We start from the raw sequence: 72,089 nt of genomic DNA, 5'->3' as shown, positions 1-72,089 counted from the left end.
AAAGGCCATTTTTATGGAATATTTCAGGATCTTTGTTGTTTTAGTAATTGATTGATGACTACCTGCTTGGTGGTGTGGCAATGTTCAGGAAAACCACAAAAGACCCAGAACATTTTGAGAGGTAGGCCAACAAGGGGGGGAAAAAGAATCAAGAAAAAGTGTGCTAGCCTTCACTAAAACTTGAGTTCACAAGCAAAAAAGAAAAAAAAAGAAAGCTTTAAACAACTTCTCCTCCCCAGTGAATATTTGATGAAATGCCTTCCTGCGTACTTGCCAGCTCTCAAATTGGCTGAAGAATTCTGCTTGGCTCCTGACATCAATTTTATTTTCCTCCTCTGTACTTAGTCTTGAGGAAAGAGGGAAAGAATAGAAAAACAGGAAGGAACTACTTGGACACTGCAGAGGTCTCCAATCTTTTCAGGCAAGTGGACAATCGCAAGACCTTGGGGGAAAATGTCTTAGAGAATAACCAAAGAGCTGGAAGGGACCTTGGAGGTCTTCTGGTTCAACATCCCTGTTCAGGCAGGAGACCCTCTACCATTTCAGGCAAATGTTTGTCCAGTCTCTTCTTAAAAGCTTCCAATGTTGGAGCATTCACACCTTCTGGAGGCAAGTTCTTCCACTGATTAATTGTTCTGACAGGAAATTCCTCCTTAGGTTGCTTCCCTCCTTGATTAGTTTCCATCCATTGCTTTCTGTCCTGACTTCAAGTGCTTTGGAGAATAGGTTGACCCCCTCTTCTTTGTGTCAGCCCTTCAGTTTTGGACGTGTTTAAGAAGGAATTGGACAACAGTTTGTCTGAAATGGTATAGAGACCAATATCCCTTTCAACTCTGTTATTCTGTTAAATGTATATGGAAACTTTTATTGATGCTAAATGGAAAATAGTGGATGGAAAATGGTTTGGTGGGTTACTCCCGGCATTACTGCTGGTTCAATGCATGCGCAGAACCAAAAATCAAGATGGCGGGCCTGTAGGAGAACTGGTTTGGGGACATGGCAGGCATGGGTCGCTGCCAGTTACAGTGACCCAGGCTACCAAATCACTACTGGTTCAGCCGAACCGGTAGGAACCCACCTCTGGTTTGGTTGCTGGATTCTTCAAATCTCATCACTTACATCTCAATAAATCTTGCTAAAGAATACTTGGGAGAATTGTATTTGGAAAACAATCCCTCTTGGTTTAGGCCATGCCAAGAAATCTGGCACTGTGTAAACAACCTCTTGGCATTCCTTCCCAATTTCCCCATTTCAGAGAATGCACGGTCAAATCTCAGCAGAAAATGGGTGTGGCAAATACCATTCCTATCCATGAGAAAGGCACAGGTTGGGAAGCATAGTGTTAACGACTGTTGGATCCATTGAAATGTTTGACAGTGAGTTGGCCCATAAATGTCAAAAATGTACCTTGTGAATGTCCTTCAGCTTTCCCAATTGTATTAGCGATAGGCTAAGAAACCTTCCCAGGCAAGTAACTTTCTTCCAATCTTGGCCTCCCACCTCTGTAAAATAGGGTGATAATGGCCAAATGGTCACCTACATGATGTGAAAGTAGAAGAAAATGGAAGGCACCACCCACAAACTGCTGTTTTTCTTTTACAATCCTCTTTGCTAAAATCAAGCAATCCCTCTGTTTTTGTAATTGCTTTCTGCAAATGGATTAATGACCACGAATATGTTGTTATCACTATATGGTGCTCAGTCCCTTTTTCATGGCTCTATTTTCCTTCTCCTCCACATTTTTCTTCTTATGTTCATCTTGTACCCCTAGCATAGTTCTGGACCCAGTCACAAAAAAAACCGAGCAGTTCATTCCAATCTGGCATGCAGAGATAAATATGCAGGGAGATCGTATTTATTCAGGGAAGGTTTGAACTGTTTGACTGATCTTATTTTTCTTTCACTGTGTTTATTGGCCAGATGAATGCCAAGGTATTACATGGAAGATTGCCAACCTTTTGTGCCTTCCTTTCATAAAATTCTCTGTTTGGCTGGGTTCACATAGGCTAACTCTAAATTTGAGTTAAGAAAGTGCAGATGTTGCCTTCATATAATATTCTCAACCCAAATAAATCATACTTTAGCTTAATATCTATCTATCTATCTATCTATCTATCTATCTATCTATCTATCTATCTATCTATCTATCTATCTATCTATCTATCTATCTACCTACCTACCTACCTACCTACCTACCTCCCCCCTCCCTCCCTCCATCCATCCATCCACCCACCCATCCACCCACCCACCTACCTACCTACCTACCTCCCTCCCTCCCTCCCTCCCTCCCTCCCTCTACCTCCCTCCCTCCCTCCCTCCCTCCCTCCATCCACCCACCCACCCACCCACCTACCTACCTACCTCTACCTCCCTCCCTCCCTCCCTCCCTCCCTACATCTATCTATCTATCTATCTATCTATCTATCTATCTATCTATCTATCTATCTATCTATCTATCTATCTATCTATCTATCTATCTAACTATCTAACTATCTAACTATCTAACTATCTAACTATCTAACTATCTATCTCTATACCTACCTACCTACCTACTCTCTCTTTTTCTCATTATCATCATCAGCCTCCTCCCCCTCCCCTCTTCCTCCTCTTCCTCCCCCTCCCCCTCCTCCCCCCTCTGTCTCTGTTTCTGTCTGTGCCTCATCTATCTGTCTCATTTTGGAACCACCCATCTCTCTTACAGAGGGATGCGGTGGCTCAGTGGCTAAGATGCTGAGCTTGTCAATCAGAAAGGTCGGCAGTTCAGCGGTTCGAATCCTTAGCGCCATGTAACTCCATTACTTGTCCCAGCTTCTGCCAACCTAGCAGTTCGAAAGCATGTAAAAATTCAAGAAGAAAAATAGGAACCACCTTTGGTAAGGTAACAGCATTCTGTGCTCCTTTGGTGTTGAGTCATGCCAGCCACATGACCATGGAGTTGTCTTCAGACAGCGCTGGCTCTTCGGCTTTGAAATGGAGATGAGCACCACCCCCTAGAGTTGGGAACAAGTAGCACATATGTGCAAGGGGAGCCTTTACCTTTACCTTTATCTCCCTTACAGAGGGAGTCTGAGCAGTGTGTAAGAAATTGAAACTGTTTATGGGAGTTACAATTTAAAAAGAGGAAAGGATAATTAAAAACAATGTTAAAATTAATTAAAAGGTGACAGCAATGTCTTTAGAGTGCATGTTCCTCCATGCTCTCCAAGCAAGAGCCCAGACTCATGCTTTCACATCTTTTTGGAAATAATGCTTGAGTCAAGTCATTAAGACTAGAGTTGGGTTCTGTAAAGGCTTGTGGGAATGACCTTGGGGGGACAGGAGGAAGAGTCACAGATTAGGTAATGGTCAGAGAAGAGGCAGAGGTATAATGGGGGCATGGCAAACATCTCAGAGACCCTCCCTAGTTTGAACTGAAAAGATGAGGGTGGAAGAGATGGTGCATTCAGATCTGCAAGATTCTATTCAAGTAGCCTTACAATAAAGATGTTGTCAGGTCTGCAATTATATTCCTTTTAGAATTTTGGCCTGCCACACTTTCTCTTATTTCATTATGCTGTTCCATTAGTATAGTTGATGGGAGGGGAGAATAGAAAGGAGTAGAATTGTGGAATGTGTTGTTGTCATTCTTTTCTAGAAGACCAAGGTCATATTTTGTCTCCGTACCTTTGCTTCCTGATTGGAAGCAGCTGGGTGGAGATGCCAGCGTGGAAGAAGAAGATTGGACCATGTGATGGATTGTGGGTGTGAGGACAAGATCATGAACTTTTAACTGGGTGGGATTCTGAGGTGATTTCCAGAATTGTGATTACACAGATGTGCTAAGATGTCTGATTTATTAAATTGGAACTTTAAGGATCGTTTTCCCTTGGACTCTGATTTAATTCTACATGATACTTGAAACACTGACAGATGTAACCTTACAATAAAGATGGGGCATGGATAGTGGTTAAAGATGCTAAGCTTGTCAGTTAGAGAGCTGACAGGCTGGGTTTGAGACCCAAACACTTTGCCTTGTTCCTTGCCTAACTCCTGCCCACCTAGCAGTTTGAAAGCATCAAATGCAAGGAGATTAATAGGTACCACTTTGGTAGGAAGGCAACAATGTTCCATATATCCTTGACATATAGTCATGTGTCAGTGTAGTATTCATGAACTGTAATAGGGCTTAGAAACAAGGTCGGCCAATGTGACCTGAAACAGTTTGGAGCCTGGGTGTTGCTTAGCTCTGTAGCTCTGAGTCTGTGTTGAGGTCAAAACTAGTTTGCTGCTCTGAACTGAAACTGAAACTGTTCTCTCCTCTGCCTGTGTTTGTTCGTATTTGCTACAACATTGAAAAACCTGCTTTTGGTATTGCATATTTACTTCGTGTGTTATATTATATATAAAGAGAAGTTGAGAATGAATCCTGCTGAATCAGTTACTTGTGTGTGCTCTCTGTATGTGATTGCTGCAACAAACTCTGACACCATGCTAGCCACATGACCACCGACAATGTCTTTGGACAACACTGGCTCCCTAGGGCAAGAAAAGGAGATGAGCATCATGCTGTGGGGTTGGTCATGACTGGACACAGAAACCTTTATCTTTTTTTTAACAATAAAAATAGACCCAGTAGTCCTAGATGTGCTTCTTGTCTGGATTGTTTTGCAAGGCTGAAAGGTACCCATAACACACATGAACTGGTTCACCGACAAATGCGCGCCCGACAAATACGCACCGACAAAACCGCCATGACAAAACGGCGACATTGAAAGCGCGCCCACTAAACTACGTCGACAAATGCGTGCCGACAAAAGCGTGCCATCGAAAATAACGCGAAAACGTTAACAACCCTAACTCTTACCCTAACCCTAACCCTAACCCTAACCCTAACCCTAACCCTAACCCTAACCCTTACCCTAACCCTAACCCTAACCCTAACCCTAACCCTAACCCTAACCCTAACCCTAACCCTAACCCAACCCTAACCTAAAAGCCCTAATCACACTTTTGTGGGCGTGGTTTTGTCGGCACGGTTTAGTGGGCATGCTTTCAACGTTGCTGTTTTGTCGTAGCGGTTTTGTCGGTGCGCATTTGTCAGGCGCGCATTTGTCGGGTCACGACATGAACTACAAACTACCCAATTGTAGTTTATCTTAGTCTACTTGTTTAGAGAACACAACCACAGTGTATGAAAATATCATTGCTCACCTACAATAGATCAAACCGCATAGTCCCCTATCACTAACCCTTATCCAATAAAAGAGAAATTTTAATGGAAGAAAATGAAATTAACCCCCCCCCAAACAAACTCCTACATTCTGTTATTCCATTTTGATATAATCCTAACATGATTGCATTGTGAAGCAGGGCTCCATTTAAAAAGGAAAGAGGGTGGAAAAATAAAGGGGGAAAAAGAAGGAACTTTTAATTCTGCAATCAAATTATAATGCTTCCATGGAAACAAAGTGGAGGATGACATCACAGATTTGAATTGCCCTGGGATATAAGAGGACTTTGCATTTTCCCTTTGATGGAGTGCAATCAATTTTTAATATGGCTTCATCGTAGTATGCAATAAATATTATCTAAGTATTCTGGGTTGTGTATCTAGCCGAGTACAGACCTAGCAACCTAGGTGATTTACCCAATCATTTCTGCCAAGATTTGGTTAAAGGTAAAGGCACGATGGCTCAGCAGTTAAAGACGCTGAGCTTGTCAGATGGAAAGCTAACAATCCTGGGTTTGAGACCTGAGCACAGTGTGATGGGGTGAACTCCCGTTACTTGCCCCAACTCCTGACCACCTAGCAGTTTCAAAGCATGCAAATCAGAGATGGTGTTCTATTTTCTTCACCACTGGTTCAGTAGTGGGAGCTTGCACGTCAATAGAAGGTCCTTGATGATATCAGGGTGGGTGGTGGAGCCTCACGTCGCCACCACTACCAGTTTGCCCGAACTGGTGCGAACTGGTAGAATACCACTTCTGATGCAAATGAGAGTGTCAGGCCTGTAATTATGTTCCTTTTAGGATCTTTGGCCTGCCACACTTTCTATTATTTCACTATGCTGTTTCATTAGTGTAGTAGTTGGGAGGGGGGAATAGAAAGGAGTAGAATTGTGGAATGTGCTGTTGTCATTCTTTTCTAGAAGCCCAAGGTCATCTTTTGTCTCCGCACCTCTACACCTGACCGGAACCAACTGGGTGGAGATGCCAGCATGGCTGAAGAAGATTGGACCATGTGATGGATTAATGGATGTGGGGATAAGATCATGAACTTTCAACTGGGTGGAATCCCAGGAAGCTTTTAGATTTGGGATTCCACAGATGGTTACCAACATGTCTGTTTTATTAAATTGGAACTTTAAGGATAGCTCTGCCTTGGACTCTGATTTAATTCTGCATGATATTTGGAATGCTGACAGAGAGTAGATAAATAGGTACCACTTTCGTGAGAAGGTCACAGCGTTCTATGCACCTGATCATATAGTTATGTTGACAATATATTTATGGAAATGTCTTGGACATCACTGGCTCCCTTGGCTAAGAAATGGAGATGAGCTTCACCTCCTGGAATCAGACATGACTAGACAGGAGAAACCTTTACCTTTACCTCACAGGTGCTTTTTCAAAACTCAATTGTGCTGGGTTTTTTTTTTCTTTGAGGAAGAAGAACAAAATGTTCTCATTCAAGAAGCTTCATCAGTTGTGATGGTGATAGTGGGAGGGAATGGGAGGATTGGGACTGAGAGTTGAGACTGGATGGTGTGTGCGTAGGGATGAAACTGATGGTAGGATAGATTCCATCCCCCCACCATCCAGTCAAAACTGTCAGTCCTTATCCTTCCGTCCAGTGGTGGGATTCAAATTTTTTTCTACCTGTTCGTGCGTGGCTTGGTGGGTGTGGCTTGGCTTGGTGGGCATGGCAGCAGAAACATACTGCAAAATCCCCCTCCCCTCCCCACTCCAGAGGAAGGATACTGTGGAATTCCCATTCCCTCCCCACCCCACTAACCTGCTTTCCAGCTCCTTTCTCCTGTGCAGGAGAAAGAGAAGAAGAGAAGAAGACCCAGCCAATCAGCTGGGACTTTGATCAGCTGGGGCTCGGAAGACAGTGAATAGATGGGGGCGGGGCCAGCCAGAGGTGGTATTTGCCAGTTCTTCAAACTACTCAAAATTTCCGCTACCAGTTCTCTGGAACCGGTCATAACTGGCTGAATACCATCTTTGCTTCCATCCCCCCTCCCACCATCACAACTGAAGACATTTCTTGGATGAGAAGTGAAACATTTTGTTCTTCTTCTTCAAATTAAAAAAAACAGCCCACCTTTGAGCTTTGACCTGGATGCCTGAGAATCTACACAGACTTCGTCTTTACCTTTTCTGTCAAGATTTGGCTAGGAATCAGAAAACCTGAGGCAACTGCCTTCATTTGATTAATGTTAACTTGAACATCCTAGGATTATGGGTCATCTGATCCTACCCTCTTTGTTCGATCCTAAAACAATGTAAGCGGTCTCTCAGGCACCAAACTAACAAAAGAAGGCCCTGTCTAAGCTGGTAGGCACGTGTGAGGCCCCACTCCCTCAAAGGAACTCCAACTGACTGCTGTTGAAATGGCAAAGTTGCTTTCACCTTAGTGTTCTCTCGCGCGTCTCTGATAGCAGAATGATTTTGAAAGATGCCTCACTACCAAACGCCATAGATCTTATGAATGCTTTTATCTGAGGCAAGAAACTCAGAGGATTCCCACCTCCAGCTCAGAATTAAAGAATAACGGAATATCGGAAGTCACTATTGCCGGCTCACTCATGGCCGTGCCCCATGCATGCGCTTTGCTCAGGCACATATACTCGATGCACGCTGTGTGTGCTTGAAGAGCCAAGGTGGCGCAGTGGTTAAATGCAGCACTGCAGGCTACTGCTAGATCAGCAGTTCAGCGGTTCAAATCTCACCGGCTCAGGGTTGACTCAGCCTTCCATCCTTCCGAGGTGGGTAAAATGAGGACCCAGATTGTTGGGGGCAATATGCTGACTCTCTGTAAACTGCTTAGAGAGGCCTGAAAGGCCTATGAAGCAGTATATAAGTCTACTGCTATTGCTATTGCTATGTGCACTGTGTGCGCCTGATGCGTGCTGCATGTGCATGCATGCATTGCAATAAAAATTGCTCTGTGCATGCATAGAAGCAAAAAGCAAGATAGGTGCCACCAGGAGAACCAGTTTGGGGGCTTGGCAGGCCTGGGTCACTGCCAATTCCAGTGACTCAGGCTGCCAAACCAATACTAGTTCGACCAAACCAGTCCGAACCAGTAGGAACCCACAACTGCCTGGAGGTCTTCTAGTCCCACCCTCTGTTCAGGCAGGAAACCCTACACCATTTCAGACAAATGGTCATCCAGACTCTTCTTAGAAACTTCCATTATTGGGGCATTCACAATTTCTGAAGGCAAGTTGTTCCACTGATTAATTGTTCTCACTGTCAGGGAATTTCTCCTCAGTTCTAAGGTTCTGTGGAGATTTTCAGTCACCCGAGTCACAATTGTTCCAAAAGTGCTTTTTCAAGAGGCAACTGAACTTTCTTTTTCTTTGAAGATGTTTTGCTTCTCATCCAAAAAGCGTCTTGGATGAGAAAGGAAAGATCATCAAAGAAAAACAAGAAAGTCCAGGGTGCTTCTTAGTTCTAAGTTGCTTCTCTCCTTGATTAGTTTCCACCAATTGCTTCTTGTCCTGCCTTCCAGTGCTCTGCAGAGTAGCTTGACTCCCTCCTTCTTTGTGGCAACCCCTGAGATATTAGAACGCTGCTATCATGTCTCCCCTCGTCCTTCTTTTCATTAAACTAGACCTACCCAGTTCCTGCAACTGTACTTTATATATAGTTTTAGCCTCCAGCCTCCCAACAAAGCCATCTTTGTTGCTCTTCTCTTTCTAGAGCAGTGATGGCTAACCTTTTTTTCATTGTGTGCCGAAAGCCCGTGTGTGTGTGTGCACCCATAATGCAATGGGTGTGCAACCCCCCGTGTGCCCCAACCCCTGTGCATGCGTGCATGACCCCCTACATGTGCCGCACCACCACATATGCGTGCACTCCCACTGTGCTGCCCTGACCCCCACACGTGTGTGCGTGACCACCCCGTCTCCCCCACTCCTTGTACATGTCTATGCAATCACTGCACGTGCACCCTGCCATGCACATCTTCCACATATGCCTCGCCCCCACGCATGCGCAGCAGAGACCCAGAAACCAGCTGGCCAGTGGGAGGCACCCGTGCATGTGCAGTGGAGGTGAGCTAGGGCAATGATTGCCTGTCCGCAGAGAGAGCATCACGGGCATATAGTCACCATCATGGGTTTGGAGTCTCAACCATGGGTGGGTTTTGGCTGCTGCTATTGCTGGTTCAATCAGGGATGCGCTTTGCACATGCACACACTTGGTGTGCACTATGCGTGCATGCGCTGTACTTTAAAAAATGCTTCTGCACATGAGCAGAAGCCAAAAACAAGATGGCACCGCTGTAGGTGTCTCCGAGAGAACTGGTTCGGGGGCATGGCAGACTGAATTACTACCTATTTGGCCAAACCAGTCCAAACCGGTAGGAACCCACCTCTGGTCTCAACATGTTTTTTACATTGTGCCGATTAAACCTGGATGCAGTATTCCAAGTGTGGTGTTACCAAGAAGAAGTCTTAACTTCCCTTGTGGCGCATGGAAGAGAGAGATAACTGATTAGCAGGTAAATATGCAATGATAGCAGAGAATTGGAAATCGTTTGATCTTTGAATGATGTGCCAAGAGACACACTCTTATGAATGCCCACTGGAAAGATTAACATTGATTTAAGCTAAATTAATTGCTTGCAATATATATGACCTTTTTTTCTTGTGGTGAGTGGGGGTTCCCTCCTGTCTCATTAAAAAAATAAGATCTCTACAATTTAGTGGCAAACTTCAGAGGGACATTTGAAGTCCATCCGAGGCTCTGGGAAGCCACAGGCGGCTCTTAAAATCAGACTGGACTATTTTGCAACATTTCTTCAAAAATATAGGCTTATATGTAACCTCAAAGAATATTTTAGGTGCCTCCCCTCCAAAAAAAATTGATGTCTCAATAAAATACTATACAATTCTAAAATATTCTGGGCCTTGATTGGGACAAGGATAAGGTCTTTGGGAGGATATACAGATAGGTTTTTTTTAGAAATTAGAGGGTAGATTTGGTTTCCCCTGCCTCAGTTTTTGCATCACCCCCCTCCCCAATCTTTGCAAAGAACATAATTATGGAGATCCTTTTTGTTCCCCTCCCTTGCAACAAACTTGTGAGATAGAGTAGAATGAAGGAAGATGTACACCTCAAAACCTACCAATGGAGTTCATAAATCAAATAGCAATAGCAATAGCAGTTAGACTTATATACCGCTTCATAGGGCTTTCAGCTCTCTCTAAGCGATTTACAGAATCAGCATATTGCCCCCAACAACAATACGGATCCTCATTTTACCCACCTCGGAAGGATGGAAGGCTGAGTCAACCCTGAGCCGGTGAGATTTGAACAGCCGAACTGCAGAACTGCAGTCAGCTGAAGTAGCCTGCAGTGCTGCATTTAACCACTGCGCCACCTCAGTTCTATTTCTCTAAATAGAAATGAGAATGCAAGTCTTTCTTACACACAAATACACACACACACATAGGCTTTATGCAACATACTAAATGCCTTGGTGATGATAAGTGAAACCCTCTTCACCCTGATGCTAGATTACTGTAAGTCTGTTCTGACCGAGTCTTCCCAAGAGCATGAAGCAAACTCTTTGTTGTCCCAACAAAAACCCCTTTTATTAATTTACTGTGAATTCTGCTTATTCACATCAGACAAAGTCTTTCAAGGGAGGATTTACGGTCACAGACCTTATCTGGCTTGGAGAGCTGACAGGATGACATCTGCAAAACTCAGCAAGGAGTCTCGGAGAGTCACGAACCAATATTCAGATATAGTACCTCGGTACTCGTTAATTTGTTCCGGGAGGCACGATGAGTACCAGTGGTGGGTTTTAAAAATTGTTCGAACCTACTCTGTGGGTGTGGCCCCCTTTGTGGGAGTGGCTTGCTGCCCATGTGACCGGATGGGAGTGGCTTGCCACCCATGTGACCGGATATGAAGATGCCGACGACACTTGTCAGAACCACCTTAAATTATGCACTGGCATGCATAAGAATATGATGTAAACTTGTTTTTTAAAAGGCATCTTTGGTTTGTGTTAAAACAACTTCAACACACGCAATGTTCTGATTGCACCACAAACGCAGTAGTCATCCTTAGCTTTCACAGAGGCACTGAGTTTTATAAATATGAGCATGATAGTGTAGAATAATCATATCCAAGGACCAGTGGTGGGTTTCAAAAATTTTTGGAACCTCTTCTGTAGGTGTGGCCTGCTTTCCGGGTCCACTGGTGGAACCTCTTCTAACCGGTTCGGTAGATTTGACGAACCGGTTCTACTGAATAGGTGCGAACTGGTAGGAACCCACCTCTGATTAGTACTAAAAACAACAAGTACTGAGGAAACCACATGACTTACTTACTACATGACCCTTTATTTTGCCTAGAAGGAGAAGCGAGTCATGAGGCAAACAACACCAATAAGTTCTACCTTGCGCGTTGAGTACCAGGAGAAAGAGAATACTGGGACAATATTTTTGCTTTCATGTTGAGTACCTAACTCTAATTCTACCTAAAGTTTTGCAGCAATGGAGTACCGAAGTATGACTATAACTCTTCCTCAAGGTTCAGCAAGTGTTCTCCTTCTTAAAGGGAGTTATTGAATGGAGATGTGTGCTTGCCAGCAGATTAGATGTCAGTAAGGATTCACATTCATCCTATTTTTAATTGTCTTACAATTGAGTTTTTTTTTATTGTTTAATTGTTCTTACATGGAAACCACCAGGAGGCTTACTGGCATATGGCAGATAATGAAAACAGCAGATTAATGCACAACACACCTTACGCCAAAGCCCTGTGTTCATGTAGCATGCTCTTCCCAAACCAAGCAACTATATTGTAGCTTGATGTGTTGGGTTAGTTTTACACAATTTGCTAAGACAATCCCAGCATTCAACCATCTCGTAACCTACAATTCCATCTGAGCTTCCCCTAGTCTTCCTGGAACCTTCTCCTGACCTACTCAAAACTATGATGTGTTGCTAGCGTTACTTTTTCCCCGGTGTTCCCACTGCAGAATATTTTTGTCCAGGTACTACTTCAGTCCCTACTGAAATGTAACATAGATGTTTTAGGCTCATGACTAGATAAAACACACATTTCAGTCCAGGCATGATCCAAGTGGAATTGGCTCTTCCATATGCATAATGGCCCATGCCCATCAGTGTTTGCCTATCCTGATAGAAGTACCATGCTAGCGCAGCAGTTAGAATGCAGTACAGTGGTGGGATTCAAATTTTGTTACTACCGGTTCTGTGGGCGTGGCTTTGTGGGTGTGGCTTTGTGGGAGTGCACGGCTTTGTGGACGTGGTGTGGCTTTGTGGGTGTGGCTTTGTGGACATGGCAGAGGAAGGATACTGCAAAACTCCCATTCCCTCCCCACCCCACTAACCTGCTTTCCAGCTCCATTCTCCTGTTCAGGGCAACAAAAGAAGATCAGCTGGGAGGCAGCGGGGGCAAGGCCAGCCTATTTGCCAGTTCTCCAAACCATTCAAAATTTCCACTACCAGTTCTCCAAATTTGGATGAATACCTCCTCTGATGCAATACTAACTCACTGCTCACTTCAGGAGTTCAATCCAGAGTGGCTCAAGATTGACTCAGACTTCCATCCTTCCGAGGTTGTTAAAATGAGAACCCAGATTGTTGGGGGCCATAGGCTGACTCTGTAAAACCACTTAGAGAGGGCTGTAAAGTACAGTGAAACTGTATATAAGTGCTATTGCTATCCTTATTAGCTAAGTTAGTTTGGTAGCACTTGACTGGGAGACCTCAATGGATGAATCTGGGATTGGTTTTGGGAGAAGGCAATGACGAACGTCTTCTATGTTGCTCCAAGACAATGGCATGGGTATGTTCATGTACTCACCAGAAGTTAAAGTCATCTTGGGGATGAGTTACCTTTTGGTCACTGAAGGAGATAACATCTAACCAACCTTCTTGAAAAAAAAGGCTAAGCAGAGTCAGAACTGTTTACTACTTGACTGGGAAACCACTAAAAAGTGCCAAGGCTACAGCCTAGATCAATATTTCTCAACCTTGATTATTTTAAGATGTGTGGGCTTCAACTCACAGAATTCCCCCAGTCAACACCACGGGGGGGGGGGGGGATTCTGGGAGCTGAAGTCCACAGGTCTTAAAGTTGCCAAGCTTGGACATCCAGATCTATAGCCCTGATTCCTTTTGCTAAAATAATAATAATTGATTCATCAAATGCCAACCAGTTTATTGTTTGATATCAGAGAGCTAAAGGGGCAAATCTTTGCTATTGTAATCCTTGTTGTATCTTGTCAGTTTCCCTGCCTTTCTAGTTTGGTATAAGATCTGTAGTTTTTTCTGTATTCCAACCGGTTGGTTTTGTTTTGAATGTGGTTTTTATTGAATTTACCTGTTGAACTTTGGCTTTTCTGGCTTGAAGTAACAGTGGTAGTTGCAGCAATAGTGATAGTAGTGATTTAATAATGAGAATACAATTTCTAGCAGCATGCTTTTAGATCTCTGATTATATTTCACTCTATTATTTTCATTGTAGGACTCAGATAGAACTTGCTTTATACTGCCCTTTCAATAATTTATTGATCTTAATTAATAAATCCTTGGTAGTCAGGAAGAAAGCATGCATTTCTACAAATAGCCGTAATAAACTTACATAGGTGTTACAATTATTTCCTTCCTTCTGCTGCCAAGAAAACAGTTAAAATGCAAGCCTATGGTTTTGAATCAATTTAATAATGATTGCTTTCCCCCCCCCCCCTTGGATTTCATTAATTATTTCATTAATTGTGTCATCATTAATTTTGGCCACCAATTGGTAGGAAAGGGAATTTTTAACTTGGAACCAGCAAATAAATATGGGAATATGTATGGTTTATATTTATTCACGGAATATTTGTAATCGAGGGAGCGTGATGCCTCAACAGTTAAAAATGCTGAGCTTGAAAGCTAACAGCCTGGGTTTGAGACCTGAGCACTGTGAGATGGGGGTGAACTCCCATCCTTGCTCCTTGCTCAGACCTTGCATGCTTTTGAACTGCCAATCTAGCGGTTCAAAAGCATACAAATGCAAGTAGATAAATAGGTACCATGTCAGTGGGAAGGTAACAGCATTCCATGTGCTTTTGGTGTCTACCATTCCCCCCTGAAAATACAACCTATCCTGAAAGTAAGTCCTAGCTTGATTTTTATATGTGCACCCAATATAAGCCCTACCTCCCAAATAAGCCCTATTTAAGACCCAGCCCACTCCAGAGTGCACAGGTAAAAATTAAACTAGGGTGGGGATGGGTGTGTATGTGGAACTGCCCTACTACTTACCTTCAGACTGTTGCAATCAGACCTCGCACATCCCGACACCTGCTTTGCTGGCCCATTTCTTCTGCAGCCGACAAGTCTTTCCTAAAGGCCTCTGCAGCTGATCCAGAGTTCTGTTATCAGCTGCAGAGGCCTTCAGTAAAGCCTTACTGGCCACAGAAGAAGTTCTTGAAGGCCTCTGACAGTGAAAAGGAGGCCATTGGTGATGTGCGCAAGTGAGGTGAGCCAATAAGTCCTGGTGCCTTTTTTGGAGGCAAACAAAATATAAGACAGGGTCTTATTTTCAGGGAAACCCAGGAGCTATGCTGGCCACATGACCACGGAAAATGTTCTCAGACAACACTGGTGTCAGGGTTCCAAATAACATCCAAAAGTACATCAGAGTCCAAGGCAAAGTATTGCTCAAAGTTCCAATTGATGAAGAGAGCCATGTTGGAACATTTGGGGAAACCCAAATCTGAAAGCTTCCTGGTTTTCCCCACTCAGTTGAAAGTTCAAGATCTTGCCCCCACACCCACAAGTCCATCACATTGTCCAATCTCCTACTGCCATGCTGGCAGTTTCGGTTCACCGACAAAAGGGCGACCGGCAAAAGCGCGCCCGACTAAACCACGGTGACAAAACCACGAGTTCGGAACCGCGCTGACGAATGAGCGCTGAATCGCGCCGACAACAGCGCGCTGACAGAAGGGCGCTGTAACCCTAACCCTAACGCTAACCCTAATGCTAACCCTAACCCTAAACGTAACGCTAACCCTAGCCCTAAAGATAACGCTAACTCTAAACCTAACCCTAACCCTAAACCTAACCCTAAACCTAACCCTTACCTTAACTTAAATCACCCTTCTCTCGACGCGCTGTTGTAAATCACCCTTCTGTCAACATGCTGTTGTCGGCATGCTGTTGTCAGCACGTTGATGACATCGTGGTTTTAGCAACGCAGTTTTGTTCTGCGCGCTTTTGTTGGGTCATGGGCAGTTCCACCCATCCAGTTCCTGTCAAGTGCAGAGGTGCAAAGACAAATGATGACCTTGGCTTTCTAGAAAGAATTTTGTTATGGCTACATAGCATCTCACACCTTACCTCCCATTTTCCCACAATAGAAAATGCATAGTAGAATAATAGAATGATAATAGAAATGTGGCAGGCCAAAGATCCAAAAGAAAGATGGCTGCAGGCCTGACAACTGGCTCCTCAGCCAAGATGAGCAGAGCACCATGCCCTAGAATTGGACACAACTGGACGGGGAAACTTTTACTTGTGATCTATTTCTTTTGGTTGTGAACAGAGGTTTAGATGGGGGAGCATCTTCCTGACTCTGTTCTTATCACCTCTGTTACCTTTGCCAATATTGCACTGAAGAATAAAGAAAGATAGACCTGTCTCAAGGAAAGCTGGATGCTTTTTGTAGAGGTTTTTTTTTTTTTTAAAAAAAAAGCAATGTAAAGGAAATTAGGTCTCTCCTACTGTCAAGAATCCATGCACACTGCCATATGGTTTAATATTTTCATCTCTCTTACAAGTCTTTGGGGAACCGTGGCAAGGTTTTCATGCTTTCTTTCTCCATTTCAAACTCCAGGCTGCTCTCATCAATAAAAGATTTGCCCACGCGGTGAGCCTCTGATGAAAGCAGGTGCAACCACAGACTCTATAATTACTTGTTGAGGAGGAGAAAGGGATTAGCGGAAGAAGAGGAAGAAAAGACAGGAAGTCAGAGTAATAAGCTTTACGTATCAAGTATTTAAGGGATTTTGAATTACAGTGCACACTTTGACTTAAGGGAGTAAAAAATGTCGATCACTTCTAAGGGATGAAATACTAGTACATTTTTTTATTACTTTCCACCTCAGGATGAGGTAGAAAGACAGAAGTGCCAGTTGATTGATTGATTGATTGATTGATTATGCACCATCATATCAGGGTTGAACTATATAGTAGGCAGACCATCTGGGTAATCTGGCCCCAGCCTGGACTTTTAAATCTTCCAATGGTGCTTCTATAACTGTTGTAACTGAGTCCACCCACTTTGCTGTTGGTTGTTCTCTTTTCCCATGTATTTATTTCAATTTTGTTTATGTCAAGGAATCACCAGCTCAAACAATTGAGCAGTAAACAACAATCAAGGAGCCGCTAAGAACACTCACCCCAACTCTTACAGGGCAAACCACTAATAAATAAACAGGGAGCAAATCTTACTCCCTTCTAGCATGGATGATGCTACCTGGTTGGGTAATGAAATGTTTGCAAGCAAACAACTGAGCTCAGACAACGCCAAGGACCCCACAGTTCAACCCTGAGCTACAAATATTCTCTTCTCTCAGAAAAATCTCTCTTCCTAGGATCAATAACTAGATGATAGTCCCTGGAGTAGTCAGTCCATCTTCCTGAGCATTGTCTGCCTGCCTACCTCTATCTATCTATCTATCTATCTATCTATCTATCTATCTATCTATCTATCTATCTATCTATCTATCTATCTATCTATCTATCTATCATCTATCTATCTATCTAAATATCCTATCTAGCCAAACCCAGCCACCCACAGGAAACTCTAGGTGGCTTACAATATTACTATTATAATATTACTATTATAATAATAGTAATATTATAATAGTAATATTATAATAGTAATATTATAATATTCCTTCCTACCTACCTACCTACCTACCTACCTACCTACCTACCTACCTCATCTATCATCTATCTATCCTACTCTTCTCTTCTCTTCCCTTCTCTCTTTTCTCTTCTCTACTTTACTCTACTCTACTTTACTCATTCTTTTCTACTCTAAAATTTACTGGCTGTCCATTTTACCATAGGGTAACCGGTTGGCTTATATATACAATTAAAACATAAAAAATTAAAACCTAAAGAAAATGGAAAATGAGAATGGGACTGGAGTTGTGGGAGGTAGGATCTATTATTACTCAATCAACCACCTCCACTGTATGGCTCCCCTACTGGAGTCCCAGGCCAACTGGGGCGGGAGATGTTCCAGTGGACAGGAGCAACAGCAGAGCAGACTCTCCTCTTGGACCCCACAAGCCACAATAATCCGACTGACACAGGGGTGAAATTCAGCATGTTTTGACTGGTTCTGAAGAATTGGTAGTGGAAATTTTGAGTAGTTTGCAGAACCGGCAACTACTACCTCTGGCTGGCCCTGCCCAGTATCCTTCCCTTGGAGTGAGGTGGGAATGGAGATTTTTCAATATCCTTCCCCCAGGAATGAGGAGGGAATGGAGATTTTGCAGTATCCTTCCCCTGCCATGCCCACCAAGCCACACCCACAGAACCGGTGGTAAAAAAAATGAATTTCACCACTGGCCTGACAGGACTTGCAACATGCCTCCTCTGCTAGCATGGGTCGGACAGGCCAATCCCAGTGGGGTGAGATAGTCCCTCAAGTAACCTGGACCCCATTGCCATGAAGGGCTTTAATAGCAATAGCAATAGCAGTTAGACTTATATACCGCTTCATAGGGCTTTCAGCCCTCTCTAAGCAGTTTACAGAGTCAGCATATTGCCCCCATCAACAATCCAGGTCCTCATTTTACCCACCTCGGAAGGATGGAAGGCTGAGTCAACCCTGAGCCGGTGAGATTTGAACAGCCGAACTGCAGAACTGCAATCAGCTGAAGTAGCCTGCAGTGCTGCATTTAACCACTGCGCCACCTTGGCTCTATAAAGGTGATCACCAACACCTTGGCATTGGAGAAACTGTAGATTTCTCCAAGAGATGTGTTTTCACATAATGTGCTTGCAGTGCCGTAATTTGAGTTTAATCGTTCGTTCCTCAAGGGAATGATCCACATGTTTTATTGGCTGACCATGGTATTCTCAAGTATCTTCTCTAGCACCAAAGTTCAAAATGTCAATACTTTTTAGAAACTATTTATACCTTTTCATTTAACATACATAAGTGCTTTGTGAACAGTGTATTGTCTGATTCAATTTGCTTTCATAATAATACTTTCCCTGCTCCTAATTTCTGCCTCTATTATCCATCCATTTATAAACTAAGTCCCATGTAGGAGTGAAATCCACTTACCTTTGCAATGTGAGTGCATGTGTGCATTCGTTTGTGCGCTCGCTTAGTTCGCACATGCCACCTCTGCGCATGCGCAGGATCTCTCACACATACACAGAGAATCAAAAACAGATCTGATAACATCCAGGTGGGTGGGCGGAGCCTGCTACCAAGTACGCCTGAAAGGTAAGTAGAACAACAAGGGGGGGGGGGGCAGGAATCCACTGTGCCACACAATTTAGATTAGCTAGAAAGCAAGAAATCCTGCTTTCTAGCTAATATTAATTGTCCGTCACAGCTGATTTTCGGGAATATCGGTTCGCCAGAACTGGTTTCATTTTTTTTTACTACTGGTTCGGGTGAACTAGTAGCATTTTTACTACTGGTTCGAATGAACCGGTCTGAACCAGTAGCATTTCACCCCTGGTTCCATGTTCAAAAATACTCTGTATCTCCTTTTCTTTTATCTTTAATGTCAGTCTATCCATTTCTGCACAATCTAATATTTTTTAATTGCATCTTCTTCTCTCGGGGTTTCCTCTTTTTTCCAATACTGTGCAAATACGATCCTTGCTGCTATCAAAACATGTAGTATTAAACACAAATTCTCCTTATTCTTCTTTTCTGGCATTGTACCTAACAAAAACATTTCTGGCTTATAATCTATATGCAGCTTTAACATTTTTTCTAACCATGTATGTATTTTTGTCCAATATTGCTTTGCTTTCACACATGTCCACCACATGGGGTAATATGTGTCCGCTGTCTGATTACTTTTCCAGCATTTGGAGGACATGTTTTTAAACATCTTTGTTAATCTTGCCGGTGGTAAGTGAATGTCAATACTTTTTTATCTTGCTTCTTCAAAGTCCAACATGTGCTTCCATACAAGGACACAGGGGAAACCATTGCCTGCACAGTTGTGACCTTTGTAGGTATAGAGATTGTTGTAGCATATGTGAAGCCTTTTTGAAGGCTTCACTGCAACATTACAAAGTGACTGAAGTCTCTTGATTATGGGTTCCTATACAGTTGATTCCATGAAGCAGAAATGTTCTACCCCTTTGGTATCTTCACTATCAATTTTAAGGGTGGTTGATGTGCTTGTTGACAATAATTTCCAGATTACAGATTCTTTCTCTGTTATCAGCACTATTTCTGTAAGGATTCCTGTAGCCTTCTGACTTGGTAATGATCAGATGCTGAAGATCATTTTCTACTTGCTAAATCTTTTTTTTAAATAGGTAATTTTTTTAAAGGCATCTTAGATGTTGACATCTCAGTTGTACAGAATGTCAGCTATTCCTTCACCGTAACTTGTATTTCTTTGGAAGTGGTATGCCCTTGCTTCCCACCCCACTGTGGCTGGGAGAGAATGACTGGTCCAAGGACATCCAGTTAGCTTCAAGGCAAGTCTAGAACTCAGAATCTCCCAGTTTACAGCCTGAATTTCTCTCTCAATGCTGGCTAACATCAGTCTGTCTGGAAGATGAATAGCTGTCTGCCACATCTATTCATTTCCACCCTGTCTTTTATCTCCAGAGCTAGGATGGCGCTTTGCTAGCAATGGTAGCTCTTCCTTCCTTCCCCAGGATCAGCCCACAGCTTTCCACTGCTCTCCTCTCCTCCTTCTGTTCATTCGTGTGTCAGGCATTGGACCCAGCTGTTCCTTCTCTTCCTCATCAACCACTTCCAGACCTAGGAGAGAAATGAGGAATGGAAAGGGGAGAGAGGAGAAGGAGAGAGGAAGGGAAAGTAGAGTAGGGAAGGATGACAGAGGGAAGAAAGGAGGTAGGGAGGGGGAGGAGAGAGAGGGAGAAGAAAGTGATGGATAAAGACAAATATGGTGTATGGAGAGCAGAAGAATTAATAATTGTCTTTTGGGACTTGATGGTAATATGAATTGATGTAAACATTTAATAATACAAAATGATGCTGGCTATGTAATAGTACGTGAAGTTTCCAAGAGTTGGCCTAATTAATTTACGAGCCTGGAGACAAGGTTAAAAAAAACCCCATTCATTTATTAGGACTAACATCTTGGCATGGACTTATGTGAAACTGAAACTAAATCCCACTTAATGGCGTCTGAACTTTACCCCTGTGTCCCCTCCCCTCTGGTTGAGGTCATTAATCACATTCTCCAACAGGACGTTATGGCAGGGTTCAGGACATGCGCATTCACATCCCAGTACAGAAATATGAGACTTTTACTCTGGCCAAAAGTATGCATGGCATTTCCCCCCCCCCCTCAAGTTGATAGTAGTTATGTAAATGCTTTAGATGTTGACATCCGGCTCCCCTCACTTCCTGAAAGCGACCTGTGTAAAACAAAGCAATTTGAGTATAGGTGTATAACTTAGGGATGTGTCCCTCCCCCAGGCTTGCTTGGATTTTCTGCATGGAATTTTGCTATAAGGCAATCAGCCTGGATATTTCTACTTTTCACCCAAGATGCCTCTGATAAGGGGTAGCCCTTCCACTTGATTAAGTATTGGAGCTGTCTCCTGTGCCACCTTGAATTAAGGATACGCTGAACTTCATAATGGGTTTGGCCCCCTATGACCAGAGGGCCCGAGGGCTCCTGGGGTAGTGGTCTCAGAGTGGACCCAATCACAGGTTTTAAGAGGCTGCTATGAAATGCTGGGTGTATCTTCCCCAACAATTGAGGCAGTTTCAATTGCATTGTGACTGGGTTGATGATCTTTACTATGGGGAATGGTCCCATAAACTTCAGCCCCAGTTTCTTGCTAGGCAGTTTTAATCTCAAATATTTTGTGGAGAGGTAAACCTTCTCTCCCACCCAGAATGGCCATTGCGGAGCTCGGTGTTTGTCTGCCTGTTTCTTATAGGTGTGTGCTGCTTTAGCCAGTGCCTTTTTGACATTTTCCCAGGTTGCTTTCAGCATCGACATCCAGTCAGCCAAGCTGACTGAGGACGGGGGAACCCTTGGATACTCAGGCATTGGGACAAAGTCCATACCGCTCACTATTTTGAATGGTGTGAGTCCTGTGCTACTGCGAACAGAATTGTTGTACGCCACCTCAGCAAAAGATAAAAGGTCTGCCCAATTGGACTGCTGATAGTTCACGTAGCACCTCAGGTACTGCTCCACCATGGCATTCAGTCTCTCTGCTACCCCATTGGTGCTCAGATGAAAAGCTGAACTAAGACCCTGAGATGATACAATGGATCGCAGGAACTTCCTCCAGAACTTAGCCGTGAACTGGATCCCTCTGTCTGAAATAATTTTTCGAGGTACTCCATGCAGTCGGTAGATATGCTTTACAAACAGTTTAGCCAGCTTGTGAGCCAAGGGTAGTCCGCTGCAGGGTATGAAGTGTGCCTGTTTGGAGAACAGGTCTATTACGGTCCAAATCACCGTGTTTCCCCCACTTTTTAGCAATTCTACTATAAAGTCCGTGATCTCCTCCCATAGCTTCGTTGGCTCTGCTACTGTTTGCAGTAGTCCAGGGGTTTTTCCTGGTCATCTCTTCATTGTGGCGCAGATGGTACAACTTTTCACATAACTATCTACATCTTTATTCATGCCAGGCCACCAGAATTGCCTCCAGGCCAAGTGTAAAGTCTTTAGGAACCCAAAGTGGCCTGCTGGTTTGGCATCATGACTCCTCTAGAGAATTAGGGTACGTAGGGATTTTGGGATGTAGAGTTTTGTCCCCTTGCATGCAAGGTCATCTCTCTTTGTCAAGATGTGTTTGTTGTTTTGGAATCAGGGGTCTGCTAGCAGTTCAGTTTTGAGCCTCGTGGTTAGGTTGCTTGCAAGTTGGTCTTGCTGGTCACGGCATTGCCATCTGGTGGTCACTTGGGCAGCAGTTTGGGTAGAGGGAATGATGGCATCCACTACGTGCTCCCGTTCACATTTGTACTGAGACATGCGGGAGAGGGCATCAGCTAGAAAGTTCCTCCCCCCTGGAATGTGCTTTAAAAGAAAATAAAAATGGTTGAGGTATTAAGCCCATCAGACTTGTTTGGGTGATAGCTTCCATGGGGTCCTAAGCACCTCTAGATTTTTGTGGTCGGTCCAGACTTCGAATGGTTTCTGCCCCCCTTCCAACAGGTGTCTCCAGGTTAGCAGTGCCCATCTCACTGCGAAAGCCTCCTTTTCCCACGTGGCCCATTGTCTCTCTGTGTCTGTGAGCTTGCGGGAGGTGTAGGCACAGGGTTGTAAGTTTCCTTGGTTGTTTCTTTGGAGTAGCACTGCTCCCACTGCCATGTCACTGGTGTCTGCCTGGATCATGAAAGGTTGCTCAGGGTCAGGATGCTTCAGCACCAGCTCCTTTGCAAACATTTCTTTTATTGTTTTGAATGCATCTTGGCAGGTTAGGTCCCACTGTAGGGGTTGTCCCAGATGGCGTTTCATTCCTGGGCTCCCTGTCTTCAGGAGATCTGTTAGGGGTTTGGTAATTTTCACAAAAGAGGGGATGAATTGCCTGTAGAAGTTTGCGAAACCTAGGAAACTTTGTAGTTGTCTATGGGTGCGAGGGGCTTGCCAGCCTAAGATGGCTTGCACTTTGGCTGGGTCCATCTCTATTCCCTCATTTGACACTCGGTAACCCAGGTAGATTAACCGTGCACGGTGGAATTTCCATTTTGATACCTTGACGTATAGGTAGGCTGCCATAAGTTTTTTCAGTACTTGGCGGACCAGGGGTAGTGGTCATCCATGGTTTCAGTGTAGCTAAGGATGTCATCTAGGTAGATGAGGACCCCCTTGTAGAGGTGCTTGTGCAACACCTTGTTTATTAACTACATGAATACCGCTGGAGCCCCCTGCAGTCCGAAAGGCATCACTTTGAATTGAAAGCTCCCTAGGGGATAATTGAACACTGTTTTCTACTCATCTCCCTCTCTGATACATACTCGGTAGTATGCTTCTCTGGGGTCTAGTTTGGTGAAGACTTTTTCCTTGGCCAGATGAGATAGAATGTCCTTCATGAGGGGGAGGGGGTATAGATTGTGTAAGCACACCCCATTTATCCCTCGAAAGTCCACACACAACCTCATAGTTCCATCTTTTTTTTCTTTGAAGAGGACTGGCGCTGTGACCCGTGGCTTGGCTGGCTCAATGAACCCCCTTGCTAGGTTTTTGTCTATGTATTGCATCTCTTGCATTTCCCAGGGTGTCATGGCATACAGTTTGGGCTTGGGTAGTTTTGCCCCGGGGATGATTTTGATGGCACAGTCTGTCTCCCGGTGGGGAGGCAGAACATCGCACTCGGCTTCGCTGAATACTTCTGCGAGGTCCTGATATTCTATCAGAATCAGTTTGGCCTCTGGGGCTTTGTCAGATGTGGTTGCCAGTTGTTCTTGTGGGCTCTTTTGAGGGGTTTCCAGTGTGGATGGTGTCTCTGCTTGCTGGTGTGGGAGGGGTTGGGGGCTCCTTGATATCCTAAGTCTGTGGGTACCCCCTTGCCACCAGATGGTCAGGCCCCACTTGTCTAGCCAGGAAAGTCCCAGTATGACTACGTCTGTCATTTTGGGGGATATTATGAATCGAATTACTTCCCAGTGCTCCTCTAGCTCTAGCCTCACTGGTTCAGTCAGATGGGCAGCAGAGGCTCCTCCCATTAGGGACCTGTCGACCTGCTTGAACCGGATTGGGTGGGCCAGTCTTTTTGCTCTGATCCCCTGTTTCAGGACTGTGGTTAGGTTAATCAAGCACCTTGTGCAGCCTAAGTCTATTAGGACTTGAAATTCCCCCTGGTTTCCTGTTTTTGGGGCTGTGAGGCATATTAGAAAAAGGAAAGGGTGAATTGGTTCTCTCGACCATTGGGTCATTTTCTCCCTCGTCCTCACTGTCATATGGTTCAGGTAGCTGGTTGTCATTGCCTGGGGTTCCACCACATTCACCTGGGGGGGGGGAAGGGGCATCTGCAACATGGAAGGCTTTCCTGCACCTGTTGGTAGTCTGTTTGGGGCCTCGTTCTGGTCATGGGTGGTGGATCTGACCTTGGTTTTGGAGCTGGGGTTGGGCATGCAGCTGCCATGTGGCCCATCCCGCCGCATCTGTAGCATTTCAGCGGACTTCGAGGGAGGGCTGGTCTCAGGGCCTGCTGTGGTGCTGTGATTCCCCTCTGGCTGGGTGGTTTCAGGTCAGGTTGACCTTTCTCTTTTGTATCCGGTTGCTTTCTCATGTTGTTGGCACGCAGCCCACTGTTGACTTTGGTGCTACCCAGAACCACTCAGAGAGTTGATTTGGGATGTTGCGGTATGCGGTTACCTGGGCAATTTGCTTGTCCAGGCTTGTTCGGAAGAAATGCACCAGCAGTCGCTCTAGTAAAGGCGGCTTGGAGGGAAAAATCAGGCAACAAGAGGCTGGAGAAAAAGACTGATTACAGCTGGAGGTATGTGGAAATGCCAGGCAGCGATGTCTTCCCCAGCAGCAGAAGCAAAAAATACCCCATTCATTTATTAGGACTTACATCTTGGCACAGACTTCTGTGAAACCGAAACTAAATCCCACTTAATGGCGTCTGAACTTTACCCCTGTGTCCCCCCCCCGCCCACAGGTCATTAATCACATTCTCCAATAGGACGTTATGGCAGGGTTCAGGACATGCGCATTCACATCCCAGTACAGAAATATGAGACTTTTACTCTGGCCAAAAGTATGCATGGCATCCCCCGCCCTCCTCAAGTTGATAGTAGTCATGGAAACGCTTTAGACATTGACATAGTATACATGTGATTATATGTTATGAAAATGAAAAATATTTTTTTTTACCAGAACCACCTCCACACCTGCGGGCTGTTGACTCTCCATCTGAGGGTTAATGGACGGCCCAGGCTCTCCTTCTCTCTCTCCCTCTTTTCTCTGTCTCTCTCTCCTCTCTATTTATCTTCTCTCTTTTTTTTTCTCTCTCCCCTCTCTATCTATCTTCTCTCTCTTTTTCTCTCTCTCTCCTCTCTCTCTTTTCTCTCTCTCTTCTCTTCCACTTCTCTCCCCCTCTCTCCCTATCTTTTCTCTTTCTCCTCTCTCTTCTGTCCCTATCTTTTCTCCTTTTTTATCTCTCTCCTCTCTTTTCTCTCTTTTCTCTCTCTCCCTCTTTTCTCTTTTTCTCTCTTCTCTCTCTCTTCTCTTTTCTCTTCCTCTCCTCTCTCTCCTCTCTCTCTTCTCTCTCTCTTTTCTCTCTCTTCTCTCCCACCTCTGTCCCACCTCTCCCTATCACTTCTCTTCTCTCTCTCTCTCCCCCTCTCTCTCCCCCGTCTCTCCTCTCTCTCCCCCTCTCTCCACTCCTCTCTCTCTCTCTCCCTCCCTCCCTCCCTCTCTCTCTCTGACAGCTCCATTGCATCTCCCCCTTCGGAGCCCTCAGGTTGCCTTGATGCTGACCCTGACTCCCACGCCTCCTCCTCTGACTCAGCAGCTGGTGGGTTGTTGCTTAAACCTTGGGAGCTGTGAAGATGCAGAGCTTGGATAGAATGTACTTCTGTCTGCCAAGACAATTCTGCCAGGTGCTTTTAGTGACTCAGAAGGTGCCTGGTAGAAGGAGCCATATGCAACACGACATCAGGAGCTATGCACAGACATGGACAGGTAGTCCTCGACATCCGACCACAACTGAGCCCAAAATTTAGGTTGCTAAGTGAGATAGTGGTGGGTTGCCAATTTTTTTTACTACCGGTTTGGGTGAGCTCCCGCACATGCAATGCTTCTGCACATGCACAGAAGTGTCCGGGTGGGTGGGTGGAGCCTCCCGCCGCCCGCTACTACCAGTTTGCCCAATCCAGGCCGAACTGAGAACAACCCACCTCTGAAGTGAGACAATTGCTCAGCGAGTTTTGCCTTATTTTATGACTTTTCTTGACACCGTGGTTAAGCGATCACTGCAGTCGTTAAGTTAGCAACATGGTTATTAAGTGAATCTGGCTTCCCCATAGACTTTGTTTGTACGAAGGTCGCAAAATGGGATCGCATCAACCTAGGGCACTGCAACTGTGTGAATATGAACCAGCTGCCAAGCATTTGAATTTTGAACATGTGACATGTGGATACTGCAACAGTCATAAGTGTGAAAAATGGTGATGTCACTTTTTTTAAGTGCCATTGTAATTTCGAACGGTCACCAAATGAATGGTTGTAAGTCGAGGACTATCTGTATAAACCAAATGCAATATTTAAGTGCCAGTTGTGTTGCACAGAAAGAGGACATTATCTCGAATCATATATATAACTAGCGAATAACCTGGCATTGCCCAGGGGGAAAATGTCCGGACCAAATGTAATTTCTAATGTTGGATTTTCCCCCTTACCAGAGGGAGCCCCCTTGTGGAGTTCTGTGAAGTCGTTACCATGGCAACTCTACTGCACTGTACAGTAGAAGCCATTTTACTGCAGTACAGTAAAAGCCGTTTTAAGGCACAACAGGCTGTATCTTAACAGAACACACACCCCGAGGGGTGTTAGGGATGTCTTACCCCCACAGTATTTGTTTCCAGAGAGTAAGTCATCTGTGTACCAAGTTTGGTTGAAATTGCTCGAGGCATTCCAGAATTATGCTAGAACACATACACACCACTCTCCCTCCCCACACACTCATTTTCATACCTGTATATATATGTCTGCCTTTTTCCATCATCATGGAAGGCAAACCAAATATTCAGACAGACATTTACAACAAAACATAAACCAAAGTTAGTCACCACAGAAATCAGATGTTTGAGGAAAGCAGCTGGAGAGCACTACATACTTTATGTGTGGTTTGAATTCAGGTATCCCATATAAAATGGACTCTGGAATAAAACAGTACAACTGAGAACTGGTGCAATAAAAATAACTTGGTTCTAAATGTTGATAAAACAAAGGAGATCATTGTAGATTTTAGAAAGAGCCGGCATAGTCATACTCCACTCAGCATCAAGGATGCAGTTATAGAGGGGTGGAGGCAACAGTATTAACTCTCTGGGGGTACAAATAACTAACAATCTGAAGCATGCAAACCAGCGCCTGCATTTCCTGCATTAGATGAGGAGAGCACATCTTTCTCCTTCTGTCCTAGCCACTTTTTACAGAGGCACAATTGAGAATGTCTTAACAAATTGCCTCCCTGTTTGGTTTGGTGGCAGCAGTGCCTCAAGATAGAAAGTCCCTACAGAGAGTGGTAAGGACATCCGAGAACATTATATGCTGTTCAGGATACTGCTTATAAGCGCTATGTGCTTAGATCTCGAAGCATTGTTAGAGACCCCACACACCCACTTTACGGTCTGTTTATGTTGCTTCCTTCTGGGAGGAGTTTTCAAACTATTTCTAGCAGGCCTACCAGATTCTGTAATAGCTTTATTCCCTTTGCTATCTATCTGGTAAACTCGTGTTGGAAGAAATGTCCTTCTGGGTTCGGCTCCAAGTGGGGAAAAAGACACTGGAGGCATGGAGGCTGCTTGGAAAGATGGTTTAAAATTAATGGTGGACTGGACCACGTGGCTTGAGGTCCTGGGGGAAAAGGTGACCACATGCTTCCAGGTGTTGGGTGAAGAAGAAGAAGAAGGGTCGAGGGAGGGGCTTGCAGGTCTTTTTATAATCTGTTCGGCCCCGCCTATCTGCCTCCTGCTCCTGTGCAAGAAATGTATTCTGATTGGTTGTCAGACTCACATGGGGCCATGCAGGGCCAACTCTCTAGGCTGAGTCCAGGTTTAGTTGAATTCTCCGATGCCATGTGGTCAGTTGGGTGAAGGGCTTATACTAGCATGCCTTGATTCCATCACCCTGGAGTTGATGGGGTGGGGTCTTTGTTATGTGAATGGCATCTTAATGGCCCATTGACAAAAAGGGGGGAGGCAGGAAGCTGCAGGACTTTTCTCTTTAAAACGTTTCTCCTTTTTCACATCCAGGGAAGTATAATATTCTGCCTTTTCAATATTTCCTAGGATATTTCATTTTCTAGGAGCGGGCTGGGTTTTAACTTCCTACATTCGCAAGGCTCATTTTTCTTGCCATGTACATATATACATTTGAATGACACTGTATTGTTCCTCCGTGTCATACAATATATGTGTATATGCATAATTTTTTATTTATTTATTTTATCATTTTATATAGTGTATATTGGAGGTGTGACCCTTTGACGCAACAAGATTTCATTTTAATGTATGCCGATTAGTGTACATTCAAAGTGACAATAAAGTTGCTCTAATTCTATTCTAACAGCACATTTTGTTGATTTACAACCAGAATTGAGCCCAAAATTTCTGCTGCTAAACAATTGTTAAGTGAGCTTTCCCAATTTTTACAACCTTTCTTGCCACAGTTTTTAAATGAATCACATTTGGTTAAGTGAACCACACTTGTAAGGCCACGATGTAAAAAAGATGTTGAGATTCTACAAAGAGTGCAGAGAAGAGCAACAAAGATGATTAGGGGACTGGAGACTAAAACCTATGAAGAACGGTTGCAGGAAATGGGTATGTCTAGTTTAGTGAAAAGAAGGACTAGAGGAGACATGATCGCAGTCTTCCAATATCTCAGGGGTTGCCACAAAGAAGAGGGAGTCAAGCTATTCTCCAAGGCACCTGAGGGTAGGACAAGAAGCAATGCGTGGAAACTAATCAAGGAGAGAAGCAACTTAGAACTGAGGAGAAATTTCCTGACAGTGAGAACAATTAATCAGTGGAACAGCTTGTCTCCAGAAGTTGTGAATGCTCCAACACTGGAAGTCTTTAAGAAGATGTTGAATAACCATTTGTCTGAAGTGGTGTAGGGTTTCCTCCCTAAGCTGGGGGTTGGACTAGAAGACCTCCAAGGTCCCTTACAACTCTGTTATTCTATTCTATTCTATTCTATTCTATTCTATTCTATTCTATTCTATTTATCACTGCAGTGGTTAATCTAGTAACACGCTTGTTAAGTCAATCTGGCTTCTTCTTTGTCTTTGCTTGCAGTAGGTGGCAAAAGCAGATCACATGATCCTGGGACACTGCAACGGTCATAAATATGAACCAGTTGCCAAGCATCTGAATTTTGATCACCTGACCCTGGAGATGCTGCAATAATCATAAGTGTGAAAATGTTTAATGTTTAATGTGTTTAATGTTTAATGTTTAATAAATTGATATGCCGCCCAATCCCGAACGACTCCGGGCGGCTTACATAAAAACAGTCATAAGCAGTCATAAGTCACATTTTTCATTGCCGTTGTAACTTTAAACGTTCTCTAAATGAACTGTTGCAAGTCGAGGACTAACTGTGCATCCAAGCAATCAGGATGCATGCGCTTTGCTTTTAATTATGCAGCTACCGATGACTTTATTTAACCTATTGTGCTTTAATGTGGCCATATGGCTCGTCAATAAACCGCACTGGCTCTTGCAACACAACAAAAACAGACTGGTAAAAATGTTCTTTTCGCTGCAGGGAAGCCGAGGTTTATAGAGTACTTTCAAGTTTGCTTCTGCTGTATAATGGTTGTTTTTGAATCTTCCACTGCGCCAACAAGCAAGCAAACATTTCTTTAACGTAACTAACCACTGACCCAAGAAATGAAGTTGCAAATGAAAATGATCCTCTGTGAGTTTATATTTGGGTGTCCGAAAAACTCTAACAGAACAAAATAACAGAGTTGGAAGGGACCTTGGAGATCTTCTAGTCCCATGATGGTGAGGCTATGGCACGTGTGCCCCAGGTGGCATCCGGAGCCCACTCTGTGGGCACACAAGCCATGGCCCCAGCTCAGCTCCAGTGTGCAGACATGTGTGTCTCCCCCCAGCCAGCTGATTTCCGGGTCTCTGCTGCACATGCGTGGGGGCGGGGTGCATGTGGGAGATCAGCGTGCATGCGGATGGTGCAGGGCTCATGTGAGCATGTGGTAGGAGTGGGGGAGTGCGGGTGGTGCGCCCCCACACCATTTTTGGTCCCAGGAGGCTTCAGGGAGGCCTTCTAGGCCCAAAACAGCCCAAAATGGGATATGGGGGGGGGTCATGCACACATGCGCAGGAGTGTGTGGCACGCAGGGGGATGTCACACATGCATTGCATTATAGGTGTGGGCTCACATATGCACGCTGTCATGAATGCACGTATGCTTTCAACACCCAATGACAAAAAGCTTAGCCATCACTGTTCTAGTCCAACCACCTGCTTAGGTAGAAAACCAAGATCATTTTAGAAAAATGCATGTGGATCTTTTTTTTTAAAAAAAAAAAATTCCACTGTTGGAGCATTCATAACTTCTGGAGGCAAGTAGTTCCACTGATAAATTGTTCTCACTATCAGGAAATTTCTCCTCAGTTCTAAGTTGGGTCTCTCCTTGATTAGTTGGGAGAGTAAGAACAGCTTAGAAAAAAAGAGATGGGGAGTGGGGGCTGTACCATGTGTAATTATAATCAAAATAATAATTCACCCTGTTTGATGTAATGGTTATACTAGCAGGTGAGAAACCAGGAGACGTGAGTTCTACTCCCACCTTGAGCCCAAAGCCAGTTGGGTGACCTTGGGCCAGTTAGACTCCCTCAATCCTAGGAAGCAGGCAGTGGCAAACTGTTGTGTAGTGGGCTTCGGTAGGCAAGAACCAGACCAGCATAGCCACAACTGCATTTATTGACTCAAAACCAGATTTGAGGAACAGCAGGAAAATGCCTGTAATTTATACACTGGGCCCCTAGGGTCTTAACCAATCACAATGCTTGAAAAACCCATCCAAATATGAATGTTCAAAGTTTCCCTCCAAAACAGTTGAAGCTAACAGTGAGGATCTAAAGGTTAGTTTCACTTTAGCAGGGTTAACAGTTAGGGTCATCTAAAGGTTAGTTCCACTTTAGCAGGGCTTAACACAACTATATACATTCAATACATAACACAAACTACCTCCAAAAATCTTGCAAGGAAATTGAAAGGTCTTGTACACATAGTCAACAGGAATAATCCTAACTTGAAAGCAAATAATAGTAATAAGTAGACCCCCTAGTTAGCTGTTGCAGGAAGATAATGCAGATTGATTACCTACAATGGAATGACAAAATAGCAACAATGGTGCATCAAAATATCTGCAACAAATTTCATTTACCTGCAAGCAAGAACTTGTGGGAGTATATAAAGGTAACAGTAAAGGTTTCCCTCACACAATGTTCATCTCCATTTCAAAGCCGAAGAGCCAGTGCTGTCCGAAGACGTCTCCGTGGTCATGTGGCCGGCATGACTAAATGCCAAAGGTACACAAAATGCGGTTACCTTCCTATCAAAGGTGGTTCCAATTTTTCTACTTGCATTTTTACATGCTTTCAAATTGCTAGGTTGGCAGAAGCTGGGACAAACAACGGGAGCTCACTCCATTATGCAGCACTTGGGATTCAAACCATCGAACTGCCGACATTTCTGATAAACAAGCTCAGCGTGTTAGTCACTGAGCCACCGCGTCCCTTGGGAGTATATAGAAGAGATAAAATAATATAAAATGAGGAAACCAAAGGACTTTGAAACTTTAGAATTCAAACAGACAAGCATCTACCATTTAAGACCCCTGACTTAACAATTGTTGACAAGAAAGACAAAAAAGTCTGAACAGTGGACATAGTAGTATTAGATTAAGCAGAAGAGAATAGAAAGAACTGGAGAAGATCACAAAATACAAATAGAAGTAGAATGACTACAGCAAAGGAAAGCAAAGATAGTAGCAATAGTAATAGGAGCTTTGGGTGCAATCCCAAAACAATTGGAACAGCATTTGAACACTGTCGGCATTGACAAAACCACCATCAGTCAATTGCAAAAGGCAGTTTTGTTTGGAACAGCTTACATCCTGTGGCAGTATTTTTAACTCCACGAAACAACAACCTTTGCCTATCCCTTGGGAAGAACTCGATAGGTGGATAGAAATGCCAAATCCAGATGAAACTTCAAACAGCCATAATACCGAGGAGTACTTGTCTCAAACAATCTAAGCCTCAGAGCCTACTGTAACAGCATTGCCAAAAAGGCATTAAGAGTTGTTAATGTAATTTTGCAAAGCTTCTTCTCTGGTAACATTGTATTGTTAACTAAGGCATTCAAAACCTTTGCCAGACCAATTCTCGAATACAGCTCGTCCGCCTGGAATCGACACTGTATGTTGGACATTAATATGATTGAGCGGGTCCAGAGATATTTCACGAGAAGAATCCTCCACTCTTCTGCTCACAATAGAATCCCTTATGCCACCAGGCTCGAAATTTTGGGCTTGGACAACCTGGTAATACGCCACCTACGGTCTGACCTAAACATACTACACAATATTGTCTGCTATAATGTACTACCTGTCGATGACTTCTTCAGCTTTGACCTCAATAATACATAGGCAAACAAGTGATACAAATTCAATGTAAATCGCTCCAAACTCGATTGCAGAAAATACGACTTCAGCAACAGAGTGGTCAATGCCTGGAATGCTCGACCCGACTCTGTTGTTACAACCTCAAACCCTCAGAACTTCAACCTTAAACTGCCTACTGTGGACCGCAAAAGCGCACCAGCATACCTACTGTCCCTGTCCTATTGTCCCCATTTATTTGTATTGATTTCTTTCGTTCATGTCCATATTGTACATGTTTGACAAACTAATAAATACAAATAAATACAGATTTAGATTTAGATTTAGATTTAGATTTATTTTATTTATATGCCGCCCTTCTCCGGGAGGGACTCAGGGCGGCGAACAACTCAAAGGGAGAAAAGGGGAACATAGAACACAGTACAAGTAGTTAAAATAGCCAAGAATCACACAACCACACAGGTCGAGAGGGGAGGGGAACTCATCAACCCCAGGCCTGCCGGCAAAGCCAGGTTTTGATGGCTTTTCGGAAGGCCTGGAGAGAGGTGAGGGTCCGAATCTCAGCGGGGAGTTCGTTCCAGAGGGCCGGAGCTGCCACAGAGAAGGCCCTCCCCTGGGATAAATAAATACAAATACAAACCAGTGGTGAAATTAATTTTTTTAACTACTGGTTCTGTGGGCGTGGCTTGGTGGGCGTGGCAGGGGATGGATACTACAAAATCCCCATTCCCACCACATTCTGGAGCTGGTCAGAGGTGGTTTTTGCCGGTTCTCCAAACTACTCAAAATTTCCGGTACAGGTTCTCCAGAACCTGCTGAATTTCAGCCCTGATACAGACAACAACAATTCACAATATAACCCTCATAGTGCTGGAAACCTACATTCCCTCAGATCACTGAGCAATGATTATGAGAGAAAAAAACATTCAGTGTCTGCTCGTAGCTTAGCTTTTCAACTTTATTTTTTGGGTGAATGCTTGAGTGCTCTGCAGCCGGCACACTCAAGAAAATCTGAGTTTTCTGTGCCTTTCTATTATTCCGGCTGCTTTCCACGCAGACAGTCTCAAGTCCTAGTGGGCTCTCTCAAGGCTTTTCTGAATTCATGGACGTTGTAAGTACCTCATCCCTGGTGAAGGGCCAGAGACGGGAGCCTGAGATGATTGCCTTGAAAGGCCCGACTCTGATTGGTGATAGTCGAAGGAAGGTCGGTGCCTTCCTGAGAGAGGCAGTTATTCACCAGGTTGAATCTCATTTCTTTCATCTCAGCCACATTTGAAGTCGGACTCATTAAAATGCGCTTTAAAGAGGTCATCAAAAGTTATTAGGGATGATAATTGAAGCGGATACTTTCTCATCTCCCTTTTGGGACGGTGGTGAATCCGAGGATCTAATTACCGCCTTGGCAGCTCAGGAGCATTTGTGCTGAAATTATGTGTGGTTTCCACAACTCAGTTCGTCCTTCAGAGGGGGTTAAAAAAAATAGAAGAGATCGACAGAGGCTTAGACATTCCTATTTTTTTTGAAGCTCTTGTCTACATTGCAATTTTTTTTTAAAAAAAGATGAAAAATAAAAGAACATTGTGAAGAACCGAGGTGGCATTTGAATATTTATGCTCTAAAAATGATAAAGTCTGTACGCTTGAAGCTGAACGACCCTTCTTCTGCAAGTTTGGGCCTAAGAGCCTCACATGATTTCTTGGTTACCCAATTGGGATTTTTCAAAGGCCTTCTGCTCCCAGCAGGCTTCCATTTCCACGGAAGCCATTTTATCCTCTTTCCACCTCACATCCTTATTTACCTGATGGCATTTTGAAAGTGCCTCAGTCTTAAAAGTTGCTAGCTGGTGTACAGGAGTGATGGTAACAGGCCGATGCAAAAGCAATTGAGATATAATTTTGTGCCTCAGAGTTGCCGTTTAATTGAGCCCTTTCCAGCCACTGGTGGGATCTCCATTCACCTCAGCTAGCTGTGGATTCAGAGGTGGGTTGCTGCCGGTTCTGCCTGGTTCAGCTAAACCAGTAGTGGCGGCAGCAGGAGGCTCTGCCCACCCGCCCAGATGTGGTATTGTGCAGGCCAGTGGTGGGTTCTGGGTGGTACAGCCCGGTACGGCTGTAACGGTAGTAGCTGGGAGCAGTGGCCACCGTACCAGTATGGTGGCTCGTTTGGCCCACCCACCCGCCTTCCATAGCTGTTTTTGAAGTAACCGGGCCAATTGTGCACGTGTGCACAGCATGCGGCGCCTTGTGTGACCTCAGCTGAGCAGCTGGGTGTCGCAAGGCAGTGTCATTTCATGTGTGCGAAGTGCACTTGAGAGACCGCCTTCTGCCAATTACCTCCCTGCGACCAATTAGATCTCATAGATTGGGCCTCCTCCGAATTCCATCTGCCAGCCAATGCCGGCTGGCAACTACAAGGAGGAGGGCCTTCTCAGTAGTAGCTTCGACCCTTTGGAACGAGCTCCCTGTGGAGATTCGTACTCTCACCACCGTCCAGGCCTTCCGCATAGCCCTTAAGACCTGGCTAGCCCGTCAGGCCTGGGGACAAAGATAGCCGCCCCTCCCGAATGATGAATGAATGTTGCTCATTATTTTTACTTATGTGTGTCTATGTCATTGTTTGTATCCCCCTTCCCTGATTTTATGTGAGCCGCCCTGAGTCCCCTCAGGGAAAAGGGCGGCCTATAAATGTTAATAAACTCAAACTCAAACTCAACTCACATGCCTGACTAGGATGCCAGGCCCCATGTGCAGCATACTGGTTGCAACAGGGTCTGGAACCCACCACAAGTGCATGCGCACATGAGCATGAGCAAACCGGTAGTAAACCGGTTAGCAACCTACCACTGTGTGGATTGTACATCTGATGCAGGGCCTTGTCTTAGTAAAGGAGAATATTTGTAGCTCAGGGTTGAAATGAAAGGCCCATGGTGCTTTCTGAGTTTAGTTGCTTCCTTACAGATAGTTTACCCAAACTAAGTAACATAATCAGTTCTCTGATAATGCTACCTAGTTTCGTGACCCGACAAATGCGCAAACGTCAAAAGCGTGCCGACAAAACCGCGGCGTTAAAACCGCAATGTCAAAAGCGCGCCGACAACAGCGCGATTTAAGTTAAGGTAAGGTTTAGGGTTAGGGTTAGGGTTAGGTTTAGGGTTTGGTTTAGGGTTAGGGTTACAGCGCGCTTCTGTCGGCGCGCTGTTGTCGGCGCGCTTCAGCGCTCATTCGTCGGCGCGGTTTTGTCACCGTGGTTTAGTCAGGCGTGCTTTTGTTGTTCGCGCATTTGTGGTGGAACCACCTAGTTTGGGTAATGAAACATCTTCAAGAAAAGAACCAAGCTCAGAAAGCACCAGGAGGTTGTATTTTGCCATGACGTTTCCTCTGCTTAATCTTCCTCCCTTGTCTGATGCTGCCTCAAGCCAAATAATAGAATAACCAAGTTGGAAGGGACCTTGGAGGTCTCCTAGTCCAGCTCCCTGCTCAAGCAAGAGGCCCTATATCAGTGATGGCAAACCTTTTATGGCTCACGTGCTGAAAGCGGGGCGGGGAGTGCAGGGGGGTTGTGCATGGGTGGCCCACACCTATAATGCAATATGCACGACCCCATGCACATATGACTAGTGCTCCTCCCCATTTTTGGCATGCTTTTTCACCCTCCCCAGGCTCCAGAGGCTTTATAGAAACCTGTGGAGGGTGAAAACAGCCTCCCCCGCCCCCACCCCCGAAGGCCCTCCGGAGGCTTCATGAGCTTCCCGGAAGCTTCCGGAGGACTAAAAATGGCCTCAAGAGAAGGCCAAAGTCAGATGGCCAACGTGCCACAGGTTTGCCATCATGGCCCTATATCATTGCATAAAAGTGTCTGTCTAATCTCTTCTCCTTAAAAATCTCCAGTGATGGAGCACCCACAACATCTGAAGTTCTTCCACTCATTAATTGTTCTATTAGGACATTTCTCCTCATTTCTGGGTTGCTTCTCTCCTCGATTAGTTTCCATGTGGTGTTTCTTGCCTTGCCTTCTTGTGCTTTGGAAAATAAGTTGATCCCCTCTTGATTGTGGCAGCCCCTCAAATACTGGGACATTTTTTTTAGACATTTTATTAGGATTTATAGGCCGCCCTTTTCCCTGAGGGGACTCAGGGCAGCTTACAATCGCAGGGAAGGGGGTGCAATACCAAAAGACAAACAATATGTGAACAGAATAAAATAATAAAACACAACTTGCATTCAACAGTCAACACTCGGGCGGGTAAATTGGGAACCTATCCCCAGGCCTGATGGGAGAGCCAGGTCTTAAGGGCTGTGCGGAAGGTCTGGATGGTGGTGAGGGTGCGAATCTCGACGGGGAGGTCGTTCCACAGGGTCGGAGCTGCAACAGAAAAGGCTCTCCTCCGTGTAGTCGCCAGTCGACATTGACTGGCGGATGGGATTCGGAGGAGGCCCAGTCTGTGCGATCTGATCGGTCGGAGGGAGGTAATCGGCAGAAGGCGGTCTCTCAAGTACCCAGATCCACTACCATGGAGTGCTTTAAAGGTGGTCATCAGTACCCTGAAGCGCACCCGGAGATCGACAGGTAGCCAGTGCAGCTCGCGGAGGATGGGTGTTATGTGGGCGAACTGCGGTGCGCCCACTATCACTTGCGCGGCTGCATTCTGGACTAACTGCAGTCGCCGGATGCACCTCAAGGGCAACCCCATGTAGAGCACATTGCAGTATTCCAGCCTAGAGATCACAAGGGCTCGAGTGACTGTTGCGAGAGCCTCCCGGTTCAGGTAGGGCCGCAACTGACGGACCAGGCGAACCTGGGCAAATGCCCCCCTGGTCACAGCCGACAACTGGTGGTCAAAAGTCAGCTGTGGATCCAGGAGGACTCCTAGGTTACGGACCCTATCTGAGGGGTATAAAATTTGACCCCCCAGCCTGAGTGTTGGAACATTGGCCAAATTGTTGGGAGGGAAACACAACAGCCACTCGGTCTTGTCCGGGTTGAGTACCAGTTTGTTAGCGCTCATCCAGTTCTTAACGGCCTCAAGACCCTGGTTCATCACGTCCACCGCTTCATTGAGTTGGCACGGGGCGGACAGATACAGTTGCGTATCGTCCGCGTATTGGTGGTATTTTATCCCGTGCCTCCGAATGATCTCGTCCAGCGGTTTCATGTATATGTTAAATAGTAGGGGGGATAAGGCCGAACCCTGCGGCACCCCGTATGTTAGGGGCCTCAGGGACGATCTCTGCCCCCCGACCAACACCGACTGCGACCTGTCCGAGAGGTAGGAGGAGAACCACTGCAAGACAGTACCTCCCACCCCCACCTCCCGCAGTCGTCGCAGAAGGATACCATGGTCGATGGTATCGAAAGCCGCTGAGAGGTCAAGGAGAACCAGGATGGACGCATGGCCTCCATCTCTGGCCCTCCGGAGATCATAGGTCAATGCGACCAAAGCGGTTTCTGTGCTGTAACCAGGTCTGAAGCCGGACTGGAAGGGGTCAAGATAACTAGCTTCCTCCAAGGCCCGTTGAAGCTGGAAGGCCACCACCTTCTCAACAACCTTCCCAATAAAGGGGAGGTTGGAGACAGGACGATAGTTGTTTAAAATGGCTGGGTCCAAGGATGGTTTCTTCAGGAGGGGTCTCACCACCGCCGTTTTAAGTGCGGCAGGGAAGTGCCCCTCCCGAAGGGAGGCGGTCACGACCGCCTGGATCCAGCCATGTGTCACCTCGCTGCTGTTGGCAACCAGCCAGGAGGGACACGGGTCCAGAATACAGGTGGAGGCACTTACAGCTCGAATGGCCTTGTCCACATCCCCAGAGGCAACATCCTGAAACTCAACCCAGAGATGGTTTGCCAAGTAATCCCCCTGTGTCTCGGCTGGATCTACAGTGGTGGAGTCCAAGTCCGACCGAAACTGAGCAACTTTGTCCGCCAAGAACTGGGCATAGTCCTCAGCCCTACCCTGCAAGGAGTCTCTCACATCCCTCCTATTAAGGAGGGAGCGGGTAATCCTAAACAGGGCGGCTGGGAGGCGGAGATATGTGTTCTTTTGGCAGCTCTTAGTGCCCAGATGTAATCCTTGGTGCAGGTAGTCAGAAGTGCTTGGTTCGCCTCGGACTTATCGGACCTCCACAGGTGCTCTAGGCGTCTCCTCCGGCGCTTCTTCTCCCGGAGCTCCTCGGTGAACCAAGGAGGTTTCCGGGATCCGCTGACCCGGAGGGGCCGTAGTGGCGCAATCCGGTCAAGAGACTCCGATGCCGCCGAATACCAGGCGGCAACCAGAGTCTCCGCCGAACTGTGGGCGAGAGTATCAGGAATAACCCCAAGCTCCGTCTGGAACCTCAAAGGACATTGTTATCATTGTTATCATGCCATCCCTAGTCATTTTCACTAGGATAGACATAGAATAGGTATTCTCTCAGAAACTCATCTTTGAGGGCCATCTTACTGATGTTCTCCTGGATGCTTTGGGTTTCATCCAAGGCAGTGGCTTTGATGCTCACCAAACTCTAATTGCTCTCTGGGTGTCGGACTTGAGGTTGAAACCTCTATATATTGTGAAGAACCTCTAGATCTATACATCAGAAGCAGGGGTGGGTTCCGGCAGTCACTACTGTTGGTTCGCTCGTGGGTGCTTGGTACATGCCCATGCACAGTGCAATAAAATTGTTCTGTGCATGCACAGAAGCAAAAAAACAAGATGGCGATGTCTATGGTGCCGCCCGGAGAACCGGTTCGGGTGCGTGGCAGGCCTGGGTTGCTGCCGGTTCCAGTGAACCAGGCTGCCAAACCACTATCGGTTCAGTCGAACCAGTCCAAACTGGTAGGAACCCACCACTGATCAGAAGCCTCCTTCTCCGTCTTCGGCCTACTCAGTGTACCAATAGAATATCAGTTGACTGGCAGAAGGTATGTATTGATGGCATGGATACTATTCTTCCCATTGAGCTGGCTCTTCAGGACCTGACTTATTTTTTGGTGATACTTGGATGTTCTTGTCTTCCTTGTCCTCTCCACATGGTTTCCATGTGACCGTGGAACACAAAGGTACTTGTAGCTGGTTTGTATGTCTGCTATGTAACCCTCTGGTAGTTCCATCCCATTAATCTTAACCGCTTTCCCTGTCTTTGCTACCATATGGCTACAATTCTCCAGTTGGAATGACATCCCAGTTCTCTCACTGTAGAACTGTGTCAGGTGGATCAAGCAAGTCAATGTCTCATTCATTCTTAGCATGCAGCTTGATGTCATCCATGTAGAGGAAGTGGCTGATAGCAATAGCACTTAGGCTTATACCGCGTCACAGTACTTAAAAACCCTCTCTAGCAATAGCAATAGCAGTAGACTTATATACCGCTTCATAGGCCTTCAGGCCTCTCTAAGCGGTTTACAGAGAGTCAGCATATTGCCCCCAACAATCTGGGTCCTCATTTTACCCACCTCGGAAGGATGGAAGGCTGAGTCAACCCTGAGCCGGTGAGATTTGAACCGCTGACCTGCTGATCTAGCAGTAGCCTGCAGTGCTGCATTTAACCACTGCGCCACCCTGACTCCTCTAAGAGTCAGCATATTGCCCACAACAATCTGGGGCCTCGTTTTACCGACCTTGGAAGGTTGGAAAACTGACTCAACCTTGAGCTGGTGAGAATTGAACTGTTGGCAATGGGCAGAGTTAGCCTGCTATTGTCAAGCCTGCAGCCATCTTTTCTTGGGGATCTTAGGCCTGCCACACTTAGGCTTACCAAGAGAGGTCAGAAAATCAGGAAAGCTCACTTAACAACTGTCTTGCTTAGCAATGGAAATTTTGGGCTCAATTGTACTTGTAAGTAAAGGACCTCCAGTACAGAAAAACGCAACTCTTTGTTTCGGCCATATGCTGGAAATGTAAAACAGTGCTGGGCACGTACTACCATATGTGGTGGACGTGTCCGGTTGCCAAAGCGTATTGGAAGCAAATACTAGGATGGCTGAATGGAATCTTGTCAATTAAACTATGTCTTAAGCCGGAAACTTTCTTATTAGGGATAATAGATAAAAAATATGCAAATCTAACCAATACCTCCTAGTCCATATTTTGACAGCGTCAAGGATTGTTTACGCACAGTGCTGGAAGAGTGAAAATGCCCCCACCAACACTATGGTGATGAATAAAATTTTAGAACTAGCAGAAATGAACAGATTGACGATGCGAATTAACGACAAAGAAGATACAGACTTTTATACAGTCTGGGAGAAGCTGTACAAATGGCTTGATGAGTCAGTGAAGACTTAGACACAAAAAGAGATAGCTGACTAACCTAATACGATTAAACCAATAACTCAAATGAACAATATACAACAACTGAGAGATAAGCAAAAGGAGAAATGTATTGGGGGTGAGAACCCACCGTCGAGCAATTTTGTTAGACTACAATGTTGGGAAAACTTAAAAAAGCTGATAGGAAATCTGCTATAACTACCTGCATGGAATTAGCAATTAAGCTTCATTTTAGATGAGGCGAGAGGATTTATAATCCTTGCCTCTTTAAGCAAGGAAAGGAAAAGAGAACCAGGTTGTCCTCAGCAGAGGAAAATATGTAAATGTAACAAAGGTTAGAGGGGAGGGAAGGAGGACAGTAGGGAAGTCAGGATGGAGAGGAGAAAGGAGAGGAACAGGAAAGGCAGAAGAAGGGGGGAAGGATAAAGAGGAGGAAGAGAAAGAAGAGAAGGGAAAGGAGGTGGGAAGAAAGAAGGAGAGAAGAAAGAGAAGAAACTGGGGGAGGAAGGAGGGAGGGAAGAGGAGAGGGTAGTAAAGAGGGAAAGAGGGAGGGAAAGAAAGAGAGAAGGAGAGTTGAAAGGAAGGAAGGAAGGAGGGAGGAAAGGAGGGAGATTAAGAGAAAAGGAAGGAGGAGGGAAAGAGGAAGGGAAGGAGGGAAGGTATGTGAGAAGGAGGGGGGATCGAGGGAGGAAAAGAGGGGGAACGAAAGGAGGAAAGGAGAAAAGAAAGGAGGGAAGGCAGGGGAGAAGGAAGTAAGGGGGGGAGGGAAGAAAAGGGTATGGAAAAGAAGAAATGAGGGAAGAGAAGAGGGAGGGAAGGAATAAGATACCTAACCTTTGATGTTTATAATGATTTGATAGTATGGGAATATCTCGAAATGTAGTTGTATTGTTTTTTACAAGTTATGGATGTTGTATTTTCTTTTTACCAATAAAATCTTTTTTTAAAATTTAAAAAAGAAAAAAAAAAGAAAAAAAAGAAAAACGCAACTCTGGAGGGGAGGGAAGCAAATAGGCCTTTCAGGATTTTTTTAAAAAAGGCACAAACTCATCCTTGCTTTACTCCTTTCAAAATATTAAATTTCTTGGTCACGTCTCCATTTATTAGTACTTTCGTCATTTGAGTCTAATAGATTGTTTCAATCATCTTCACAAATTTCTCTCTGAATTACATGTTTTTTTAATTGTGTAATGATAAATTGCCAATTCAAATTGTCAAAAGCCTTTTGGACGTCCAAAAAGATCAGTGCAACTTGTTTCTCTGGATGCACTTCGTGATATTCTAGTGTATTCATAATTATTCTCAAGTTATTTTTCAATTGTCATTTCGGTAGAAATCCATTTTGATCTGAGTGGATAATTTCATTTAGTATTTTTTTTTAATCGTTCCACCATTATGGATGTGAATATCTTATAATCTGTATTCAATAATTTTGGTATTCTGTAATTTTTTATTTGTTGGTGATCCAAATCTTCTTTGGGTATGAGTGTTATGTATGCTTCCGTCCATGTTTTTGGCAATTTGGTTTCTGTAGGTGATTCATTGTATAGGTCCAATATTACTGTTTCTATTGGTTCTTGTATGTTTTTGTAGAATTCTATCGGTATTCCATCTGATCCCTGTCTCTTGTTATTTTTTTGTCTCCCTCACTGCCTCTGCTAGTTCCATCATTGTAATTTTTCCATTTAACATTTCTCTTTTCTTCTCCCCAATTTTTTGTAAGTTCGTCTTGTTTAAATGTTGTTCAATGCTACCTTGTGCTATGTTTTCCTGACTGTATAGCTTTTCAAACAAATTTTGTATTATGTGTTTTTTTTCTTCCCTCCGATGTTGTTATGATTCCTTTTTCATCTTGTAATTGGTGTATTATTTTTTTCTCCTTTTCTTTTCTTTTTACTTTGTGGGGCAGAAACTCATAAAGACACGAGGTATAATAGAGTTTAAGGGCTGTTCTCCCCACCCTGGTTTAGCCCTCACTTCTTTTGATTCATCCTTGTCCAACTGAATCACAGCAGTGTGGGCCACATATCTTGCCTCAGGCAGTTTATGTCTTTCACCTGGCTCCATTGATCTGATCCAAGAATTGTGGTGTTGATTTATGGAGCTCTCTAGATTTCCTTGGAGATGAGAGCACTGGCCATTCCGTTTTATAATCTGCTCCATTTCGATCGTTCTGACAGCGAGCCTTCGCAAACGATTAAGGTGATAGAATTTAGAGTCTCACCAAGCAGGGACCAGGAGGGAGAGGAGGAGGGACGCCTACATGGATACTCTACGACAATTTGTGTTCCTCTGTTCATTCATCCACTGCCAGCAAGCACACAACCTGACCAGGTTATTTATGCATTGACCAACCCCCCCCCAAACAAACCAAATTAAAAAAATCCAGTCCCACACCTCTTTGTCTTGCTTTGTATGAGAAAAATAAAGTAGCAATGTCAAGTTTTCTTCTCCTTCTCCTTCTTCTTCTCCTCCTTCACCTTCTTCCTCTTCTTCCTTCTTCTTCTCCTCCTCCTCCTCTTCTTCTTCTCCTCCTCCTCCTCTTCTTCCTTCTTCTTCTTCTTGTTCTTCTTCTTCTTCTTCCTCCTCCTCCTCTTGTTCTTGTTCTTCTTGTTCTTCTTGTTCTTGTTCTTCTTCTTCTTCTTCTTCTTCTTCTTCTTCTTCTTCTTCTTCTTCTTCTTCTTCTCCTCCTCCTCCTCCTCCTCCTCCTCCTCCTCTTCCTCCCCCCTCCTCCTGCTGCTCTGTCTCCTATCACCTGTCTCTCTCTCTCATCCATCTATCTCATTTTGGAACCAGCATCTCCCTTACAGAAGGAGTCTGATCAGTGTGTTAAACATTGAAACTGTTTATGGGAGTTACAATTTGGGAGTCACAAAAGAGGCAAGGATAATTAAAAACAATGTTAAAATTAATTAAAAGGTGACAGCAATGTCTTTAGGGTGTGTGTTCCTCCATGGTCTCCAAGCAAGGACCCAGAATCATGCTTTCACACATTTTGGGAAGGCCAGGAAATGATGCTTGTGTCAAATCATTAAGACTAGAGTTGGGTTCTGTAATGGCTTGTGGGAATGACCTTGGGGGACAGGAGGAAGAGCCACAAATTATGTGATGGTCAGAGAAGAGGCAGAGATGTAATGGGGGCATGGCAAACATCTCAGAAGGGACCCTCCCTAGTTTGAACTGAAAAGATGAGGGTGGAAGAGATGGTACATTCAGATTTGCAAGATTCTATTCATATAGCATTACAATAAAGACGTAACCTTCCCCCTGTCCTCCTCCTACTCCTCCTACTCCTCCTCCTCCTCCTCCTCCTCCTCCTCCTCCTCCTCCTCCTCTTCCTTCTGCTTATGCTTCTTCTGCAGCTTCTCCTCCTTCTGCTTTTTCTTCTTCTCCTCTCCTTCTTCCTCCTCCTTCTTCTGCTTCTTCTGCTTTTCCTTCTCCTCCTGCTCCTCCTCCTTCTCCTTATACTTCTTCTGCAACTTTTCCTCCTTCTGCTTTTTCTTCTCCTCCTTGTTCCTCCTCCTCCTTCTGCTTCTCCTCCTCCTTCTGCTTCTGCTGCTTCTCCTCTTCCTTCTCCTCCTCCTTCTGCTTATGCTTCTTCTGCAGCTGCAGCTGCTGCTGCTCCTCCTCCTTCCTCCTCCTCCTTCTCCTCCTCCTCCTCCTCCTCCTGCTACTTCTCCTCCTCCTGCTTCTTCTTTTTCTTCTTCTTCTTCTTCTTCTCCTCCTCCTCCTCCTCCTGCCTTGACTAAAGAGAAAATTCATGGCAATGCAGCAAGAGAGTGCCTAAAGATTAGCATGATGAATTTTTTAAGGGAATTCAATTTGGTGGGTTCTTTTATTTATCAGGACAAATTTCCTCACCAGGGTAAGATCAAGGGATATTGAACGCAGCTATAAAATGCCACTTGCCAAAGAGGGATTAGATGTCAGGGGAAGAATAGATCCTACTTGCTACCTGTTGATCTCCGGATGCGCTTCAAGGTGCTATTAGTCACCCATAAAGCCCTACATGGCAGTGGATCTGGATACTTGAGAGACCGCCTTCTGCCAATTACATCCCTGCGACCAATAAGATCCCATAGATTAGGCCTCCTCCGCATTCCATCGGCCAGCCAATGTCGGCTGGCAACTACAAGGAGGAGGGCCTTCTCAGTAGTAGCCCCGACCCTTTGGAACGAGCTCCCCGTAGAGATTCGCACCCTCTCCACCATCCAGGCCTTCCGCACAGCCCTTAAGAACTGGCTCGCCCGTCAGGCCTGGGGACAAGGATAGTTACCCCTCCCGAATGATGAATGTATGTTGTTTACTATTTTATTATATGTCTCTATCTTAACGTCTGTATTCCCCTTCCCCGATTTTATGTGAGCCACCCTGAGTCCCCTCAGGGAAAAGGGCGGCCTACAAATACTAATAAAATCTAAATCTAAATCTAAATCTACTTCTACTAAAGTAGCCAGCAAACCTTCCAAGAATTCTGAATTAATTATCCTTCAAATGAGCTCAAGGCAAGGGAGAGGTGCAAAATCAATTGCATCTAACTATTGCTATGAATTTGCTAATGCAGTGCTGGAATCTGCCCTACAGTTCCTCAGAGGTTTTATTCTGGACTTTCCTGCTCTCAGTGTGCTTGAGAATTTCTCTTGCAGGTGGTTTTGAGATGGATTGACTATATAGTGGGGAGAAACTATATACTCATCAAATATGCAGATGACACCAAACTGGCAGGAATAGCCAGCATTCCAGATCTGCTTAAGATACAGAAGGATCTTGACAGACTTGAACATTGGGCACTATCTAACAAAATGAAATTCAATGGTGAAGAAAGTAAGTTTCTACATTTAGGCAAGAAAAACAAAATGCACAGGAACAGTATATGTGGTAACTTGCTCAATAGTAGTAACTGTGAGAGGGATCTTGGAATCGTAGTGGACAACCATTTAAATATGAGCCAGCCATCTGCAGCAGCTACCAAAAAAGCCAGCAGAGTTCTAGGCTGCATTAACAGAGGGATAGAATCAAGATCGTGTGAAGTGTTAATACCACCTTATAATGCCTTGATAAGGCCACACTTGGAATACTGCATTCGGTTTTGGTCGCCACGATGTAGAAAAGATGTGGAGACTCTAGAAAGACTGCAGAGAAGAACAACAAAGATGATCAGGGGATTGGAGACTAAAACATATGAAGAACGGTTGCAGGAACTGAGTATGACTAGTTTAAGGAAAAGAAGGACAAGGGGAGGCAGGATAGCAGTCTTCCAATATCCCAGGGGCTACCACAAAGAAGAGGGAGTCAAGATATTTTCCAAGGCACCTGAGGGCAGGACAAGAAGCAATGGGTGGAAACTAATCAAGGAGAGAAGCAACTTAGAGCTGAGGAGAAATTTCCTGACAGTTAGAACAATTAACCAATGAAACAACTTGCCTCCAGAAGTTGTGAATGCCCCAACACTGGAGGTCTTTAAGATGTTGGATAACCATTTACGTATCTGAATGATGTAGGGTTTCCTGTCTAAGCAGGGGGTTGGAGTAGAAGACCTCCAAGATCCCTTCCAACTCTGTTATTCTCTTCTCTTCTCTTCTCTCCTCTCCTCTCCTCTTCCTTTAGTTGTCACTTCTGTTTCATATCTTTCCCTCACTTTGGCCATTCAGATTTCCTGGTCTGAAAATGCTTGATTGAAAATGCTTAAATCCCAATTCAATCATATAATAAAATTCAGTTGATTCTGTCATTTTTCACTTTGGCTGCCTGGTATAGGTAATCCGCGACTTACAACAGTTTGTTTAGTGACCAAAGTTACAATAGCACTGAAAAAAAGTGATTTATGACCATTTTTCACACTTACAACTGTTGCAGCATTCCTCTGGTCACATGATGAAAAATCAGACGCTTGGCAACTGACTCACATTTATGACAATTGCAGTGTCCCGGGGTCATGTGATCACCTTTTGCGACCTCCTGACAAGCAAAGTCAATAGGGATGCCAAATTCACTTAACAACTGTGTTACTAACTTAACAACTGCAGTGATTCACTTAACAAATGTGGCAAGAAAGGAATAAAAAAAACCATTATACTACTGACAAAAATCAGTAAATAATTTTTTAAAAAATCATTTGCCAAAGGACAGTTTCTTTCACCCAACTGAATGGGAACCAGCAAGGAAAGAGTGGGATTCAGCCAGTTCGGAACGGTTCGAGAGAACCATTCGCTCTGATGATCAGCTGGGAGCAAACTGGTTCGCTTCGACGATCAGGTTGGCCTGCCCACTCGCCCAATGGTAAAATCTAATCCCCCCCCAGTTCTGTGGGCGTGACTTGGTGGTGGTGAGGTCATGTGACTGGGTGGGCATGGCCAACTTTTTTTTCACTTTCAGCTATTTTTTTTAGCTTTTTAAAGCATGTTTTCCATGCCACTTCACCTGAACCAGCAGGGGAAAAATGCTTTAAAAAGCAGGAAAAAAAAGCTTTCGACGATCACAGCTGAGCTGTGTGATCCTTGAAAGCTTTTTTTTTTTTTTACTACCAGTTCACAGAACCAAAGACCATCATTCCTACTGGTTCGGCCAAACTGGACCGAACCGGGAGGATTTCACCCCTGGCCCCGCCTCTGCGCTTTATTTACCTATATCTTCTCAGCTGATTCGCGCAGCATAGCAGTTGCCGTGCCTCAGCTCTGTTACTCCCCAGAAGTAACGTGGAAGGTAAGTTTTGTTAAAACTGTGCATGCACGCGGAGCGCACATCATGCGCAAAACACACAATCACCAAACCAGTTGTTAAACTGGCAGGATCAGACTACTGGTTTTCCTGCATGACGCTAAAATGTATTCAATATTGCAATCATAACCTGTAAGACAGCATTGTATCATCCAGAAATCTGGAACTGATATTCATATCTGGATATAAAATGTTGTCTATTAAAAAAAAGGTCATAAACTTGCTAGTCATAAAGATTTTCTGGGTTTTTTAAAAACATCTCAAAGGATTGAGGGAATGAAATGATGCATAAAAACCTTTAAATTTGGCCCTGGCTGTGTTTGTACAGGTAAGTGAGCTTCTGTTAGAAGCTATGTCCATTTAGTTTGGTCTAAATACCTCCCCGAGATTATTCGGATGGAGAAACACAACAGTTGATCGCCTATTCTTGGGAAACACAGAATTCAGCTGTTGCTAGGGAACAATTACATTCTTAGGTTGAATTTTCTGCCTGTACACCAACAGATGTACAATATTCAACTGGCATCCAGCCATTTAAGAACAGATGTACATGGGAATAATTATTTAGTAATAATGATTAATGGCCATTTCCATTAATAGAACCACCCTATTTTTCATTTAACTATCCAGGTTAAATTGATCCAATCTGATAGCCCTGTCACTACATTATTGTGACAGCAAATTCTGTTAATGAATTACATTATGTAATCCCTTCCTTCCTTCCTTCCTTCCTTCCTTCCTTCCTTCCTTCCTTCCTTCCTTCCCTCCCTCCCTTTCTCTTCTTTTCCCATAATTGTTCTTCCTTCCTTCCCTCCCTCCCTCACTTACTCATTCACTCTTCCATGTCCATCCTTCCTTCCTCCCTCCTTCCCTCTTCTTTTCCCATGATTGTTCTTCCTTCACTCATTCACTCACTCACTCTTCCATGTCCTTCCTTCCTTCCTCCCTCCCTCCTCCCTCCCTCCTTCCCTCTATTTTTCCCATGATTGTTCTTCCTTCACTCACTCACTCACTCACTCACTCACTCACTCACTCACTCACTCACTCACTCTTCCATGTCCTTCCTACCTTCCTTCCTTCCTTCCTCCCTCCCTCCCTTCCTCCCTCCCTCGTTCTTCCATGTCCTTCCTTTCTTCCCTCACTCACTCTTCCATGTCTTTCCTTCCTTCCTTCCTTCCTTCCTTCCTCCCTCCCTCCCTCGTTCTTCCATGTCCTTCCTTCCTTCCCTCACTCACTCTTCCATGTCTTTCCTTCCTTCCTTCCTTCCTTCCTTCCTTCCTTCCTTCCTTCCTTCCTTCCTTCCTTCCTCCCTCCTTCTTCCATGTCCTTCCTTCCTTCCCTCACTCACTCTTCCATGTCTTTCCTTCCTTCCTTCCTCCCTCCCTCCCTCGTTCTCCCATGTCCTTCCTTCCTTCCCTCACTCACTCTTCCATGTCTTTCCTTCCTTCCTTCCTTCCTTCCTTCCTCCCTCCCTCCCTCGTTCTTCCATGTCCTTCCTTCCTTCCCTCACTCACTCTTCCATGTCTTTCCTTCCTTCCTCCCTCCCTCCCTCCCTCCCTCGTTCTTCCATGTCCTTCCTTCCTTCCCTCACTCACTCTTCCATGTCTTTCCTTCCTTCCTTCCTCCCTCCCTCCCTCCCTCCCTCGTTCTCCCATGTCCTTCCTTCCTTCCCTCACTCACTCTTCCATGTCTTTCCTTCCTTCCTTCCTTCCTTCCTCCCTCCCTCCATCCCTCTTTCTTCCATGTCCTTCCTTCCTTCCCTCACTCACTCTTCCATGTCTTTCCTTCCTTCCTTCCTTCCTTCCTTCCTTCCTTCCTTCCTTCCTTCCTTCCTTCCTTCCTTCCTTCCTCCCTCCCTCCCTCCCTCCCTCCCTCCCTCCCTCTTTCTTCCATGTCCTTCCTTCCTTCCCTCACTCACTCTTCCATGTCCTTCCTTCCTCCCTCCCTCCCTCCCTCCCTCCTCCACTTTGCTGGTCAAGTGTAGTGTTTGCCTAATACATTCTTAACCAGCATTTAAAAGTAAACAAAGGATGCACCCAGTGTCACCCAAACAGGAAAAATAAATAAAATAAAAAATCAGACGCTACAATGTCAAGCCATTTATGGCAGGATGTGATGTCAAAAGGAAAAAATCCATAGACTCAGATAAGGAGTTTTGATGCAAGGAATAAAGGATGAGGTACAGACTTTGGAAATCTGACAGCCACCTCCTGCAAAAATGATTAATGGCTTTGTTAAGATAGAGTCTCTTTGACTAGTTTGTATTTAGTTTCCTGGTTTGGTGCTTGGTTATTTTTTTGCATTCCAGACAAAACTGCCATTTGTTAGTGGCTAACTAATTCCCTTCCAGCTATCGCTTGTGTATGTTTAATGTTCTTCCTGTTCCTTTCTCTGCTTCTTTGCAACCTTCTTATACCTTCTTTCCTATTGATTCAATTTAAATATTTTTAGGAGAATTAGGAGGATTAGGGCCACTAATTTGGTGGCCCTAATCCTCCTAATCCTCCTAAAAATTATTTAAATGCATTCGTTGCCTTCTAATGATTCCAAATTCAGGTTAGCTTTCAGTTTCCTGCCCAAATTCTCAATCATTTAGCTCCTTCAATTTGTTCTACAGATTAGACCTGTTGCAATGCAGCTCAAATCGTGCTAAGCTAGCCCATCTTAAATTGCAAATAGGTCTCCTAAGCTCATCAAAAAAAGCAAGCCAAGATTCTGATTCCTTAACACCCCCCCCACCCCCCAAAAAAGCATCTCTTTTCTATTTTTTGAGCTTCCATTTTGGTGCAATAGTTGTTGAAAGTAATGACGGGTTTTGCATAACTCCATCTGGCACAAAGCTGTAGTTTCTTCTTCACTAACCAACTTAATGAATTGAATGCCCAACAGGGTGATGTTCCCATTTCCTAGTTTTGCCTCTGCTTCGTCAGCACCTTGCCATAGCTTCAACTATTGGAAATACTTGTGTTCCAAGATAGAATATAGCACTGATGGCAAAACTTTTTCGCCTTGGGTGCAAAAGCAGGGGGGCGCTATTGCACACACTTGCCCACCCTCATTATTTAATGCCCCCCTCCGTGCCATGCTCCCTGCGCATGTGTGCATGACACCCCCTGCACATGTGTGCATGGAGCCTGGGGAGGGCAAAAATGACCTCCCCTTCCTCTCCGGAGGCTGGAAATGGCCCATTTTTCTGACTTCCTGTGGGCCCAGTAGGTCTGTTTTTCACCCTCCCCAGGCTCCAGAGGTTTTCTAGGAGCTGGGGAGGCTGAAAAATCACCCACCAGGCAAACTGGAAGTTAGGGAATGGAATTCTGGGTTGCCTGTTCGGCCACTTTTCTCCCTCCGGAGGCTTCAGGAGACTTCCCTGAACCCTCCAGAGGGCGCAAAATGGCCCAACCAGCAAACCGGAAGTCCATTCCCAAACTTCCGGTTTGCCTGGTGGGTGGTTTTTCAGCCTCTGGAGGTTTCATGGAAGCTTCATGGAAGCCTCTGGAGGACGAAAAATAGCTAAAAATCAAGGCCGAAAATCAGCTGGCCGGCATACGCATGTGCGTTGGAGCTGAGAGGGCAACACTTTGTGTGGTCTCAGAAATTTGGCTCTGTGTGCTGTCTGTGGGAACATAGGTTTATGTTCTGTCCCACCTTCACGGCTTGTAACGAACGGCAAGACAAATAAACTTAAAAGGAACTTTCTTTATCAGTTCTCAGTTCAAACTGGCTTCGAGCCCAAAAATAACAGAAATACAGTCTCTTTCAAGCAGATAACAGAATACAAAACAACTCTTACAAGCAATACACTTCTTCCAAAGTCTCCACGAATCAGGGTTACATGAAACACCAAAGCACTTATCCAAGTGTATCAAGCAATATTGTACGAACCCAGGAAGGCACGAAGGAACGTTGACTCCAGTGACTAGGGCGTGGCAGCATCCGTCCTTTTATTTCCAAACCTGCCCCTAACAAGCCGCAGCTGCATAATGAATCTTGTATCCCAAAAAGACTCACAGCAGACATCTGCTGAGTCACAACAGGTTTACTATCATGGGAATATAGAATAACAGAACACAGGTAGTCTTCGACTTACCACAGTTCATTTAGTGACCATTCAAAGTTACAGTGGCATTGGAAAATGTGACACGACCATTTTCACTGTTACAACCTTTGCAGCATCCCCATGGTCATGTGATCAAAATTCAGAAACTTAACAACTGGTTCATATTTATGACCAGGGGTCATGTGATCATTGGTGGAATGCTACTGGTTTAACAACCATTTCAGTGAGTGCATGCTTCACGTGTGTGCATGTGCACTTTGCGCATGTGCTGAAAATGGAGCATTTAGAAGCTCAGCTGCTTACCTTGCAAGATAGCAATGGTAAGTAGAAGAGTGAGGGGGGAGGAACCAGCTGTGCTGAGTGATTGACATGAGCTAGAAAGCAGGAAATAAAGAACAGGTTAGTGCGGGGTGGGTGGGTGGGGCTAGCTGATCATCGGAGCTACTGGTTCACCTGAACCGGTTCGGACCGGCTGAATGCCACCTCTACATGTGATCCTCTTTTGTGACCTTCTGACAAGTAAAGTCAATGGGGGAGCCAGATTCACTTAACAACTGGATTATTAACTTATCAGCTGCAGGAATTCACTTAACAACTGTGTCAAGAAAGATTGTAAAAGGGGGGGGGGGGGAACTCACTTAACAAATGTGTCCTTCTTGTACATTATACATTCAAATAAAAATGTTATATATATATATATATATATATATATATATATATATATATATATATATATATATATATATATATATATATCATACATACATACATACATACATACATACATACATACATACATATATATATATATATATACATACATACATATATATATATACACCAATCTTTCATGACTTCCTTATTAAAACTATTTGTCAACAACAAGATACCTTTATAATATACATCACTACTTAGAGTTATGCATAACATCACTGATCCTCTATCAAATGTACATAGATTCATTATTATCCTTATCCTTCATTTTAAAACAAAATGTTATAAATGATTCAATTCATATATATGTCAGTCTTTCATTGTATCGTTATTAATCTATTTAACAACATAATTGTATTATCACTTATCCCCTTCAATTAAAACATAAGTAAAACATTTTTCATTTCCAGGTTTTTTTTCCAGCCACTGATAAAACAAATCCCATAGCTTATAAAATTGCTCGTCTTCTTGTTCTCTAATTTCAAATGTCAATTTACTCATTTCAGCACACTCCATTATATGAACATAAGTATACTTGATGGATGATTGGCAGAATTATGCATAATTAAAAGTAGTGATGTATAAACATATACAGTTAGTAAATTCTTTTACACTGTAAAAATATTCAGAATGAGATAAGTGATTACATAAGGTATATTGTTATTAAATAGACAATCAAGAATGCAGGGAATTGGAATTAGGTTCCCTGAAAAGAAAGAAATATTAATCGTAATTGAATATATGTTGTACAATGAAAGTGAGGTATCTAGTTATATTAGATGGAAAATCTGTGACTGTATATGTAATTGAAAATATGAATGCACAAACGCTTGTAACCAAATGACATGCTGTATGTAATGGATGATAATTTTTTTATGTTGTCTTTTATGTTTAAAAATAAAAAAAATTCTATAAAAAAACAAATGTGTCCTTTAAAAAGTGAAATTTTGGGCTCCATTGTGGTCATAAGTCGAGGACTAGTTGGAAGGGACCTTGGAAGTCTTCGAGTCCAATGTCTGCTCAAGCCAGACACCCTATCCCATTCTGGACAAATGGCTATCCAGTATCTTCTTGAAAACCTTCAGTGATGGAGGAGCACTCAAAACTTCTGAAGCCAAGTCCTTCCACTGATTCATTCTTCTCACTGTCTGGAATTTTCTCCTTAGTTCTTGTCCTGCTCTCAGGTGCCTTGAAGGATAGATTGACCCCTTCTTCTCTGTGACATCCCTCAAGTACCGGAAGACAGATATTACCCCTAGTCCCTCTCTTCATTAGAGTAGGCCCATGATGTGCCACAGGTGGCATGCAGAGCTCTCTCTGTGGACACATGAGCCATTGCCCCAGCATGCGCCTCCCACTGGCCAGCTGTTTTTGGGGTCTCTACCATGCATGCATGGGAGCGGGGCACATGCGGGAGATGTGTACTCATGCACAGAGTGGGGTGGGGGTCATACATACGTGCACAGGAGGCATGTGTAGGTAGGCGGGGAGCATGGGGGGTCATGCATGCATGCACAGCGGCGGAGTACACGTTGCATGATGGGTGCGAGCATGCAATTTTGGCACATTGGTGACAAAAAGGTTGGCAAATACTTGAGTAGGGATACTTAGTTCCCACAACCATTCATCATACAGTTTAGCTTCCAATCATCTTCGTTGTTCTTCTCTGCACTGATTTTCTGCTCTTCACCTGCTTGTCTCTTTCTGCTTGATGTCATGGCGAAGGGGCAGATAAGATTGCAGCAAATTCAGACTGGCTTTTCTCTCTGCTCCAGGAAGAGAGCTGACACCGAAGATGGGCTGAAACCCAGCTTTTGTCTGGCAAGCTTCCAAAATCCTTTCAACTCTTGTATCCTGGGAACCGAATATTGCCTGATCAGAAAATTGCCATTTGAAGCAGAACCAATGCATTAGGAGTAAGGCGGCTTGTGTAATCCTTGGGTGCACATTTGAATGCCTTGTTTTGCTTCATTCCTCCTCCTCCCCTTTACCATGAAGATGCATCGCTACTGTGTTCTTGATTTACAAGATGGCCAGGACACGAGAAGTGAGCTGAACCTGATATCTTAAGATCAGTTTCAATTTGACGTTGATCCGGGACAACTTAAATATATCAATCAATCATATCCTCTTTGCAATGCCCATTTTCTAAATAAAATAGCTTAATCATGCAAAATTCAACCGTTCAATTAGTCTAACTGGCTTCTTGATTACACACTCGCTCTGTGGTCCACTTGTGACAAATACAAACTACTCCAATTATTTCTTCTAAATACTAAATCCTGGCTGCCGTTAAATCTCTAAACTAAATCTCAGTTTCCACATCATTTTTCCTCCCAAAGGAGACCTAAGTGCTGAGCAAATCAATTCATTATTCATTTATTCACTCATTTATTCATCTATCTATCTATCTATCTATCTATCTATCTATCTATCTATCTATCTATCTATCTATCATCTATTTATTCTGCTGCCCATCTCACAATGTGGTATCACTTCATTTAAAAAGAGAGATAAAACCAGAGGTGAAATCCAGCAGGTTCTGACAGTTTCTGGAGAACTGGTAGCAGAAATTTTGAGTAATTTGGAGAACCAGCAAATACCGCCTCTAGCTAGCTCCAGAGTGGGGTGGGAATGGGGATTTTGCAGTATCCTTTCCCTGCCACACCCACCAAGCCATGCCCACCAAGCCACACCCACAGAACTAGTAGTAAAAAAATTTGAATTTCACCACTGGATAAAACAATCACCTTAAACCATGAGCCACAAAACAGAACTGTCCAAAGAACTGCAATGCAAAAATTGAGCAGACATTAAACAGGCAAATGAAAAAGGTCCCCTCCTTCTGGAGCGTTGTTAAAGCTTACTTCATTGCAGATTTCCCCTCATCTTGCCTAAAATGGATAGAAGTGCCTCTGCCCTGTATCAATGGGGATGGAAAGAGTCCCTTTGTTGCGATTGTGGTGCCGACAGGGAAGCTTTTAAACATATTGTGCAAGATTGCCCACCACATCTATGTGTCAGAATGGTCAAACAATTGGCAACTCCAAATCTCAACCAACAAATGCTCTGTCTTATGCATTGGCAAAAATAATCAGAACACAAAATACAAGCTGGGTGGACATGACCTTGTAGATGACCTTCACTCTGTCAAGGACCTTGGAGTACTCATCTCTAACGATCTATGTGCCAGAGCTTACTGTAACAACATTGCCAAAAAGGCATTAGGAGTTGTTAACCTAATCTTTCATAGCTTCTTGTCTGTAATATTGTACTGTTAACCAGAGCATACAAAACTTTTGCTAGACCGGAGGATCCAACGTCGCGATGATACGGATGTGCGGTATCGATGCTCCAAGACCGCAGCCGATACTTTTGCCACTGGGTGGTCCAATCTGACCTAAACTGTCCCGCAGAGATGGTGAACAGGAAGAATACGTCTTGCTGACCTCAGGGACATCGCGAAGTCCCTGATCGATGCCAGAGAAGTTCTTCAAGCCGGTGACAAAAAATCCAGACAAGGCTGACGAAGTCGGGGCGGTTACCAAAATGGAAGGATACGGAAAGAGAAAGTGTTTCCAGCTGGTGAGGAACTTTTACTGTTTTAAAAAGAGACTGCCTATAAAAAACTTAAAATTAATTTAAATTGGAGAACAGAAGAAATAAGAGACGGAATTAAACTTGGAATGGTTTTGGACAATGGATTATCTTACTTTTTAAATGCTCTCTTCATGGATGGAATTTATGCAAGCGTTTTAAAATGAATGGATTTCTTCTTTTTTTTCTTTTATTATTCTCTGTAACCTATGGACTAAAATTTTCCTCTTTCATTACTGTGTTCCCCTAACTCATCCAAAAAATGGACTTTTAAAGACTTGAAATACAAAAAAAGATACAAAAAGAAACAAGGGAAATTGCAACAATAACACTGCTACTCGGAGGCTAGAAGGTTTGTGTATTGGAAACAAAACACTCTTATTTTTCTCACTGATTATTTTGGCTTGGCACTACAAGGTCTCACTGCTTGGTTGTAGAGAGTGATAAGAAGGAAAGTACACAGATGTCCCTTTGAAGTATATCTTTAACCAGAGAAAAATGAAAACAAAACATTATTGTGACTTTATGCTTCATCTTATTAAGCTTCCAAGCTAGAGCAGCTGTGTTTGTTAGCTGGACATAATGGCACAATTTCAACAACAGAAAGAAACCTTAAGCTTGCAAAAGATATTCTCAGAAATACAGAAATTATCAAATACATATGAAAGGATAGAGAAGAAGCTGGAAGACTTAGAGCATCTAACAGCAAAATATGATGAAGAAGTTGAGGATGTTTATCAAGTGGAAAACATGGTGGTTAAAACCCCAAAAATCAAAGTGGAAAATGAATATAAAGAAATTAAATGCTGATATTTATGGTGATTGGTTTGTCTCTGAAAATGGAAAGAGTAGAATACTGAAAGAGGAACTAAATGGAGGGGAAATTTAGCCCAGATGGCAAGATACAGAAGAAGAAAAAACAAAAGAATTTATGGAATTAAAGAGAGAAACTTTATTAGCAATATCATTGATAACACTACTGACAATCAAAGATAAGCTGATTAAGGAAACAGAAGAAGGGCATCAAGATTACATGAGAGATTTTATAAGCAAGGATTTGCTAAGAGGAGTCCATACAAAGTTGATTAAGGAGATGATTAGAGGACTGATACCACAAATGGCAGAAGATATTAAACTGTTTTGCTATTGGAAAAATACAGGTTGATAGATGGAAGAGTATAATTGAAAACTAGTTAAACTTAGTGAAATTTATTGACAATAGATATAGTTAAATAAATAATTGATAATGTTACTAATGTAGACAATGTGTAATGTCATGATGAGTAATAATTGGATATGAATATTGAAAGGTACCCATGAAAGGAAGATTAGCAATCCCTTTGGATTATACATAATGGATGGTAATAATAATAATAATAATAATAATAATAATAATAATAATAATAACAACAACAACAACAACAACAACAACAACAACAACTCCGCCGTTGCCGGTCCCAAGCCCGGATGAGAAAGGAGGAGGGTTGGGGTCAGGTTGGCAACCTGGCCCCATAAAAAAAAACCCACCAACCCATACAATATGGTGAAAGATACGAATAAAAATTTTATACCGCATCGGTCATCATGCGGGTTAACAAGGGCCGCGGCGGATGTTGGGGTCCCTGGACATCCGTCGACAAGTGGGCTGCAAGTGGACCAGCCAACAAAACGACAAAAATATAGTGCAGATGAAAACCATGCCATAATGGCCTGTTACTACAACTCAGAGCCAGAAAAAAGAGGTTATTTAAAGTGAATGTATGAATTATGGAAAGAACAATATCCAGATTCAAATGTTAGTGAACAACAACTAGCAGATCAAAGGCGATTTATTATACAGAATAAAGTGTTTAGTGAAGTTGAACTTGAGGAAATTCAGGCAAATTGCAAAACCAAAAAAAACAATATCACAAGCGGAAATAACTGATATTCAAGACACAACTAAAGACGTTATAGTAGAACTCCCAGAAGAAGCTCTCGGGGAGGAAATAACACCACCACCACTAGAACCAACTGATGAGCTAACTCAAAAACAAAAAGAATTGAAGGATAAGATCATGGAGCATTTTCTGCTTAATGAGGAAAGGCAACGTTTACCATCACTAAAAACTGTGCCTAAGAAAATTCATGAAAATGGTTAATGCAGTGTTTTCAACAACTGAATCGGGATCCATCTTGGAAATGAACCAGTTAATGTACAGTGCATCTGTAATAGTCACTAATGAACTAGGCATTAAAATCAAAGTACCTAGTCACACAACAGAAAAAGCATCAAAGCCAAAGTGGAAAATCCGATTAGAACAAAAAGTCAAAAAATTAAGGGCAGATGCTAGTAACTTAATGAACATGCATGAGTAACTGCTTAAAAACAACAAAATCATAGATCGGCTAATCAGAAGATATAGATTGGATACAAGAAACATCAATGAAGCTGTAGAGATTGTAAAACAGCAGATAACAGCAACAGCTAGAAAAATTGAAAGATGAGGCACGAATCATCCAATATAAACAAAATCAGCAATTTCGATCAGACCAACGGCATTTTTATCAAAGTCTTAATATGAATGGTGACATCAAAAGTGAAAAACCAGAAAAGCAGGCCACAGTTGAATTCTGGAAAGAATTGTGGGAAAATGCAAAGGACTAAAATAAGGAAGCAAAGTGGATACATGACTTTGAGAAAAGCATTGGCAACAAACAAATGCAAGTATTAGAAATAACAACTGAGATGGTCAAAAATCGAGTAAAAAAGGTAAAGAATTGGACAACACCTGGAAAGGACCAATTACATGGTTTCTGGCTCAAATATCTGACCAGTTTACATGCAATATTGGCCAGGCAACTGAATGAAATTTTACAAAAGGGCCAAATTGATGAATGGTTGACAACTGGAAAAACATACTTGATTCAGAAAGATGCAACTAAAGGAACAACACCTGAAAACTACAGACCAATAACATGCTTGCCAACAACCTTCAAATTACTCACAGGCATTATTGCAGATAACGTGATGGATTATTTGGAAACAAACAACATCTTGCCAGTAGAGCAAAAAGGCAACAAAAGAAGGAGCAGGGGCACAAAAGATCAGCTCCTAATTGATAAAATGATATTAGAAAATTGTAAGAACAGAAAAACGAACTTGAATATGGTCTGGATTGATTACAAAAAGGCATTTGACTCACTGCCACATAGTTGGATCATAAAATGCTTAGAAACAACTGGCATTAGCAAAAATATTACATCCTTTACTGAAAAGGCGATGAAACAATGGAGAACTGAGTTGGCAGTAGGGAATGAGATCTACAGAATGGTTAATATCAAGCGAGGAATTTTCCAGGGTGATTCACTTTCACCTCTTCTCTTCATCATCACAATGATCCCACTATCAGTAATCTTAAAAAAATGAAATTAGGCTACCAAACAGCCAAAGAAGCTGAAAAAATTTCGCATTTACTATATATGGATCATTTGAAACTCTATGGAAAGTCAGAAATAGAAATCCAATCATTGACAAACACAGTCCGAGTATTCAACACCAATATTTCAATGCATTTTGGCATGGAAAAATGCACCACTGTATCCATAAAAAGGGGCAAAATCACTGCATGTGAGGGAATTGAAATGCCCAATGGCCAACTAATTAAATGCAATGAAAATGTAGTCTACAAATACTTAGGCATTCTGCAGTTGGATAACATCAAGCATGGAGAAGTAAAAACTATTGTCAGGCGAGAGTACACCAACAGAGTTAGGAAAAATTTGAAATCTAAATTGAATGGTGGAAATACAATCAAGGCCATAAATACCTGGGCAACACCAGTTATAAGATACACAGCTGGTATAGTTAACTGGACACAAGCTGATTTGGACATTTTGGACCGGAAAACCAGGAAACTAATGACAATGCATTACTCTTTACATCCACATGGTGATACTGATAGATTATACCTGCCCCAAAAATCAGGTGGCAGAGGATTATTACAAGTGAAGCAAACAGTTGAAGAAGAAAAACATGCACTGGCTGATTATTTAAAAGAAAGTCAAGAACATCTATTAATCGAAGTAAAGAACACAAATCTACTGAAGGCCCAACAAATGAAACAAGAATAGAGAAAAGATGTGATAAAATCAAGAATGGAAAGTTGGCAGAACAAAGCACTGCATGGCCAATTTCTGGAAAAAATAAAAGATAAAGTGGACAGTGAACAAACTTGGTTATGGTTAACAACAGGTACATTAAAGAAAGAAACAGAGTCACTAATCCTGGCTGCGCAAGAACAAGCTATCCGCACAAATGCCATTAAGGCCAAAATCAAAAAATCCTCTGATGATGCCAAATGCAGACTTTGCAAAGAAGCTGATGAAACTGTTGATCACATACTCAGCTGCTGTAAAAATATCACGCAGATTGATTATGAATTGCAGCACAATTCAGTAGCACAAATGATCCATTGGAATTTGTGCAAAAATTATAATATTAAAACAGCAACAAACTGGTGGGAACATCAGCCTGAAAAAGTCACCGAAAATCAGATGGTCAAGATCTTGTGGGATTTCCGTATACAAACGGACAAAATACTGGCACATAATACACCAGACATCATACTGGTTGAGAAAAATAAGGTCACAATCATAGACATCGCAATACCAGGTGATAGCAGGGTCGCCGAGAAGGAACATGAAAAAAATTGCAAAATACCAGGACTTAAAAATTGAAATTCAACGACTATGGCACAAACCAGCAGTGGTAATTCCAGTGGTAATTGGCACACTGGGTGCTATTCCAAAAGCACTGGAATTACATTTAAAACAGTTAAAAATTGACAAAATCACCATCAGTCAAATGCAAAAAGTCGCACTGTTGGATCTGCACGCATATTACGAAAATACATTACGAAGTCCTAGGTCCCTGGGTGAGGCCCGACTAGTAACCAATGCCAAATCCAGCGAAACAACTGGCCGCTGTGATACAATTCTGTTGTTGCGAATAATAATAATCTAAGTTAGATACAATTAAAGTTTTGATTAGGGGGAAAATGTTATGAGACAGGATATAGTTATATAAAGGAGGGATAAGAATAACAACATATATATAGATATGGGTATACCATAAGGAAACTGGATGTAAATTGTAAACAGTGATTTGGAAAGGAGGATTAGAAAATTTTGTTATTAAATATTATGGATGTTTAGCTAGAATAGAACATAAGGATTCAGTGCCAATGGAGGATTTTAGAAATAGTAAATGAAAGGCCAGTATGTGGTGATGTATTAAATCTTGGTATATTTTATGATGGACGTTTAAACAATTATAGTCAAATGAAAATGGAGATATGATGATGGTGAGATATATAAATATCTGAGTTAAAATACTTGAGTTAATATGAATTATGTTTGTTGACTGTGGAAGAGATGCACAAAAGTCTTTTTGTAACCAACTGATACACTTTCTACAGCATGTAAAGAAGGATGTTGTGTTTGTTTTGAAAAATAAAAATAAAATTAAAAAAAAAACTTTTGCTAGACCAATTCTGGAATACAGCTCATCTATCTGGAATCCGGAACTGCACTATTGGACATTAATACAAATGAAAGAGTCCAGATGTTGCAGCAGATTGAGGTTTGTAATCTACTTACGAAAGACCAGGACTCGATACCACAAAGGTGAGAGAAACAGGTTTATTGGATGCATCGAGTTCAGCGTGTTCACACACCAAAATCTGAACTGCCTGGGCTCTGCCCAGGATGCTACTTTTATGCCGTGTTCCCCACTGTGCATTCTCAAGGCGTTTCCATACACGAGACAAGCATGACATTTTGAAAAAGAGAAGGTCATTTGGAATGTTACAGCGAAGTACATAGGAGAAATACAAGAAAGAGAAGTTCCTATAATGTCTTAAGAAGGAGGGAAGGAAGGAGAGAAGAAAGGAGGGAAGGAAGGAGGGAACGTAGGAGAGAAGGAAGGGGGGAAGGAAGGAGGAAAGGAAGGGGGAAAGGAAGGAGAGAAGGAGAAAAGAAAGGAGGAAAGGAAGGAGGGAAGGAGAGAAGGAGGGAGGGAAGGAAGGGGAGTAGGAGAGAAGAAACGAGGGAAGGAAAGAGGGAGGGAGGGAAGAAGAAGTAGGACCGTTGTAAGATAAGATGGATCTATGGGATGATAAAAAAGCAATCTTCAAGTATATTGTCAACAGTAGGGAAAAATTGTTATAAATACATATTATTAATAACAGTTATGAGATCATATAATTGTGAATGTATATATGAAATTGATAAAATAAAATAAAAAAATAAAAAAATGTCTTAAGCTGTCAGCAGTTTTTACCTCTGTTCTATCTCTCACCCACGCCTGGCTTCCTGTGCCCCTCCTTTACAGGGTCTTGCCACACTGTTCAGCCCTATTTTTAATACTTATGAGGAAGTTGGAGAGAAAGTTCACTCCAGCTAAAAGTCAACTTTGGGACTCCAGGGCACTAGAATGAAAAGCCAAGCTAATATGAATTTATAAGGTCCATTCTATTAAGACCACCTAACCTGGCCAGCCACTGGTGGGTTTACCTGTGCACCCCCTCCTGCATCACAGAGATATTTCACAAGAAGAGTCCTCCACTCCTCTGCGCACAACAGAATAACTTAAGCTACCAGACTTGGAACTTTGGGCTTTGACAACTTAAAACTGTGCCACCTTTGGTCTAACCTAAGTATAGTACATAAACTTATCTGCTACAATGTCCTACCTGTCAATGACTACTTCAGCTTCAACTACAACAACACACGAGCACACAATAGGTACAAACTCAAGGTAAACTGCTCCAAACTCAATTGCAGAAATACTTCCGCAACATAATAGTCAATGCCTGAAATGCACTACCTGACTCCATTGTTACATCCTTAAATCCCCAAAGCTTCAACCTTAAACTGTCTACTGTTGACCTCACCCCTTTCCTAAGAGGTCTTTAAAGGGGGTGTGCATAAGCACACCAGCTTGCCTACCGATCCTGCCCTTTTATTCGTATCCATTTCATGTATTCATAATCTTGTAAATGTATTTACTTATATCTATTCTTGACAAAACAAACAAATAAAAAATAAAATAAATACAGCAAAACATCCTAGATTAAACTATGGGAAGTGATGCAGACTTATTAAGATTTGTAAAGGCAAACCATCTGGAGAGATCTTCCTTTTTTACCCCCTTTTGGTTATCAGCCACATAAGACTGCATGTTCCTCATGTTGCGAAGAGGGAGATAAATTGTGGGATCTTTGTGAAGCATCTTTCACAGTGACACTTTTGGGAAGCGTCCAGAAGATGACTAAGTATTGTCATCTTTTGTTAGCTCTGAGGTATAGCAATTAACTCACACCATGAGTTTGTAAATGAATTTCAGCAGCCCTCAGGGTCATATCCCTCTGGAAATCAATGATCTTATTGACCCTTTTAATAACCGTCTGCAGCAATTCTTTATTGTTCTAAAATGATTGAAAATGTGCAAGAACTTCCCAAAGATTCACATCTCTGGATAGGATGTATAATTGGTAGCTCAGATTACATGTTGCCTTTGTGATTTAAAATAAACAGTAATGTGGAGCAAGATCAACTGAACTTCATGTATCTTACTATTAAGTAGATACTAGACAAGCCCATGACCTGTTGGGTCATCATTTCAGCGTTATTTTCTTCCCTAAACAGAGAAAACAAATTAAAATGGGTAGGCAAAAAAAAAATTACTGGGAGTGTGAGCACTTTCTTACTTCCTGTTGATTTTCCCATTGAGTTTGTGGGAACCTGGTGGGGAGCATTGGAAATATTCCTTCCTTCCTTCCTTCCTTCCTTCCTTCCTTCCTTCCCTCCCTCCCTCCCTCCCTCTCTACTTCCCCCCTTCCTCTCTCCTTCCCTCCCTTCCTCCCTCCTTTCCTCCCTCCCTAATTCTTTCACCTTTCCCTCCTTTCCTCCCTCCTCACCCCTTCATGCCCTCCTTCCTTTCCCCTTTCTTCCTTCCTTCCTTCCCTCCCTCCCTCATTCTTTCTTATTTTTCTTCACTCCCTCCTTTCCTACTCCCTCCCTGCCCTCCCTCCTTCCCTTCCTCTTCCTTCCTTTCCTCCTTCCCTCCCTCCCTCATTCTTTCTTATTCTTCACTCCCTCCTTTCCTCCCTTCGACTCACTCCATGCCCTCCCTCCTTCCCTTCCCTTTCCTTCCTTCCTTTCCTCCCTCCCTCCCTCCCTCCCTCCCTCCCTCATTCTTTCTTATTCTTCACTCCCTCCTTTCCTCCCTTCGACTCACTCCATGCCCTCCCTCCCTCCCTCCCTCCCTCCCTCCCTCCTTCCTTCCTTCCTTTCCCCTTCCTTCCTTCCTTCATCTTCCTATTTTTCTTCCCTCCCATTTTGCCTTTTCGATCCCCTCCCTGTAGGCATCCCTGCTCATTGTCATAAATAACCCATTATTTTATTATTATTGCTTATTCAATTAGCAATCATAATGTGAGAGTTTTAATGCTTCTGCCCCTGCCAACATCGTAAATTGAAATGGAAATAGGACAGCGCTAGCAAAAATGATCCAATGCCAGAGTAATATGAATTGGAAATTAGTTCATCTATCCACCTTTCCACAAACGGAACCTTACCAAACATTACAATCAAAGTGGGACCTTGGAAGATGCCCCTAACTTTACCCCCCCCCCCCAAAAAAAAACACACAAACAGGCTTCAATGCCACATTAAATTAAAAAGCAGCCACTCTGATAACTCTTCAACAGTATACTTAATGATTTCCCCTGCATATTACAATTTGCCATCTGGAAACATACTTGCACAGTTTCAGCTGCCAGTCTTTTTGTGAATGTATTGTTGCAACTTTCCAATATTTGGCATATATGTATATAGAAATCTATATTGCTGGGCTTTGCTATTTATTTCTCACTCTTCGTTACTTGGCTGTACTTGTTATGTCAACAAGCAGATATAACCACCAAATTTCAAGGTTATTATGAGACTAAAATAAAGAAATAAAATGTGATTTGAAAAGAACTTACTTTTTGGGATTGCATCAGTCGCTTTATGGATTCTGGATCCTTGTTTTACTTAGATTTGAGTTTGGTTAGGATTGGGGTTAGTGTTAGGAGGGATTAACTTCCTTTCTGTTTGTGGAATAGGTCCTGAATATACTTACTATTGTAGGAGAACAAGAGGCAGAACTGGAATGTGGAGTTAAACGTGTGATCAGTTTAGAATCATTGTGTTGTCACAAAAGACCAACCCTCTGTGAATTCCATTGATCTTTATTTAACATCAATGTAGCATTGACCGGTTAATTGACTAGATCAGGGGTGTCAAACTCAATTTCATTGAGGGACGCATCAGGGTTGTGTTTGACATCTGGGGGGGGGGGGCGTGGGGGCATGGCCAGCTCAGTGTCACTCATGTCGGGATTGCCTTTGGTGGTTTGAGTGCTCTGCCAGCGAAAATGGGCTCTCGAGCTCCATTTCTGGCTGCGACAGCCTCCTTCAACCCTCTGCCAGGGAAAACAGAGTCTAGGAGGGCAACACATGGGCCATCCCAACCTCCGTTATTGCTGGCAGAGGCATTGTGGGCCGGTCACTTCACTTTTTCCAGGGCAGCTGTGCGGGTCAATCTAAGCACACCGCAGGCTGGATCCAGCCCCAGAGTCTTGAGTTGGCATTCCCGGATTAGATTCTTGTGTAAGAGATAAAAATAATAAACTTTTCTATCTTTTGCGCTCAATGAATGTGCCTGGTTATTGTCCCCTGACAGCTATAGTATTTGCCTTTGACTACCAGAGTAGGATACTAAGGGTTAATAGCACATCTCACTTTAAAGAAGATGTGAAAGCTATTTTGTATGGGTGATCTCTTTGCAACTCGATTATGTTTGGGAATCACTTTTAAATGGGGAAAGCAACAAATGACGCAGCTTTGCAAGAATGTTAATTTCAAATGTAATCTTTCTCTTCTGTCTTCAGATCCATGTGGGATTTATCCTACCAAACATTAAATGCCAAGACCTTTATGCTACAAGGCAATTTTATTGGACACAATTTTGTCAAATAATAGAATCGCAATCTTGTTGGCAGAGATTAACTGTGTGAAGGAGTCCTGTAAAAATGAGCTCTTTTTTTTTTGCCCCATTTAAAGCTTTTATAGTAAGAGCCAGGAGGGCATTACAGTATTTGGAGTCTGAAAAGTAATGACATGCTTCCAACAATTCAGCAGCAGCAGTAAAAGCACCTTTTCATTGGTGATCAAACACAGAATTTGTTCTAAAAGGAATAAAAGTTTTTTTTTTTGCACCATTCAGCATTGACCTCACTCTCAGTTAGCTTGGTTCAGCCAATTAAATCAAATGTTCTTTTTCAATTAACTTAATTAGGTCATCACATCCTGAAACAATCTGATGAAATACCGTATTTTTTGGAGTATAACGCACCTCCCCCCCCCCAAAGAGCATGGAAATGTTGTTGCATCTTATACACCAAATGCAGCCGTTTTTGGCCTCCCGAAGCCCCACCAATGCATCCCATTTTTGTGAAAAAACAGGCAAAAAGTGGGCCATTTTTCACAAAAACGGAGGCATTTTTGTCTTCCTCCAGCCCCCAGAAGCACTCTGCAGGCTTCAAGAGGACTGGGAGAAGGCAAAAATGCCCCAATTTGTGTGAAAATGGTCCATTTTTCACCCATTTTTTTTTCAAAAATGGAGTCATTTTTTTTCCTTCCCCCAGCCCTGCTGAAGCCTGGGGGCCGCGGTGGACAAAAACTTTTTTTCCTACTTATCTCTTCAAAATCTTAGTGTGTCTTATACCCCGGTGCATCTTATAGTCTAAAAAATATGGCCAAACTTGGCAACTTTAGGACTTGTGGCCATCAACTCCCAGAATTCCATAGCTGTCAATCTTGAAGTTGGCCTAACTGTGGCCATTTTCTGCTCTGTAGCCTTTCCTATGAGAGTTTAATCTTCACATTGCTTCAGGGCTGACACAGCCTGGAGGTGAGCGGCAGGGAGAGGGGTATAGAGCTATTTGGGGTTCTATAGCCAAAATAATTTTTCCCCTCTGGGAATCAAGGACATTTCTGCAGGTGTTCAGAAGGTGGAGACTGAGGTCACCTGGGAACTGGACTGTATGCTGATTGGATCATGTGACTGGTGACTTTGAGTGGGGAGAGACAAACTTTTATTTTAATTGGGTGCCAAATTGGTGGAAACTTAGAGCTGGTTTTCCACCAAGATTGTGCGAATATGATACACTATATTGCCAAAAGTATTCGCTCACAACTGCTTCTGATTATGTGGGTGGGTGAGTGAATACTTTTGGCAATATAGTGTATGTCCCAATAAACTGTTCTTTGAGGAATATGCCTGCCTCAGAGTTCTTATTGCTGGGGATGTATTATTTGGAACTTTGACAACATCCAGCCATGCTGGCTGTGGAATTCTGGGAGTTGAAGTCCAGAAAGTGTTTAACCTTGGCAACTTTAAGGTACATGGACTTCAACATCCAGCCATGCTGGCTGTAGAATTCTGGGAGTTGAAGTCCACAAAGTTGCTAATATTGGTCATAGCAGGGCTGTCAAACTCCCAGTCCACAGACCGGATGCATCATGTGCTGGTTGTTAGGAATATAATCTAACGGTTGGGTTGGCAATATATAAATCATGTAACAATGTTATACCCGTTTCTTTAAACCGTACTGTAAAATGTGATTGGTTGCTATTTTCCTCAATCGGCCATAAGAGGGAGCCAGAATGACTGTTAGCTCTCTGTTTCATTAGATGCTGGGCTGATCTGATCTGAGTGCCGTGAGCTATTGTAAGTTTTGCAACTGTTAGCAAACTTTGTGTACTGGACTGATTATATGATACTGGACTATGTTATTTGGATTATCCCTTAACTGAAAGACATTGATGACTGACTGTCTTATCCGTGTATGATTTGGACTGTTTGATGGACTCTGATACCTCTATTTCCACGAAAGTAAAAGCCTATTTAAACTGCAGTGTCTCTGTATGCTGGTTTGTGTGTTCTCCAACACAACTCTCACAACACTTCGCTGAACGTACTCACTCTCCCAATGAGGAGCTTACCTAACACCGGCCATACCCACAACCATTTTAGTGAAGGGGGGAAGTCCTGATACCTCACGTGATGCCACCATGACAATGTGAGTTTGACACCCCTGATTTATAGCATCATTCCTTTCTTTATGTTTCCTCTTATTGGTTAGAATACCAAGTGACCGTTCCAGGATAAAACAACAGGAAAAATAAAATCTACAAATTGAAAGAGAGTAATGCACACGATTTGGGGATAATGTGAGGCGGCTTTCAAAATAAAAAACTTTCAAATAATCACCCATTCAGTTCATGCCCCTAAACCATCTGTGTAGAGCACTGGATGTATCGGTCTCCTAACATGCCAAGAAGATCTAGATTTGTTTGTTCCTTCCCCTCCCATCGCTCTTCGATGCACTCAGAGTCTTGAAGACATAATTGTCACTTCTCAAAGGGAAGAGTCTCAGGAAGCAGAAGCTGGATGCCATCCAAAATCTCCTCCTCCTTTTCCTTCCGATCTCTTAAGTAAGCTCTGAGCAACAACAGTGGCACGGACACCTGCAGGGGTTTGCGTTTCTCAGACCATCAATGTTGGCTGCAGCCCAAAAGCAAATATTCACAGGCCATGAATGAGTCATTTGTCAGGATAGACTCCTGTCAACACTCGCCTCCCTCTTTCTGAATTTGGCAGGGATCCTGAGCCAGTTTGACATAAACATGAATTTAATGATCCGATGGAAGAACGGATGGAAGAAGAAGGCAAAGATGAGCTGTCTCATCTAGAGAGCCAAGGTGGCGCAGTGGTTAAATGCAGCACTGCAGGCTACTTCAGCTGACTGCAGTTCTGTAGTTCGGCTGTTCAAATCTCACCGGCTCAGGGTTGACTCAGCCTTCCATCCTTCCGAGGTGGGTAAAATGAGGACCCGGCTTGTTGTTGGGGGCAATATGCCGACTCTGTAAACCGCTTAGAGAGGGCTGAAAGCCCTATGAAGCAGTATATAAGTCTAACTGCTATTTCTATTGCTATTGTCTAGTTCCCAAAAAGACAGAATGGATTTGAACCACATGGGAAAGCTGATTTAGGGGTTCACTGACAAAAGGGCGACCAACAAAAGCGCGCCCAACGAAACCACGGTGACAAAACCGCGAGTTCTAAACTGTGCCGACAAATGAGCACTGAAACGTGCCGACAACAGCGCGCCAACAGAAGCGCGCCCTAACCCTAACCCTAAACTTGACCCTGACCATGACCCTAACTTAACTTAAATCGTGCTTCTGTCGGCGCGCTGTTGGCACACTGTTGTCGGCGCATTGATGACGTTGCAGTTTTAGCACCATGGTTTTGTCAGCGCATTTTTGTTGCGCGCGCATGTCGGGTCACAGATTTAGGAACTTCAGAGCAGCATTTCTGAATCTCCATACGTTTAAGAGGTGTGGCCTTCAATTCCCAGAATACCTCAGCCAGCATGTTGGCTGTTTACTTTATTCTCTGAGTGATTTACAATGTCAGCAATCTGAGTCCTCATTTTTCTGATCTGAAAGGATAGAAGGCTAAGTCAGTCTTGAGCCAGTCAGGATTGGACTCCAGGCTGTGGGCAGAATTAGCCTGCCATACTGCATTCTAACCACTGCGCCACAGGGATCCTTAGTCACTACAAGCACACAATCCATGCAAGAGAAATTAAACTATATATTAAGGTAAAGGTAAAGGTTCCCCTCGCACATATGTGCTAGTCGTTCCCGACTCTAGAGGGTGGTGCTCATCTCCGTTTCAAAGCTGAAGAACCAGTGCTGTTCGAAGACGTCTCCATGGTCATGTGGCCGCATGACTAAATGCCAAAGGCATACGGAACACTGTTACCTTCCCTCCAAAGGTGTTTCCTATTTTTCTACTTGCAATTTTATGTGCTTTCGAACTGCTAGGTTGGCAAAAGCTGGGACAAGGAATGGGAGCTCACTCCGTTATGTGGCGCTAGGGATTCAAACCGCTGAATTGCCGACCTTTCTGGTCGACAAGCTCAGTGTCTTAGTCCCTGAGCCACCACATCCCATAAACTATATATTATTCCTGTCAAATTTATATCCAAACTGTGATCATGTGCAGGATTCTGATTCTTATCTCCATCAGGTCAACCAAAGATCAAATCACCGTTTGGGCAAAAAAGCTGTATACTTTTGCCCTATTCATTCTCCATCCATCCATCTATTTCTCTACTTCTCTAGTAGAAATAACAATTCTTTAGGAACTGTGCCCAAAAGAAAGGAAAGAGAAAGAAGGAAAAAAAAAGGAGAGGAAAAGATTCTCATGAAAGATAGGGTGATTAACGACTAAAGTTATAAAGTTTTCATTAAATCTGGAATCCAGCTCTATCATTAGCACTAAATGAATTCAAAGCTTTCATCACTCTGTCCATTGTCTGGAGACCTTTGTAAAATATCATTATGGGGAGAGAAGAAGGAGTGAGATGAAAAAAAGATTCAGGAGGAATAGGCTGTGTAAAGAGTAAAGTTATAAAATTTTGTCAAAGAAGATTCTCAGTCATCCAGGTAGATTTGGCTGGAAGTTGAGTCATGGCAGCTGGACTTTTCTTGTTGGTTTGAAACATTTCACTGCTCCTTGAAGTAGTTTCTTCACCCTGCACAAGTTGGTTAGGGGACCTTGTAAATATGCTCCAGAGAGATTTCATTTCTCACATAATCTGGACAGGCACATTAGTGATTAATCGGAGAATTCGTTGGGATGTAAATCAGTGGTGGGCTCCAATTTTTTAACAACCAGTTCTCTGCTGAGTGGGTATGGCTGGTGTGTGTGTGTGTTTCATGTGACTCAATGGGCATGGCCAACTCTAAGTCACTTCTGTGGGTGGTACCTGTATGGGACAGGCAGGGTTGGAGAAGGAATCCAGGGGTCTCCGGGAGGGGGGAGGGGGAGGAAAGAAAGATCCACTCTGTGTGTGTGTGTGTGTGTGTGAGAGAGAGAGAGAGAGAGAGAGAGAGAGACAGAGACAGAGACAGAGACAGAGAGAGAGACAGAGAGAGAGACAGAGAGAGACAAGAGACAGACACAGAGACAGAGACAAGAGACAGAGACAGAGAGAGACAGAGAGAGAGACAGAGTGAGAGCACAAGCAAGAGAGAGAGAGAGGGAGAGAGAGAGTCAAACTAGTCTGGCTGCAAGAGGAAAAGAAGCTGAGTAAGCTGTCTTTTGGCCATTATTTGAGTCATTTTCAGGTTGTTTTCAGGCCATTTTGGGCCCACTTTTGGCCAGAAAATGGCCCTAAAACAGCCTGAAAATAGTCTGAAAAACAGCCTGTTTTGTGGGCACTTTTGGGCCATTTTCAGGCTGTTTTTCTGGCTGTTTTCAGGGTGATTTTGGCTGGAAAAACAGCCTAAACTGTCTGAAAATGGCCTCGTTTTTTGGCCATTTTTAAAGCTGTTTTAGGCCTATTTTGGTCGAAAAAAACCACAGGAAAAAATGGCCTGAAAATGGCCCGAAAAACAGCCAGGGGCAGGGCAAGCTGGTGGTCTGATTTGCCAGTTCTCTGAACCGCACAGAATTGGAACGATCGGTTTGGGCAAACCAGTCCGAATCAGCAGCATCCCACCTCTGATATAAATGTCCCAACTCCTCAATCCTTTATTCTAGGTGGGTTGTGAAGTGTGGCCTGGCCTCTCTGGTGAATTGTAAATTTTTCATTAATCTAGAATCTTTCAAGATACATTGGTTTTTTGCTTCATATGCTTTACCCTCCCAGCTCCTCTGACTTGACAGAACCTGCATTAAGCATTCTTGAACTAGATGGCTTTTGAGATTGCCTCCTCCTCTATGAGTCAATCAAAATGCTTTTGCAGATTTTTAGCAGCCTAGCAGGGGTTTTCCCTCAAAGATGCTTTGTAACTGGACTTCATTTT

This window comes from Thamnophis elegans, chromosome 4 (genome assembly GCF_009769535.1).
Source record: "Thamnophis elegans isolate rThaEle1 chromosome 4, rThaEle1.pri, whole genome shotgun sequence".
Classification (NCBI taxonomy): Eukaryota; Metazoa; Chordata; class Lepidosauria; order Squamata; family Colubridae; genus Thamnophis; species Thamnophis elegans.
Note: the sequence above shows the minus strand (reverse complement) of the source record.